Below are 72,089 nucleotides of genomic sequence, written 5' to 3' on the forward strand. Positions count from 1 at the left end.
ATTACAGGCAGGTTTGCTTTTCCCAAGAAAACGTATCACTGGAAACATCCGGAAAATGCAAATTGGGTTAAACCTATTCCCAAGTCCATTATCAAGTAAGGTGTCACTAAAGAAAAAGATAAGAGTTTAAAATTGGGGAAGCCCACACACGATTTAGACAGGGAAAAGAAAAAACTCATAAAAATAAGTCAGAATGATCCTTTACGTTTTACAGTCTTTAATTAAGCACATAAAACTGTACTACTTAATATATTTCTCCATGAACTTTTTGTGAAATTCAGATCGCAGTGTGTCATTTACAAATCTTTTGTCTTTCTTCTGGTCATCTACACCTTTTGCACAGTTCTTGAAGACAACATCATCATCCCACCTGAGGAAGAAAAAGCAAACAAAACGTCTTAAAATGTTTCTATCAGGTGACAAGAATACTACGTGCTCTGCAAGGCTTAGTCAGTTACACAGAAAGATGCTCAACGTGTGTATCATTTGATGCAGCAATTACACTCAAAAGTATAATGTCATCCTTAATACATAATCTTGCTTTCTTATAGCAAGAATGGCAATTCCTACTTAGAACATGTAAAACATTCTTACTATTTCTCCAGTAAAAGAAGCTTTTGAGTTAAAAAATAGAAATACATAGATTTTAATTGCATAAATATTTAATGTTTTTAGGTCTAATACAAAGAGGCAGCACCTAGGACTACCCTAATATTAGTATAGGCATTTGTAGATGATAGTAGCCAATCAATTTAATGTAGTTTAGATTATGTGGTTTTGAGGATTGTAGATATTCCTCTTTTATCAGTTAATGTTTAGTAATCATCTACTGTAATATTTGCATTATAGGCCAACAAAAGGAGAAGCAATCATTGGGGTATAATAATTAAGGCTCAGATATGGCACACAGGTATGTTAACCATGGAGAAGTACCAGCCGAAGAGCTCAGGGCAGAACTCTGGTTGGATTCCATAAGGTATAAGCGTGAAAAAAAAAAATCCGTAAGTTATAAAATACATGTGTTATAGAAAATAAAGAGCATGATTTCAGAATATCATCTCGCATATAAAACAGCTGCCCATATACATGATATAGATACCCTCACAAATATACATAAAACACAAACCCATATCATGTGTGTGTGTATGTGTGCATGAGCTTACATGCCAGGAGAAACTGCACATGGGAACAAATGTGGGAAACTGCACAACGAGCAACAAACGTGGGCACCTTTGGAAAATAGTGCAGTAAAGTCATCACTGATGCAGTATACAGAGAAGCATAAGAAGCTGAGCAGATCAATATGACTGGGATATAAGACATGTTTCTATCTCCAATTCCATTTGCATTCAAAAAAAGCAAAAAAACAAACTATATAGCTTTATTTTTATATATAATCAGTACAGTTTTTTCTGTATCCAGTCTTTCCTCGACTCCAAACAGGCTTTTCGTCCCTCCTTCCCAACACCAAAATGCTCTTTCCTGACATTAGTATTTGTCCTCGATGATCACTCCTCTCCTCCTGAAACACTTGGTTTCACTTCTTTCAGTTCTCCTCCCTTCCCAACTGGCTGCTCCTTGTCAGCCTAGACTTTTTCATTCAAAATTCATTCAATCAATATTTATCAGGCACCTGTATAATGTTTAGAGGTTGGGTAGATAATTAGAACAGGTATTGGTAACTAATCATCTACGTAACCTCTAAACATTATACTAAGCTCAGTTCTGACTTCTCCTCTCTAGCTATACCCTTCCCAAGGTGATTTCATCCTGTGTCATGGCTTTAAAAAGTTTATCTGAGCTGATAACTTCCAAATCTACTATCTCCAGCTTGGACTAATTCCAGAACTGTATCAGCGGTACTGCATTACTCCAGAGGGCAAAGCGGTCAGTAGTACTGCATCACTCCAGAGGGGAGGGCAGGTAGCAGTACTGCATCACTCTAGATGGCAAATAATAGCAGTAGAGGTGGTGAAAAATAACGAATATGGTTTAAAAGTTAAGCACTGTGTTTCCTTGATGAATGCATATAAAATAACAACCATTCTTCCTTCCTCAACATTTCCTATAAGCTTTTCTGTTTTATTTTACATATCACCATCTGAAGGATTTACAGTATTTATAATTTATACTTCCTCCCTTTTTAGCCCTCCTTTTTACCCCTCCAAACACACACACTGTACAGAAAGAATTTAAAAAGTAGGCCTGGGACCACAATCCTTAGAAATGCCTGCTTCCAAGGTTGGCCCCTGGCTGGCATTTGAAAATTTGTATTTAAGAAATCTCACTGTCACTGTGCCTACAATTTACAAATAATGTGGTTTATGCTGAACACCTACTATCCTTTTAAGAGTCTGGATTTTGCTATGTGCTAAGCAAAAGCTACGTACATGACTAGCCACCCCCAGTAAAAACCCTGGGCATGGGATCTTTAATGGGCTTCCCTGGGCAGAAGCACTGCACACGTTGCTGCACTGGGGGAAACAATGTGCTGTGTGACCACTCACGGAAGGGATAGAGCATAGTGAAACCTGCACGTGGATTCATCCATTCTCCGTGTGTGTCTTTTCCCTTTATAATCTAGCTGTGTGTCTTTATTACCTTAGCCAAGCATGTAACTATATGCCAAGTCCCCTGAGTTCTTCTAGTGAGTGTCTGAATGTGAGAGGCCATCTTGAGGACCCTTGATATGCACACCTAAAATGTAAGGGCCTCAGTTTATTACTCTGTCCCTAGTGCTTACATCATTATCTGGTACACAGCTGGTTATTGCAACTATCTACTGAAAATAAGTTAATTTTCTTTCATTTAGCTTCTTCCATTATTCCTAATTGAACAGAGAAGAGTATCAGTGAACGGACGGTGGACTTTTAGAAGCTTCATATAATGCACCTTGCTATCTAACTTATAATCTGCATGCCTGTGCATATAGATAGACACACACACACACACACTTCATTACACCATTACTGTATAGTACCTTCTTTTAACTTTGAAGTTGGCCTGAGGCTGCGATGGGCCAGTGAGATTAAGGAGAGGGTTTCCGCTCAGAATGTTTTCCATACGAATCCTCTCTTCTTCAGCTTTTTGTTCTTGTTCCTGTTAATGATAAAGGAAGATTAGTATTTACTTATTTTAACTCTGGGTTCAATTTTTTTTATATTAGCTCACTGAAAAAAAAAAAACAGATCATTGGGATTTTACGGCAAGAAAAGCACCAAGGCAGGCTTTTTTTTTCTTTTTTTTGGTTTTTGAGGCATACTAGAAAAGTCTCCCTCATCAAAATAAAATAAGTTGGCATTTTTATTATAAATATTTCATGGTTGATATCAGTCTCTTCCAACTACGAAATGTTAGAGATTCATATTTAAATCTATTCTTTCTTGAAGTACATGTAAAATTAATAGCTTTAAATTTTAAGCGTATATCAATAAGCATATTCTAATAATTTAAGAACATATTAAATATCAAAAAGACACATTTAGCAAAACTATTACCTCAATTTTAAAGGGTCATACATAACTGTGATTTAATTTAATCTTATTTTGAATTACTAATAATGTAAACTTGAGTCTCTAGGTTTGGTGAGAAGTTATTAATGAAGAAAACTCCTAAAATAGGACAAACTACCATGTACAAAATTATATCCAGTTAACATGAATTTCTACTAATTTACCTGAGGCTGATCTATTTTGTTTTTATTGACTTAATATTATTGAGTTTCTTTTTTCTTTTTTTTTTCAGACGGAGTCTCGCTCTATTGCCTAGGCTGGAGTGCAGTGGCATGATCTCGGCTTACTGCAACCTACACCTCCCAGGTTCAAGTGATTCTCCCGCCTCAGCCTCTAGCATGAGCCACCATGCCTGGCTAATTTTTGTATTTTTAGTAGAGACGTCATTTCACCATGTTGACCAGGCTGGTCTCGAACTCCTGACCTCATGATCCATTCACCTCAGCCTCCCAAAGTGCTGAGACTACAGGCGTGAGCCACTGCGCCCAGCCTCAGTTTCTATTTTTATACCTCCCATCCTTTATCAGTTACAACACTGTCTTTCTTCACTTTTATTTTAGCATCAACTTCTTCAAAGTCAAATCATCCTGAGTTTCCTTCTCAGAATTTGGAATATAAAATGTCTAAAATCCTTAGCTATCACTTCTAGATCTACTTGTTAACATGCTATCTTAAGCTAAATATAAATCCTGTTTTCCTGTGTTTTGAGGATGACAGAAATCGATGACTTAATAGATCAACGAAAAAGAGATGGTGTGGAAATCATTTTTTAAAAAGTTATTATTTTAATAACCTAATTTTTCATACAGATTACTGATATTCATTTCAATATTCAAATGTAAACAATGAATTTCATTTTTATGGAGAAAAATAAAAATGAAAATAGGAGGTAAGAAGATCTAACTTGTAAGGAAATAGGAAAATTCCTTTACATCACTGGTCAGAATTTAAATAAAATCAGGAACTATCCATCACAGATTAAGTACAAGTAGCTCTCTAAAAGCTATATATTTATTTGTAACAAATTATACTGATGCTTAAAGGGAAAAGATATTTCTCTGAAATACTAGAAAAATAGGAGCTTAGGTATACAATATATCCAAACTTATAATATAATGTGTATGACATATAAAGGTCATGGACATTTTATGTTTGGAATATTATTTCCTTTGGAGTTACTGAATGATTGTCACACACAGCCCTGGGAAAAAAGGCATAAACTCTTTCAATATTCAAACAGCAGGCATACTGTGTTTCATAATATAAGCTAGTTGTCAGATGGCATGTAGGTCAAATCCTAACTACCTGTTTTTGTAGATATTTTATTGGAACATTGCCACACTCATTCGTTTATGTACTCTGTGGATGTTTTTATGCTACAACAGTGGAGGTGAGTAGGTGCGACAGAGCCTCCATGACCAGCCAGCCTAAAATATTTACTACCTGGCCCTTTACAGAAAGTGTGCTGACCCCTGACAAGGGTTAAATGGTTTGAAAAATCTTAAATTAGGGGCGTGGCAAAAACCAGCCAATAGAAAGGGAAACAGGGCTAAAAGAAACTAAACTATCATTCAACTCCAAGAAATATCAACACGTTTTATTAGATGAAACTCACAAAACTGCAAGGCCTTCTGTCTAAAATGCTTATCGTCCCTCAAGGTCAACCAAAAGCATTTAAATTGCTCATCTCTTTATGTGTCCAGAACTATTAGGCAAGCTAAAAGAATTTGGAACAATTGCCCTCTAGTGGTATGCAAATGGGATTGGGAATGTTTTTATAATTCTTTGACTTAAAAACTACATGTAAAAACTATAAGCTATTATAGGAATTATGCTGTCTTATAATACAAAACTTTGATGAGAAGTATATTTTAAAATGCCTTCCTTCTTCCAATCTGAATTCTAAGTCATCAAAGTCCATCCCAAATTCTACCTCTTTTCTGAATTCTTCCCTGGCCCTCCTGATTCACATGAACTCACTTCCCTAGATTCCTGGTATTGACCATGTAGTATATTTTCTTACTTTCTTTTTTAAAAACAGAACAATTCTTGCATCAAATAAAATTTTACACAGAAATCTACAAAAAAGCTGTGCTGCTCTGGTTGAAAACATCCCTACCTGAATGTCTTATAATGTGTCAAATTCAGTATGTTCAAAACAGATCTCATCAACTACCTCTTCTCTGCATAAATATGGCAATTCTTTTGCATTCCCTGTATTGATGTACAGCACCAACATTTACCTACAAAGTGAGGGTCCTCTCTGCTGCCACAATCAATCAGTCACTTTGTCAACTCTACCTCCTTTATTTTTTATTTTTTCCTACTCCCCTTCCCACTTTGACCTCCTTGATAATCAGTTCTATCAGCATCTAATTACTTATCTTAATTCCAACTCCTATCATACAAGTTAAGAGTCTCTTAATTGGTAAGATTACTGAAACAGCCTCCTAACTCAGTTTTTTTCCAATCCATCCTGCATATTATTGCCAGAGTAATCTCTCTAAAATGCATATCCAATTTTATCAATCTCCTGCTTAAATCAACCAGCTCCTCATGTCCTTTAGAAAAAATCTAGACTCCTTCAGCATTGTTTTGCAAATCTCTAATGCTCTGACTTGTGCTTGCCTCCTCAGTTTCACCTCTTATTATCACTCTGGGTAATTCATTCAGAGTTTTAACTATCTTTGAGTTTTATATTTTTTCCTCATATTGTGTAAACGGAGAGACTGTGGGGGCTCAGCGAAGTTAGGTAGCTTGACCTAGGTTATATAATATCTACTGACTAATTGCCTTAATAGTACCTAGGCAGGAGACAGAGAGATAATCTTTGTAGACCATGACTATATCTTGATCATCTTTGATTCTCCTGTCAATTAACAGATATTGACTAAATGTTGAACAAATGAATAAACAAGTGAATGACTAGTAAGCTGGTGAATATTACTCAATGTATCTGAACTATTTGGAAAGAATTTTTAATATAACCAGGATACCTAGGATGTCACAAAAATAATAAGATTTATAGATCTACAAGTGCTATAATATTTAGACACGGTAAGGGAGATTTCTAATATAAGAAGGTATTACTTATATTCAAAAAAATTTCTACTTTAGTATATGTGAGAAGAGAGATGTAAATATTTAACACTTTGGTTTTACCTTCCTGGCCTGCTCCTCAGCTCTTTCCTTTTTAATTTTTTCCAGTTCTGCAAGAAGAGCTGCAGTATCATCATCATCACTTTCTTCTTCAAAATCTTCATCTTCTTCCTAAAAGAACAGTGAGAGCCCAGAAGATTGGAGGGAAAATATACATTACCAAAACACAGTACATACGTACAATGTATCACCCTAAGAAAGTCAAAACAATTTTATGTAGCTCAAAACAACTTTAAGCTAGCAAGTAAAGATAATCAAAAGTGCAAAAAACTGCTAATTTCTCAGAAGAAAATAATTTCAAATGAATAATCATTAAATTTCACTTGAAATTAGGTTTCTTGTTTTAACTATTATGAGTAACTCCATCATTTAACTCTAGAATTAACTGCTGATATGTATACACAGGTAGATATTACTCATTGGATGCCACTCAGGTTTTTCACTGTCCTGTATGTAGAAAACTGCAAACTGATTATAGGCTCTAGGGTCCCACAGAATTTTAACATTAACTGATGTGCTAATCCTTAAAAACCTTCTGCTTAGATTACTTCCCTCACTAAGCACAAAGGGAACCATTAAGTGTACTCCACTTATAGAAGGGGGCATATCTAATGTGGAAAGGCCTCCAGGTACAACTCTAGAGGGCACTGTTTATAGGAAACCCAGTGTGAAGAGTGCCCTGTAGAGGTGTGTAACACACCATAGTGCAGTAGTTTAGTACGGGACATTATTTTGCGGGAAAGCATGTCTTTTAAGATTCCTTCCATATTTGGTTCTCTAGAGACCAAACTTGTTCTTAAAAGTCCCACAAAATAATACTTTTTGTTTTAAAATCAACTATAAAGTTTAGCACTGAGGTCAGGGTTATATTTGAATAACAGCAAGCAAATATATGTCACTTCTTAAAGCCAAAGGCGTAACAAGTATTTCAGAAAAACATGGTAAATCAATTATTAGAGATGAAAGGAGAAAACAAAACATACATCTGTTAGAGGGTCATCTGCATCAAGGTTGGCAGCAGGAATCTGGTCTAACCGTGGCTTTTTTGACACTGAAGAGGAGGTTGTATGTTCTGAGGGGAAACAAAAATCACTTAACTTAGTAAAACAAATACTGCATTTCTTAAAATGTTTTAGGGAACTGTGGGCACAAGGAGCCCACATTGAAAGCATTATCCACAGTGAAATCACATCCACAGTGCCTGGGCAAATAAGCCTTTGGTAAATATTTGTTATTGTTATCTCTAATGACTTAAGAAAGTATTACAGCTCACATCAATCTGTAAAAGCAAACAAATGGTTAATATTTTCCAGTTGCTGCATAAAAGAAGAACTATCAACGACATAATTTTAGAGATAAATGTTTTGGATAGTGTTGGTACCTCGGGTTGGACGATCTCTGTTTTTCTCTCTTGCAGCAGCTCTCTCTCTTTCTTCCAACTCTCTCCTGAAGTCACGGTTACGAACCTCTTCAGGGGCATCCTGAGTAGTCTGTCTAAAGTAGAAACAAACCAGGGCAAAAATGTTACTTAAACACACACACACATACACACACACGACTGTGGTAATGGAAGACAATTCAGGAATGAGACTTTGTCCTTCAAGCATAAAAAATGGAAGTAGATAAGATCATAATCTAATCTGAAAGTTACTAACAGCCACTCTTGTGATATTCCCAACATTTCAAGAAGTCCAAATTCAATCACGCATTTTCCTATAATAAGGTGATTAAAATGTCACCTTTTACATTTACAGTGATTAAAATGTCTTTAATTTTTATTGGTATTATCAACTCAGAACTTAACAGTAATACTTTTAATATATTGACTGGTGCTGATAGTGCATAATCTCTCTGAGGCATTATTATTTCTGTTATTTATTGTTGTATCTACATACGAAAATTTCTGGTTAGTAGGAATTTTGCATTTTAAAACCACAGGGTAGAATTTTAGTGTTAAACATCCTATTGCATTCTAATCCTACGATAATAGATAAGTGACATAACTCGAACATACGACTATATCATGACCATGCCATTTAACAGACTTGGTCTTGTTTTGTGAACAAGAAAAAAAAGAAAGTCTTACTACCTATATTTTATCTTTGTGTGAGAGGGTAGGTCTCTGCTTGAATACTGCTTTGAAAGTTGGCTCAAATCACCTTCTCCTTTTCCCCTTCCACCTCTTGCAGGTTCAAAGGTTGGCCTGGCTGCTGTTGTCATCTTTTATGCTTTGAAGAAAAATATAATCAAGTTATTTACAACAATACAAACACTCATTTTACAGAGTATTAATATCCATACTAGTGAAATAAATTCTAAAACTCATTCCCCTAAACCTGCTTAATCTTCTTAAACAAAGTTTTCAGGAAAACAAAATTATGAGGCTTAGGCCGTACAACGAATATGGCTTCTCAGGCTTGTCTTAGTACAAAAAATTCTGTCATGAAGATCTGAGTTTGCATCCCTATTCTCCTTCTGACTATATGGGCTTGAGCAAGTCACCTGGCTTAACTTTCTGTCATCTGTGGAATGGAGATATTCCTCATAGGATTACTATAAGAATTATGACACTTGACATGTCAAAAGCCTTGAAAAATACAGTACTACCATGACTAAGTTTTAAAAATTTCCAACTCAACCTTACTCTACCAGACTCTCTAAGGTTTGCATTTTATCTAAACTTCACACAATAGCAAACAGGCTAGTAGAAACAAAAGCTAAAAACAAACAAAAAATATCACTGACAAAGTTACTAGGTGTCTGAGAAAAAAGTTACTAAGGAAAGTGTGTTAAACTTCAATGACAGTTACATAGAAAAAAATTCTTAACCTTTTGTTGAGCCAATTTTCTCCTACAACAGGCATCATATTATAAATCAGATCGTTTGTGGGTTATAATTTAAGGACTGTTCAAAAAAAAAAAAAAAAAAAAAAAAAAACCGGAACCTCACCCCAGAGGATTCTGATAGCAAAAATCAGGGACCCATTCCTTAAGTTACTTTCTGCTTGGAGCAGTCACAAGAATACTGTCTAGCAGACGCAGTCATTAAAACCCTGTTAGTGTCGGAAAAGCAAGTGTGTGGGGAGGGTGGGCGAACTGGGAGGATTTTTTTTGTGGGGGGAGTGCTTTCTCCTAATTTTCAAAAAGAGTAAGAGACATGTATACAAAGAAGAAACGGGGTTATCTGGAGCTGGGGGTCCACCCCTTCCCACACACTAACGGAATTATCACTCCGGTCTCTCGTGAGCTAGTCTTTGGCTATAACCAGAAACTCGTTGCCCCTTAACCCGTGCCCAGCGCTGCAGGGATGCGAGGGGTAGTGAAGGGAGGACCTGGGGTTCGCTTTACGCGGTAGGCGAGCTGCCTTTATGCTGCGATCTCCTCTGCGGGCCCGAGAGCTCCGGACGCGCCTGACAGGCACTCCGTTTCGCCCCTAGCCCGCTGCTCCAGGTCCTCTACCGCCCGCACTCTGCACTCTGCCGCCGACTCCGACCCCAACTGCCCTTTCCCGTCCCACCGGGATGAGGAAGATAACCTATCCTCCTGCCGCTCACACTGGCCGAGGTCCGATGCAGCAATCTGCGAAGATCATACAAACGCCATTACGACTCCGGGCTCCCAGAAACCTCTGCGCCCAGAGCTAGCGCCTACGACCCGGAAGCAAAATCCAAGCGCTTCGGAGGCGGAAGCAACGACCAATCCGCAGTGGCCGAAGTGGAAGTCGGCGTAACGGCACTAAGGGGCGGGGCCGAAACGGCCCAGGGGGCGGGCGTTTGAAATCAGTGCCTTAGAGTAGACCCTAAACATCATTTTATACCTTCAAGAACCAATTACTTAATGTCTCTTCCGTCTTTTCCGTCCCCGACCCCCTCCCAGACTCCTTCATTCCGGTACTGCGTGGACGGAAAGCCCCGGGTAGCCGACACCACGTCCCCGTCTAGCGGGAGAGAGCGTGGAAAAGGATTACACCAAACTGTTTAAATCCAACGACTCCTGCTTCCATCCTTTCTCCTGAGCTAGAACCAACAAACCTAGAGAGTTGGGCTTCGGAAAAACTAGTGTTTTCATTTAATTGGATATGAAGAAAGAACAAATATGTACGGGGCAACCACGATCTTTACAAAGGTACATTCCTGCAAAAATATTAACACTTCAAAGCAAAGGTTGTATTCGTAATGTTTGCTAAAATTTTTTATTTAAAAAACGTTAGTTTTAGTGGGAGGGGAGATGTCAATATTTACGACAGCGTTTAGAACGGTGGGCCCAGCTGCCAGGAGCACAAGATGTAATTACTAAAATGGCTACTTAAGTGTTAAGTTTTAATAAGACAACGAAAAGGAGAAAACCCAAAATCCAAAAACCTGCCAATCCTGTCTCCTCCCTTCTATAAAAAAAAATCCTGAGAACAGAGATCTTGATTGTTTAGCTCATCTTGGTATCTCATCACATAGACCTTGACATATAGTAGCTGCTCAATTAATATTTGTTAAACAAATGAAAATTCAACTTCCCCAACTTAGTTTAAAATGTAAGGAACTCACAAAGTTGAATATTTAAATGCTTTCTTACCCCTAAATTATTTGCAACTTTTAAATGAAGAAAGAAAAGCAGAAAAAGCCCTTTCACTCATAGAGTTCAAGATTAAAATCTTGATTTTTCTTACTAAAGGTATCCCTCCTCCAGTCTTACACGTCTCACTAAAGGACACGATCATCATACTGGTTACTCAAACCAAAATCCTAGAGTGCCTACTTAAATTCCTTTTCTTTCACTCTTCACATACGGTTCATTTACAGGTCTTACCAATTCTACTTTTAAAACTTACCCGAAATTTTATTCTACTGCCACTACCCTTGTCCTGGCCAACACCATCTCCTACCTGGATTGTAATTGTTTCCTATTGTATCTTCCTGCGTCATCTTTTATCTTACAGTCAATACTGCATATAGCCAAGAGAGTGATCTTTTAAAATTAATCAAATGGTGTTACTATCCTGTGTAAAATTTCACTGCACTTAGGATAAAAATCACATTTCTTAATGTGACCTGAGACGCCACAGAGTCTGGCTCCTGCCTAACTTCCAGACTTCACTTCCAATCAGTCACTCGCTTACACACTAAGCTCTAGACACAGCCAACTGGGCATTTCTGTTTTACGAAACAGGGCAAGATTCCTTCTATTTTAGGGCCTTTGCACTAGCTTTTCTCTGTTGCCTGTGCCCCAAGATAACTGTATCACCATCCTTCATGTCTCAGGTATCACAGTGAAGTTTTCCTACCCCCACCCCTCCAACACTTGTGTTTGTACACCATCATATCACCCAGTTTCATTTTTTCGTACCACTGAACATTACCAGAATCTAATCTATTCATTTTTTTACTTCCGTGTTTCTTGTCTGAGAGACAGCATAGGAAAGTCATTAAGAGAAAAGGATTTTCAGCCTGCCCATTTTTGTTCTAAATTCCAATTCTGCCCTTTCCTAGCTCTAACCTTAGCAAGTCATTTTCCCTTTCTGTGCCCTCAATTTCCTCATCTGTAAAATGGGCGTAATTCTAGTACCTAACTTATAATACTAGTCTAAGGATTAAGTGAATTAATACTTGTAAAGTGCTTAGAACTGTCTCAGCAAATAGTACTTGCTAAATAAATGTTAGCTATTATGGTTATTAATATTATTTTTATTATTATTGTCTATCTTCCTATATTAGAACGTAAGTTCCAGGAAAGCAGGAACCTTGTCTCTCTTGTTCACTGGGTGTATCCTCTGCATATAGAACAGTGCCTGGCACATAATAGGTGCTGAGTAAGTATTTGTTGAATGAATGAATGAATGAATGAATGATGCACTATCAAGTAGAGGAATGAAGTAACAATGGTAAGATGGTAACACAATTATAGGAAATACCCACAGTTTTTATGTTCTAACTGTCCTCATTAGCCTGGAGTGAATCACCTTAATGGATTTAACTCCCAGCCCACTAACTCAATCTTTTGGTTGCCAGTGGTGATCAAATAACCACCCTATAATTTCATTAACACCAATATACAGTATAGTCAATCCACAAAATTAAAAGCTTTTGACTTAAATGGTCTGAAAGTGCTAATAAGAAAATGAAACTAAAGCTTTTGACTTAAATGGTTTGAAAGTATTAAGAAAAGGAAACTTAAGTTTACTAAAATCTTGAAATTCATCCAATCAGTTAACCTAGCTGGCAAAAATCTTATAACCTCCCAAGAATTCTTATTTTAAACCTGTTACCACAAAATCTAGTATGGCTCTTAATTCTGCCTGCCAGTCCTCTTACCCTCTCCTAATTGCTTATTTTCCCCCTCTGCAATAATATAATTTCCCACATTCCCTTTCTTCAAGTCTACATGCCTCTTTCACTCCTTTTCCCTCCCCATTCTCTTTCCTGGTAGTAGATCTCAGTTCTCTGAGAAAATAGAGGCCCTTAAACAAAGACTTATTATCTCCTCTTTCTGCAGATCTATTGAGCTGCCTTTGGCTATTCCTGTTTCCTCAGATTCCCATGGAGATGAGGTGACCCACATTGTCCCTTGTGCTCTGGGCCCTAATACCTCCAGATTTCTTAGTGACTGGCATTTTGCTCTATATTTTCTGTTTCTTATGATCTATGAGACCATCCCTTTCAGATCATTTTTATCAGCTTTTCGACATGGTATAGTATATCTTAACCTTAAAAAAGGCTCTTTCATTTTAATATGCCAAAGGCAGCATTTAATTAAATGTGAAAGGGATGTAGTTTGGCCCTTTATTGCAAAACGTATATTCTTATGGCAAGAGTAACACAGGAATTCCAGTTTCAAGCTTAAACAAAAATCGACACCTAAAAGGGAAAATAGAAGCCATAAAAACCTAAGAAGAAAGTTTAAGAAACTATTTATAGAACCTAGAATTTGGAAAGACCTTTCAATCAAAGCAGAACACCTTAAGAGCTTTAAAATAAATACTTTTAAAAATTCATCTATCCAAAAATTAATTTTATAGCAGAAGATGCCAAAACAAGTCAATAAATGCTAGATTAGCGAATTTTGTAATTCCTATAACATATAAAGGATTACTGCTACTACTAATGATACACATAAAAATCACAAATTACCCAATTAAAAAATGGACAAAAGATATAAACAGGCCATTCTGAAAAAGCAATTTCAAATAGACAATAGTCAATAAACATGAAAGACACTCAACCTTTTAATGAGGAAAATGAAAGTAAACTAAAAATGGATTATCACGTTACAGCATCAGATTGGCAACAATTAAAAAATTACATTTAATCCCATAGTTGGATGGGATTGAGGGAAAAGGGGATCCAGTCAGACAGCGGGGGACATTGGTCCCCCATTACCTTCACTGTAAAAGCCAAGGTGTTCACAGTGGTTTCCAAAGTTTTCTGTGGTCTGTCCTTTCCCCTGCCTCTTTGACCTCATAACTTCCTCATGCTTTTCATGGCTACCTCTTTCCTATTGTTGCTTGGACGCACACACAGCTGCTCCTGCCTTAGGGCCCTCACACTAGCTATTTTCTCTGCCAAGGCTATTCTTCCCTGTCTTATTCAAGTCTTTGTTCAAATGGAGGCCAACCGACCTTGGGCATCTCTACTTAAAGTTGCAACTGTTCTCCCTCTCTGTCCCCTAACATTCTGTACTCCATATCTCCCTTCCCCCGCTTTCTTTTTATTTTTAAAAATTATATTATACATAATTACATGCCATGTATCATCTTCCATGATCCGAAATAATTTAGTTATGTTACATTTATTGTCTCTTTCTCTACTTCTTCCATGTAGAATGTAAGTTCTAAAAGGGCACAGATCTTTGTTTTGCTCAGTAATATAGGCCAAGCATTAAAACAATGCCTGGCACCAATAGCTACCCAATAAACAATTTCCATATGAGTGAGTAAAAGAAAGAATGAATGGATGAGCGAATGAATGAAAGAATTAGTTTTAAGAGGAAAAAATTATGTTCTGTTGTAAAAAGTTATTGTCTTAATCTATTTTATATTTTAAAGGAAAAAAATAACTTACATTGCACTAGTCTGAAATCTTGATTTCAAATGAAGATATGATAAGACCCAGAAATACGCTTTTCTTTCGGGAGAGAATCTCTAAATGAAAAAATCATATGAGATCAGGCTTTATATGTACCATCAAAATCCTAATTAAATCAGCCCTAATCCAATCACAACTCTAATCCAGCTCTCTCCATCTCTTCTAATTGAATCACTGTCTCCAATTCTACTAAACTCTCATTCACCACATTATTAGCCCACAAAATGTGAACATTTTGCTTAAAAATGTTTATTTGTGGCTTTTAAATAGGAATACGAAAAAAACCAATGCCCACATGTCAGAAATTACATTTTAAAATAAAGTAATGTAAATAATGAAATCTACTTTAAATTTTTAACCTGAAAATGACACATTTTCTAATATGAAATGCTTTCTTTGATGTTTTGACAAGTGAGAATATAAAAATAAAGTAGCTAGCCCTCTACCAACAAAATCTTCATTTTTAAGTGAAGACATTCTAGGGCTTAGATCGTTTCCTGGAGACAGCCTCAAAATGAAATATCACTTGCTGATGGTCCAGGCCAGGTTACTGGATAATATCATAAGTTAACCACCTCTCATCTAATCTAATCACATAAATACCTCACCCGCTGACCAGTGTACTACTAGGAAGACAATTAAAATCAAACATATCAAAAATAGTTAAAACTAAAAAACTAAAATACAGAAAATAAAGAAATAGAAAAAGACACGCCAGGCAAATTCTAATTTAGAAACCTTGATGTAGCAAAATTAGTTAGCAAAAGTATTCTTTAGGTTGAATAACACTAATGGGGACAAAGAAGTGCATTTATTACTTTACGAAGAAAAATCCACTAGGAAAATTACTATCAGGGACATGTATGCAGCTGACAACAAAACCTGAGAAAATATGAAGCAAAAAGAAAAAAAGAAAAAGTGACAAATCTACAATCATGGTGGGAATTTTTTAAGATAAATTTCTCTCAGATTAGTAGATCAAGCAAACAACAACATTGATCTACTATATAAGTTATATGTGTATACATATATATGTACATTATATATGTATGCTTATTGTATTTATATGTGCATGTAAAAAGTTCACTGTAATCGGAGCAGATTATATATTATTTTCAATAAACATTGAATATTTACAAAAAGTAATGATGTATAAAGCCCCCCAAAAATTTCAACAAATGCCAATGTATGCATTTCTTTTTTTATTTTTATTTATTTATTTATTTTGAGATGGAGTCTCACTCTGTTGCCCAGGTTGGAATGCAGTGGCACAGTCTCAGCTCACTGCAACCTCCTTCTCCCAGGCTCAATGGATTCTCCTCCCTCAGCTAACCAAGTAGCTGGGATTATAGATGTGTGCCACCACGCCTGGCTAATTTTTGTATTTTTAGTAAAGACGGAGTTTCACCATGTTGGCCAGGCTGGTCTCGAACTCGTGACCTCAAGTGATCCACCTGCCTCGGCCTTCCAAAGTGCTCAGATTAAAGGTGTGAGCCGCTCCACTTGGCCCAATGTGTGCATTTCTAAATGAAAATAGTCTTGTCAATTTTTTAATTTTATATAAACATTCAAAGTGTTTATGTAAATGAATATGTATTCCTTTGTGTTTTTGCTTTATTCCTCCCACTTAATGTGTGCTATCTGTAGCTCTGATATACTAGAGTTTCATTGTATAAAAATACACACTATAACTTGTTAATTCTAGTAATTATCTTTTCATTGTAGTGATATTGCAAATAATGCCACAACGAACATTTTTGTAAATGTGCAGAGATGCATGTGTGTGCATTTTTCATATATATATATTTCATCAACAGGATGAGAGTTCTTGTTCTATAATCTCACCACACTTGATATTGTCCAGCTTTTCAATTTTAACTCATTTGGTGGGTGTATAGTGATATATCAGTGAGGTCTCAGTTTGCATTTCTCTGGTTATTAATTCACATGTTAATTGTCCATTTGGATTTCTTCGTCTGTGAGGTATCTGTTTAAATCTTTCTATTGAATCATCTTTTCTTTATGGATTTCTATGATTTCTTAAATTTAGGCATAGTTCTCTGTCACTTACTTGTGCTGCATATACAATTCGCCCCTTCTCTGCCTTCTCTTTTTGGTGTATTTTGATATACAACAATCTTTAATTTTAGAGTGGTTCAGATTATCATTCTTTTTCTTTTTGCTTAATGCATGGTATTTCTTGATTATGAATGTCCCCACTCCGGAAGTCATAATTATATTCTCAGGTATTATCTTCTAAAGGTTTCATGGCTTCACATGAAATTCATTTTTGTGTATGGCATGCTGGAAAAGAGGCCTTTAAATCCGATGGAGCAGATATTCTTACCTTGTTCCTCTTTTGTAAGAGTGACTTTGCTATTCTTGGCCCTTTGGACTTTACTATAAAATTCAGGAGCCAATTGTCAAGTTCCACAACAATACTTTTGGAATTTTAATTGTGATAACATTTAATTTACAGATTAAGAAGACATTCTTAAAAATATAATGACATTTTTACAATACTAAGTCTTCAAATCTATTAACAGGTTGTATCTTTCCATTTGTTTAGGATGTCTTTAGTTTATATTAATATGCTTCTCTAAGTACATTCATATTGTTGTCTTCATAGAAATTTTGCAAATTTTTGTTAGCATTAGTCTTGTTACTTAATGCTTATGCTATTATAAATGGCATCTTTCTTAAATTTTGGTTGTCTCATTGTTGCTGGTGTATAGAAATATTATTGATTTTTTATATGTAGCTATTTTTAATTCAGAGAACTTGCTAAGCTCTCTTATTAATTCAAATGGTCTATTCAGAGATCTTTTGGATTTTGTCGTGTGTACAATCATGTCATCTGCCAATAATGACAGCTTTGTTTCTTCCTTTTCTGTTTTCCTTGCCTCCTTATGTTGGTTAGGACTTCCAAGACAATGTTGAATAAAAATGCTGATAGCAAGCATCCTTGTCTTTTTCCTGATCTGCAAGGGAAAACTTATAACTTTCATTATTAAGTATGATTTGGCTGAAGGTTTTGGATAGATGCACTTTATTATATTAAGATTTTTGCCTACTATTTTTAATTTGCTGAAAGGATGATGAATTGATGAATTTTATCAAATACTTTCTCTGCATCTAATGAGATTCTCTTTAGTTTGTTAATATGTGCTATTATACTATTATTTTTTAAAGTTTCATCCTTTGATTACTGGAATAAACCCATCTAGGTCATGATGTATATATTGCTGGAATCAATTTGCTCAGATTTTATTTAGGATTTTTTCATCTATGTTCATAAGCGAGATTGACCTATTTACTTTTCTGATAGTATCCTTGTTGGGAATTTGTACCATAAAATGAGTTGGGAAGTATTCTTTCTTTTTCTATTCTCTGAGAAAATTTATCTAAGATTGGAAGTATATCTTTCTTGAATGTTTACTAAAATTTCTTGGTGTGGCCATCTGGGCCTAGAGTATATTTTCTGGGAAGAGTTTTACCTATTGCTTCAGTGTCCTTGAGGGTTATGGATATATTTATTGTTCTGTTTATTCTTTTGTCAGTATCACTGTTACATTTTTCTAAGAATTTATTTACTTCATTGAAATGTTAAACTGTATTGGCATAAAGTTGTTCATACTTCTTTGTTGTCTCTTTTATGTCTGCAGCATCTGTAGTGATGACTTCTTTATCTTTGTTGATATTGGTTAGTTGTGCCTTCTATTTTTGTTCTTTCCCATTTTCACAAGTCTTTTAAATTTTACTAGACTTTTTTTGAAAAGCCCAACTTTTGGTTTTGTTCATCATATTTTATATTGGCTTTATATTTCATCGGTTTCCGGTCTTTTATTATTTCTCTTCTTTTTCCTTCTTTGCATTACTTTTTTCTGACTTCCTCAGATGGATGCTTAGCTCATTTAGTTTTTTTAACCTTTTTCCCTTTCTTAAATATTTATTTAAATTTATAAATTTTCCTTTTAATGCTATTTAGCTGCATCCTACAAGATTTGAAATGTAGTATTTTCATTTAGTTCAAAGTATTTTCTAATTTCTATTTTTTATTTTATTCTCATTAAAGGTTTATTTAGAAACACACTTTTTATTTTATAAATTTGGGAACATTTTAGTTATCTTTTTGATATTTCTCACTTCATTGTTTGTGGTCAGATAACATATTCTGACTGTTCTTGACTGACATTTGTTAGAACTTGTTTCATGGCCCCAGTTATGGTCAATTTTGTAAATTTTTTATAGAACTTGGAAAAATATATATTCTGCAGCTTGGGAGTACTGAGTTTTATATGTCTGTTGCTTTTTAACTGCTTAATCAGTAGGGTCCTGGTTTATGCCTGTCATCCTTGGGTCTCTTTTACTCTCACAAGTGTCTCAGCTTAGATGGTAAATGGTAGGATATAATTAATGTCAAAGTTTAGAGCCACTCTTATTAAAAATCTTAAATGAGTATAGAATTTCTACCAACTCAGTCAACATTGAACATTTTGCTAGAGATCGTTACTTAAGACTTCCCTATTTCTAAAAAAAAAAAAAAGTAAGATACGTGACTATTAAAAAAGAAGAGATATAATTTTAATGATTTTTTTTCCCTAGAAAATATTATCTACATGGAAAATTCTAGAATTGATGGCCAAGCTAATAGAACTAATAGGAAATAAGAGGTACAAGGTTTGAAAAGGGATGTAAGATCAATAAATAATAAGAAAACTTACTAGAAAAAAAATTTCCATTTACAGTACACTCAAAAAATTATGAAGTTCCTAAGGTTTTATTTAAGAAAACAGATTCATTATCTTTTTGATGCAAATCTGAAGCTTCATTGATATACATACAACAAGTTCTGAATAAATGGATAAATATACCAGTTAATAGGTGGGAATGATCAATGCAGGAGCTATGAAAATATACCTCTAATTTTCCTTTAATTTTAATGCATTCCCAATTTAAATTAACAGTATTTGACAGAACCTGACAGATTTATTCTACAATGAATACTGAAGTTTCACTCTATAAATATACCCAAGATAATTTTGAAAAAAGTTGAATAAGTACACGGAGACTTGCCTTAGTAATTATCCTAAGTGTAAAGCTTTAGTAATTAAAACAATCTAACATTGGCATAGAAATGTACAAATAAATAAATGGACCAGATGAAGAGTTTAGAAAGACATCTATCCTTACATTGTAACTTAGCATATGTGAGAAAAGGATTCCAACTGAATGGGGAAAATGGTGGCAAACAAGTGGATTTCTTTTTTAAAAAAGTTCTCTGTCTTACAATAACAACACAATATTCTAAATGGCCAAAACAAATAAAAGTGAAAAGTAAAGAAAACAATGATAAGAAAATATGATCTTTTTGACCCCAAAGAATATATGAATTACTTAAATAGTACATAAAGGCACAAATTATAATGGAAAAGATCAATAAATTTGATTACATTTAATTTTTTTCAAATATTAAAAAGACATAAACAGTAAATGGAGGTAGTGTGCTGAAATAAGTTATTTGCAACAATACAATAGACATATAATTATCCCAAACATTTAAAGAACTCTTAAAAATCGGTAAAAAAAGAAAACAATCTAACTGAAAACAATAGGCAAAAGATATAACAGTAATTCAGAAAACTGAAACCTACAAAAGAAATAAATCAGTGAAAAAGTACTTGACTTCACCAGTAAACAGGTCATACAATAACAACAACAACAACTGCAATAATAAAATAAAAGGAGATAAATCATTTTACCAAATTGCCAACAACTGAAAAGTTGACATTATCTAATGCACCTGGAGGTGTGGAGAAACAGAAACTCCTGTTAGTACATAGGTTAATTAGGATAGCCACTAGGTAGAGCAATTTGACATTGCCTAGTAAAATATAAAATGTTGTTTCTTTATCATTTAGAAATGATAATTCAAAGTATCTAGCCTAGATAAATTGTCACATATAAGAAAGAGAACACACACAACACTGTAAGTAATAGGAAACACTGGAAGTAATGTAAATACTCACCAATAGGAAAGTGCTTTAATAAAATATATTTTTATAACAGACCGTATATAGTGTATGTATGTGTGTATGTATATATACATATGTGTATCTATGCATATGTGTATATGTATATATACATATGTGTATCTATGCATATGTGTGTATGTATATATGAATATATCTTGAAAGCGTTAATGTTGAATTTAAAAATTGCAGAAAATGAGGCTAGGCGTGGTGGCTTATGCCTGTAATCCCAGCACTTTGGGAATCTGAAGCTAGCAGATTGCTTGAGCTCAGGAGTTTGAGACCAGCCTGGGCAACATGGCAAATCCCTGTCTCTACAAAAAATAGAAAAATTAACTGGGCATGGTAGCCTGCGCCTATGGTCCAAGCTACTCAAGAGGCTGAGGTGGGAGGGTGGCTTGAGCCTTGGAAAGGGAGGTTGCAGTGAGCCAAGACTGCACCACTGCACACTGAGGTTGTGGTGAGCCAAGACTGCACCACTGCACTCCACCCTGGGCAACAGAACCAGTTCCTTTCTCAGAATTAATGAATAAAAATAAAAATTGTAGAAAATGAGCATATTTAGCATAAAATTTTTTATATAAAATAAAAATAACAGGCCAGACATGGTGGCTCACACCTCTAATCCCAGCACTTTGGGAAGCCAAGGCGGGCAGATCACCTGAGGTCAGGAGTTTGAGACCAGCCTGACCAACATGGTGAAACCCCATCTCTACTAAAAAAATAAAAAAAATAATTAGCCAGGTTTGGTGGCAGGCACCTGTAATCCCAGCTACTCGGGAAGTTGAGGCAGGAGAATCACTTGAACCCAGGAGGCGGAGGTTGCAGTGATCTGAGATCATGCCATTGCACTCCAGCCTGGGCAACATAGCAAGACTCCGTCTCAAAAAAAGAAAAAAATAGCAGATATACAAAACAGTATTATTGATGGATACACAACACATATACACACAAAAAGATACCCAAAGATGGGTAGCCAATACATGACTAGTTGCTTATAGGCAGGGGTAGAGATAACAGGATTTAAGATTTGGATCAGAGAGGGAATCCCATTTCATCTGAAATATTTATTCTACTTAAAAATACTTGAAGCAGAAGCAAGATTTTTAAGGGATATCTGTTGTTACTACTTTATTCAGCATTACACTGCCAGGGTAATTAGGCAAGAAAAAGAAGATATTCAGATTGAAAAGGAAGAACTAAAATGATCTTTGTTGACAGATTGCATGATCTTATATATAGAAAGTCCTAGGTAACTTGCTAAAAAGCACTAAAACTGAAAAAGAAGTCCAGCAAGGTTGCAGGATACAAGATGAATATACATAAATTGATTTCTGTGCATTAGCAGTGAACAATATGAAAACAAAATTTAGAAAACAGTTCCATTCACAATAGTGTCAAAAAGATTAAAATACTTAGGAATAATTTTAACAAAAGAAGTGCAAGACATATACTGGGAACTGGAAAATATTGTTAAGCTAAATGGAAAGACATTCCATGTCAATGGATCAGAAAACTTAATATTTTTAAGATGGTAATGCTCTACAAATTGAACTCCAGATTGATGCAATCCTACCATAATTCCTGGTGGCTTTTTTCCCCCAGAAATTAAAAATCGATCGTAAAATTCATATAGAAATATAAAGGAACCAGTATAGCCAAAACAATCTTGAAAAAAAAAAAAAAAGGAATTTGGAGGGCTCACACTTTTCTATTTCAGACCTTACTACAGAGCTCTAATAGACATTGCTATAAGGATAAACATGCTTCAATGGAATAGAATTGAAAGTCCAAAATAAACTCTTATGTTTATGGTTAATTGATTTTCAACAAAAGTTTCAAGACAGTTCAATGGAGAAAGAATAACAAATGGTACTGGAACAACTCGATATCCCCATACAAAAGAATGAACTTGGATTCCTACCTCTCAGCATACACAAAAATTAAGATTGATCGTGAGCCTGAATATGAGCTAAAACTGTAAAACACCTAGAAGAAAACAGGATAAATCTTTGTGATCTTTCACTGGGCAATAATTTCTTAGACACAAAGCCAAAAGCACAAGCCAACAAAAATTGATAAGATGGGCTTCATCAAAATTCAATACCTGTGCACTTTGAAAGACATAGTCAAGAAAGTGAAAAGAAAACCTACAGACCTGGAGACCACATTTTCAAATCATATATTCAATAAAGGACTTGTAACCAGAACACATAATGAACTCTTGCAACTTAGTAATAAGAAAACAAATAAATAATAAGCAAAGGATTTGAATAGAAATTTCTCCAAATAGATATATGAATGGCCAATAAGCTTAAGAAAAGATGTGCAATATCATGAGTCATTAAGGAAAGGCAAATGAAAACCACAATGAGGCCAGGCATGGTGGCTCGCACCTGTAATCCCAACATTTTGGGAGGCCAAGGTGAGAGGATTGCTTAAGCCCAGGAGTTCAAGACCAGCCTGGGTAACATAGTGAGACCCTGTCTCTACAAAAAAATTAATAAAAAGTTAGTCAGGCATGGTGATGTGTGCCTGTTAGTTCCAGCTACTTGGGAAACTGAGGCAGGAGGATTACCTGAACCTAGGAGGTTGAGGCTGCAGTGAGCTGTGATCATGCCACTGCACTCCAACCTGGGCAACAGAATGAGACCCTGTCTTAAAAAACTAAAAATTAAAATCCACAAAATTACTACTTTTTACCTGCTAGAATTGCTATAATGAAAAAGACATAAGTATTGATGTGGATGTTCAGAAATTGGAACCCTCATATATTGCTGGTTATAAATGTTACATTTACTTTGAAAAACTGTGTAGCAACTTCTTAAAATGTGAAATATGCAGTTATCACATGGTTCAGCAATCATACTCCTAGGTATCTACCCAAGATAAAATCACATTCACACATAAACTTGTACATGAATGTTCATGACAGTATTATTCATAATAGTCCCCAAATGAAAACAACCCAATTATCCATCAAATGATGAATGGATAAGTAAAATGCAGTATATCCATACCATAGATTATTATTTGGTCATAAGAAACAAAATACTGACACATACTACAACATGGTTGAACCTCAAAAACATGTTGCATGAAAGAAGCCAGACACAAAATATTGCATGTTATATTCCATTTATATTAAATGTCCAGAGTGGGCAAATCTATACAGATAGAAAGTAGATTAGTGGTTGCCTGGAGTTAGGGGTGGAAATGGGCTGTGACTGCAAATGGAATAAGGTTTGTTTTTGAAGTGATAGAAGTATTCTAAAATTAGGTTTTGGTTATGGTCACACAGCACTGTAAATATACTAAAAACCATCAAAGTGTACACTTAAAATTGATGAATTTCGTGTTGTGTAAATTATATCTCAATAAAGTTGTTTAAAAACTACTTGAAGCAAATATGATAAAATATTAAGGTTTCGGTTCTGGCTGGTTGGAATGCAGGTTTTTGTTTCTCAAAACAAAAACTCAGACACCACAAATTCAGGCCCCAATATGAAAGGAGATGAACATATAAATGTGGAGTCTTTTCATTATAGTCTTACATTCAACTACTGACAGGTGCCGCCATCTTCAAAGGAAATGAATAGGTTCTTGTCGGAGCACTCTCAGTGATGCCTACCAGTCATATGTAGCAAACGCAACTCTTTAGTACCTGACTCAAATACAAGCCAAGAATAACTAGACATACGAGGAAAACGTTTAACATGAAAGACAGAAACCAAGACATTGTGGAAGGGTGAACTCAGAGGAAACAGACACAATGTAGACAGCAAATAAAACTTAAAAATTCTTATAATACTTAGAGAAGAGAAAATCTGCAGCCATGGAAATTTTCAGAAATATATAATGAAAGGAATATTCAGAGAACAAAAAAAATTACTGGAAATTAAAAATAATTTCCAGAAGGTTTGGAAGATAATAACAAAAGAAAAAGCATTAGGAAATGGAGGGTAAAGAAAATTAGAGAATCAATTGAGAGGTTGCTGTCTAACGGTATTTGCTGTCTAATGGTATTTCCAGAGAAGAAGAAAAGTGAAAATGTAGAAAGGAATGTCAAAGGAATGATGTAAGACAATTTCACATCAAGGAACAACATGAGTTTCTATATTGAAAATTATAGCACAATAATTGACAAAGAAGACTTACCAATTATATCTTAATGAAATCTTAGAAAAGAAGGAACTGAAGAATACCCTAATAGTGTTCAGAGAGTAAAGACAGATTACAAAAAGGAACAGAAAACAGGTTTTGGATTTTTGGAAGGTGGAATTCAGCAGAACAATGTCTTGAAAATCCTGAAAGAAAAGCACGAGGATAGAACAAAGACATTTTCAGACTCAGACATGCATACTTTGGGAGAGATATGTGATATTTGTGGCCATCCAATAACATTAAATTCCCTTTTTATTTTTCGGTAAACCTCCAACTTTATGATCCCTGCCTCACCAAGGTCAGAGCCAGAACTCAATTATCCAGAATCTATTGCAGTGAAGACGTAGAGATATGACCTAGGCTCTTCCAATCAGACATTCCCATGGAGGACTATAATGTAAAGAAATATGAGAAAGTAGATTTCATGACAGATCTGTTCCTGGAGAAGGGTAGTGACAGACGGTGACCTTTCAGAGGCAGCAGTAGCTTAGACTCTAATTGGAAATGTCCCTTGCCCAGAGTCTTTGGTGCCTTTGACCAGAGGATGTATAGGAATGCCTAACTATTGTTTATTGAGTAATCTGGATATTGTTCCTGGATACACAGGCTCCAATCCCTAGTCTCTGGTCCTGCTGAAGATTCTGTGAGCTACTTAATAATCTCTAATGAAGCTTCTAAGGATGCTTCTGGTAGATATGCTTTACCAACACAAGGGAGTAAACCATAAAGGAGACTTGAGATGGGGGGAGTCAGGATCTAACATAATAGAGAGGGAAAGGGAACCCCTAGGATTACAATGACTAGAAACCTCAAGATGCAGGTCATGCAACAACCTGAAGACAAGAATCAGCCTAGACTCAAGCATCTGAGGGCTCCAGTAAGAATATTTCTGAGAAAAGAAATCTGATTCAGTACCAGATGTATTTTATGCATTTAGAAGAGATTTACCTTTCTGGAAATGAATCTGGGAATGAATTAATATAAAGTATAAAGCCAAGCAAATGAAAGAATGAGACAATTATTAACTACTGGATAAATAAAAATTTATACACGTATATAGAATTCACTTTAAGCCAAAGGCGATTTTTTAAAAAAGTTAAAAAAGTTACTGACTAGTTTACAGAATCTCTGGGAGAGTCCATGTAAGTCCAAACTTACATGCTACTCAAGCCATGTATTTAAAATGTATTGACAGTCCAAAGAAGCATATATTAGATAATCCTTAAAACTCAATAGAGTGGTGTGTCCTTGTAGATGGATTCAGGAAGACTTCTGGCTCTTGCCTCTCTCTGCTGCCAGATAGCACTGTTACTGCTGCAGTATCCATTGCAATAGATGAAAATAAAGATGATCTGAATGAGGTTAATAATCCCATGTTCAATTTATTATATGTCACAATGAAATAATAAAGCTGCCCTTAAGATGCTGGATTTAAAGGCCAAGTCCCAAACTTTGGGTTTTAGGTCACAATTTAATCTATGCAGTCCGTGCCTGATACTTGCTGCCGTGTGTCTTTCTCCTTTATATCCAGACTCCTCTAGATGTTCATAAAAAGAAGTCCACACCAAATACTGGCATTTGTAGGCACAAAAGGTATAGGAAAAGTTGCCTTTAACCATCTTTTTCTTCCTTTCCTCTCCTTTTCCTCCCTCCCTCCCTCCCTCCCTTCCTCCCTTCCTTCCTTCCCTTTCTTCCTTTTTTTTTTTTTTTTTGGACTGAGTTTCACTCTTCTTGTCCAGGCTGGAGTGCAATGGCGCGATCTCAGCTCACTGCAGCCTCCATCTCCCAGGTTCAAGTGATTCTCCTGCCTCAGCCTCCTGAGTAGCTGGGATTACAGGCCACCACCGCGTCTGGCTAATTTTTGTATTTTAAGTAGACAGGATTTCACCATGTTGGCCAGACTGATCTTGAACTCCTCACCTCAGGTATCCTGCCCACCTTGGCCTCCCAAAGTGCTGGGATTACAGGCGTGAGCTACCACGCCCACCTTTACCTTCCTTTTCTCATGCAGCTTGTCAAGAAGGGTCTATCAAAGCATTTGAGTCAGAGACGTGTAGATATTTTGGAGAGAGAAGCAAGCACATCTCATGGAAGAGACTTATTCCCTAAAGACAAGTGCCCATTAGAGATGAAAGCTGCTTGTCAATTAAGACACATTCTGGAGAGCTGCCACCTCAACAGCTTGTATTAAGCACCAAATAAATGTAGCACTCATGGAGTATAGAAGATAGAATTCTCACCAAGGTCTGAGGTTGGTATAGAAAGATCCCTGACGTAGGAGAGCCTCAGATTGGTCCAGAAGGCAGAGTTTATAACTTAGAAAAGAGACGAAAGAGATAAGTGAAGCAAGGGAAGAAAAGCATAGAGTCAAGGACAAGGATTAGGAGTATTTGACTAGAACTAAGTTTCTATAAGAAAATTGAGAGATAAATTTGGGAAACAAGAAGCAATAAAGATGTGGTTTAAACACAATCGTTTACTTTGTTCCTTTCCAAACCTCACTAAAGTGACAGTAACAGGGTTTTTGTTTTAAGAAGTGAACTTACAAAGACAGAAAATGGTAAAGGAAAACAGGTAGTGGCCAGTTTTGGAAATTGGAAAGCAGATGGACAAGTATAAACTGATTTATCAAACACCAGAAAGTTGAGTCCTAAATTGGCAACGAGGAAAGCCAAGAAGCAACACAATTGTCTCTACAGAATCCAAAAGGCTTAGGATGTCATGGCATTGGGTACCTCTGGGAGTGACAGTTAAAATGAGGCTAAGGAGAATTTGTTGAAAGTCTGTCTAACAAAATAGAGCCCTAGGTTCCCACCCTCCTCTAAGCAGCTGGATAAACTGCGCCTCTTACACCCTGGCAGAAGACTGAGCTTCATTTTCTAGAGTAGGAAAAAAGGTGGCCTCTGGAGTGGGAATTTCCAGATACTTTTGAGAGTGTGGTTGTCATAGGGAAAATAAGTTGATAAAGTGAACTGTACAAGTAGGGTACTTTTAGAAATGTGTAGCCTCTTTTGCCATTTGGTAGGAAAGTCAGACCTGTACCCTCCAGGAGAAAGATTGAAGCATCTTTTGTGTTGAGTATGACCAGCTCTAGAAATACCAGTGTTAGGAGTTCACCTAGGAAACAGCCCAGTTAGAATATCATGCAGGGAAGCATAATCAATAAAACCATTCATGTACCCTGAGCTTCTAATCTGCCTTTTTTTGTGCTGTACTTTTATATATAAGGCAATTACTAAAGGTCAGCAGACATTTGAGGAAAGCCTTAAATATGAAAGAGGTGAAAGCAAAAAAAGAAAGATAAAACGGACAAAAGGCAATTTCAAAGAAACAGACCATGCAGGGAGAAAAACAAAATAGAATTTCAAAAACCATTGAGATTTTAGTATTGAGAGATAAAAGAAGAAATGCTCCCATGAAGCAAGAATAAGACAGTAAGAAAGAAAGGAATGTACATACATGCAGAAACTCTCAGGTAACAGAAATGATCTCTGGAAATTAAAAATTTGGAGAAATGAAAAAGACAAAGGAAGTTTAGAGATAAAGATGAAGAAATTTTTTAGAAAATAAAATGCAGTGATAAAGCAATAGAAAATTTCGGGGAGGGGAAAACAAAGAAGTAAAAATTAGGGGACTAATTCATGAGAGGTTCAATATCCAAATAAGAGGAGTTAATATGCAGATGAAAAGGAGTAGAGGAAATCAAAGAAATAACTTAAAAAAAAAAATCCTGAAATTAAATAACTTCATTTTTGAGATTGATAAAATTTAAGAATATGGGTTCAAAAAAAGCTTCTATAAACGTTGATAGAGAGAAACAACCTAAAATAAACAACACACACAATGAACAGGTCATCTGTAAAGAACCGAGAATCATATTCATATCCTCTTCATACTCATGCTCACACCAATACCCACACAATAATTTCAAAAGTTAATAACTACTCTCTCCAAAATACAGATTAAAAGTATAATTAAAGTCAGAATTAAAGGTGCAATTAGCATATACAAAGGAAAAAAACTATATGATAATATCTCCATCTAGATGAAGGAGTATTATAACTTTCTAAACATGAAAAGCATGAAAAATATTACAAAGGAAAATAAAACTTGTATGTCAAAAACATTTTTGTTAAATAAATTTAAAGAAATACAAGTTAAATGACAAACTGGCAAAAAAGAACATACCTAACAAAAGGGTTTAATATGTAAAATATTGATGTAATTAATATGTGAAATGTTTATATAAGTAGGTAAGAAAATACCCTAGAACCCTATTAGAAAAAAACGGTCAAAGGATGTGAACCAATACATAAGATGAAATCCGAAAGACTAATATTTATGAAAAAAATCAAAATCAACCTTAGTGGTAGTCCAAGAAATGTAAATTAAAAGTTGATCTAACTTTTTAACTACCAAAATTAGTAAAATATATATTTTTTCTAAGTAAAGTTGGTCAACGTTCAGGATGTAAAATATGTTTTTTCTTTAAAGTTTTGGCAACATGTATTAAAGATCTTAAAATGTTTAAATTCTATAATAAGGTAATTTCATTTTTAAGTATCTTAATCTAAGAAATTTCATTCAACCAATATTTTACAGGAGAAATGAATTTCTAAACTTCCTTTCTCTTTGTCTTTTTCATTTCTCCAAATTTTTATGTTTTGGATACTGAAATACAGACTACATATTTAAGTAAAAGTGATTAGTAATAATCGTGGAAAAGTGAAAACAAAATAGCTGTCCAATAATAGAGGAAAAGTTTAATCACTTGTCTATATAGAGTAGAATTTTTTCAGTTATCAAATATATTATGCTTATAAATTATTTTAAATTAGTAGATTTTCTAACTGAGACAAAAATTTGATTAAACACAGCATTTAGATATTGACTGTCAGAAGAAACAATGGCTGATGTCTGAGGCATTTTGTCAACAATCCCCCACTTGAAGTAATAGATTTGAAATACATAAGCAGCAAGAAAGACAAACAGGCTCTCCTGTTGTCCTACGGTTTGGGTAAGGGCTGTAGTGAAAAGGACTTTAAACTTACTCGGCTTCACTTCTTAACTTCCCCAGTTTAACACCCCCCAACACACACACACAGCAAGAAGCTTAGGAGGCATTATTTCTAAAAGACCCAAAGAGAGACTTTCTAATTTCTAGAAATCCATTAATTTTAAGGGATCAAGTATTATTTTTTAAATTATTCTGATAAGAAGAAAATACTTTTCTTTCGTTGTCAGAACTGTCAAGTTTTCTTAGATGATGAATTCTGCCTTATTGTGATTACTGTGGGTAAGGGTAAAATGGAAGAGTATCAAGTGACAGTGTAATTATTCTCTACTGGTAGCTATGGCTCCAATTGAAAGAAGCAAGAAGTAGTCTTACAACAAAAGCAACCATTGAAGACTCATAGAGAAGTGACACATTTGGCTAGAACACTGAAGGATCACTCTGTCATTGTACCTGGCTAATTCTAAGCAGTTATTACTTTTTTTTTTGGAGCACAGTCACACTTACAAATTGTAGTATTTCCTTTTGATATGCAACATCTAAAGATTATATGTATAAGAAGACATTGCATCATTCTTCCTAGAATCCTTAGAAATGTAGAAAAGAAATAATGTAGTTTATAAAACAGATACAAAGTGCTCGATCCAAAGCTTATTTTACTTGTATATTCAAAAAGAAATATGGATTTGTGTGATTTTTCATAGTCAGCATTTTGTTATTTCTTGAGGGAGAGACCCTCAGCATGGTATTTAAGTTTCTGATATTTAATTATCCTTCTACATTGTCTCACTTTTCTCTTTTCATTTCTTTAGAGCAAGTTTTCTAATAGAATGAAATATTTTATTTTATATTCCAAAAATATAGAGAATTTATAATAAAATCATTGTTGAATAATTTTTAAGATTAAAAAATTGGGATGAGATAGGTAATCTTGTCATATGATACAGGTAATCTTGTCACTTGTACATCTTCAGTGTCTCGCTTGAGTAGTGACAACTTTAAGTAGGAGAGGAAGACAAGCTGGATCCTTGGGTTCTTCTATAAGGAAGATAAAGAGAGCACACCCTGTGGTGTCTAGATGTCCTTGGGGCTTCACTGTAGACTATCATTGGACCCTGTGACAGGTACTGACCATATGTCTGGGAAAAGGGAGATGTAATATTCAATGGTGACTATGATAGCACAATATTGCCCTTGGTAGAAATAAAGACATATAAAGGAGTAACTTAGTTTCAGGAGAAAGATCATCAATTTGTATTAAACCAGTTGACTTTCAGGGGCTCAGTGGGCCATCCAAGATGGAGAAGGAAAGCAGAAGCTTAGGAGAGAGTCAGTTATTGGAGAAAGCTATGACAATAAATAACATGTTTAAAGGGAAACAGCGTGGTACTAATGGAAGCCCCGAATATAAATAGGAAATTGTAAGAAATATAGATTACTACACTTGATCTTAGCCAAAAGGCCAAGAAGCGATTCAAACATAGATTACTTTGCCTCCTTTTCACCTTTCTATAAATGGAATTATGTAATAGGTATTCTTTTGAGTCTTGATAATTTTACTCAATATTGATCTTTAAAACTGCATTTTCATGTGACTTTTGTTTATCTTCATTGCTAGATGGTATTCTGTTGTGTGAATATACTGCAGTGTACCTATTCATTCCATGCTAATGGACATTTGGGTTGTTTACACTGTTCGGCTACCAAAAACAATGTTGTTATGAATATTATTGGATGTGACTTTCAGCTCACAACCATACACATTTCCTAAGCATGTGGAACAGTTGGATCACAGCACACGTGTATGTTCAGTTTTAGAAGATACTGTCCAAACAGGTTTCCAAAGTGATTATAGTGTTTCATATTCTTTGTAGTAGGGTATGACAATTCCCACTGTTCCACATCCACACCACCACTTGACTTATCAATCTTATAAAATTTTAGCCTCTCTTTGTAATATTAGTATTCTATTCTGGTATTTAATTTGTGGATGCCTAATACTTTTTTTCAAATATTAATTTTTAATCTCTGTGTATTCTTTCTTTTAGAATTTGTTCTAAACACTGAGGACATACTCTGCTACATTTGGGTCAGACCCTCAGCTCTGAGTAATTTAATAGACTTTAAGAAGACAGAGCCCAGCAGCAACTGAAACATAACAGAGTTGCAGGGTCAGTTAACATCAATGCCTGGGCAAAGCTGTTGCCCAGAGTGGAATCTCACTAGTGAATAAACAAGCCCAAGAAAAATTATCGTCTCATTCGCAAAAAAAAGTAGGCTGGTAGACCCTCCTACCTCATAGATACACCAACCCAATTTTTTTTAAAGTAGCATTTTCCTACGTTGTCAACTATCTGGAACATACCTAAACACTGGGAGTTTACTGCTTATTAAATGGAAACTATGAAGTCTAAGGCCAACTATGCCCAGAATCCAAATTGTAACATAATGATATTTCATCCAACCAAAGAAGAGTTTAATGATTTTGATAAATATATTGCTTACATGGAATCCCAAGGTGCACACAGAGCTGGCTTGGCTAAGATAGTTCCACCCAAAGAATGGAAAGCCAGAGAGACCTATGATAACATCAGTGAAATCTTAATAGCCACTCCCCTCCAGCAGGTGGCCTCTGGGCGGGCAGGGGTGTTTACTCAATACCATAAAAAAAAGAAAGCCATGACCGTGGGGGAGTATCGCCACTTGGCAAACAGTAAAAAATATCAAACTCCACCACACCAGAATTTCGAAGATTTGGAGCGAAAATACTGGAAGAACCGCATCTATAATTCACCAATTTATGGTGCTGACATCAGTGGCTCCTTGTTTGATGAAAACACTAAACAGTGGAATCTTGGGCACCTGGGAACAATTCAGGACCTGTTGGAAAAGGAATGTGGGGTTGTCATAGAAGGCGTTAACACACCCTATTTGTACTTTGGCATGTGGAAGACCACATTTGCTTGGCACACGGAGGACATGGACCTTTACAGCATCAACTACCTGCACCTTGGGGAGCCCAAAACTTGGTACGTGGTGCCCCCAGAGCATGGCCAGCGCCTGGAACGCCTGGCCAGGGAGCTCTTCCCAGGCAGTTCCCGGGGCTGTGGGGCCTTCCTGCGGCACAAGGTGGCCCTCATCTCGCCTACAGTTCTCAAGGAAAATGGGATTCCCTTCAATCGCATAACTCAGGAGGCTGGAGAGTTCATGGTGACCTTTCCCTATGGCTACCATGCTGGCTTCAACCATGGTTTCAACTGTGCGGAGGCCATCAATTTTGCCACTCCACGATGGATTGATTATGGCAAAATGGCCTCTCAGTGTAGCTGTGGGGAGGCGAGGGTGACCTTTTCCATGGACGCCTTCGTGCGCATCCTGCAACCTGAGCGCTATGAGCTGTGGAAACGTGGGCAAGACCGGGCAGTTGTGGACCACATGGAGCCCAGGGTACCAGCCAGCCAAGAGCTGAGCACCCAGAAGGAGGTCCAGTTGCCCAGGAGAGCAGCGCTGGGCCTGAGACAACTCCCTCCCCACTGGGCCCGGCATTCCCCTTGGCCTCTGGCTGCCCGCAGTGGGACACGCTGCCACACCCTTGTGTGCTCTTCACTCCCACGCCGATCTGCAGTTAGTGGCACTGCTACGCAGCCCCGGGCTGCTGCCGTCCACAGCTCTAGGAAGCCCAGCTCAACTCCATCATCCACCCCTGGTCCATCTGCACAGATTATCCACCCATCAAATGGCAGACGTGGACGTGGTCGCCGTCCTCAGAAACTGAGAGCTCAGGAGCTGACCCTCCAGACTCCAGCCAAGAGGCTCCTCTTAGCGGGCACAACATGCACAGTTTCAGGCCCAGAACCTGAGCCCCTACCTGAGGGTGGGGCTTTGATGGACAAGCCTGTACCACTGAGCCCAGGGCTCCAGCATCCTGTCAAGGCTTTTAGGTGCAGCTGGGCCCCTGTGCCTTAAGCCCACGGGCTGCCTTTATATCCCACTGCCCTGCTGTGTGGCAGTTTGATGAAACTGGTTACATTTACATCCCAAAACTTTGAGTTTGCAGGACTCTGGTCATGCATGAAAGAGCCCCTCTGGTGATGCCCTTGGATGCTGCCAAGTCCATGATAGTTTTCAATTTTGCAATACTTTGTTCTTCCTACTGGACCCTGGAATGTGTTTGGATATTGCTAAAATCTATTTCTGCAGCTGAGGTTTTATCCACTGGACACATTTGTGTCTGAGAACTAGGTCTTGTTGAGGTTAGCGTAACCTGGTATATGCAACTACCATCCTCTGGGCCAACAGTGGAAGCTGCTGCACTTGTGAAGAATCCTGAGCTTTGATTCCTTTTCAGTCTACCCATTTGTCTCTTCCCCTCCCCCACCCCCTTTTTCTTATAAAACTAGGTTCTTTTTACAGATAAGGTCAGTAGAGTTCCAGAATAAAAGATACGACTTTTCTGAGTTATTTATGTACTTAAAATATGTTGTCACCAGTATTTGTTCCCAAATATATTAAAGGTAATCAAAATGTTAAAATCTGATTTTATTTCAAATATTGTGTTTTCAACCTGTGTGTGTACGTGTGTGTGTGTGTAGATAATTGTTTATGTACTTCATGATTATTTGAAAACATGGCATTGTGTGGTGGTGAATGAGCTAAGGGGATGGTTGTCGCATTATGGCTGTCCAGCTGAGTAGCGGGGCTGGGTTGCATTCATGCTTCAAGGATGGTGGATTAGTCCGTTCTTGCATTGCTATAAAGGAACACCTGAAACTGGGTAATTTATAAATAAAAGAGGTTTAATTCCATCACAGTTTCACAGGCTATACAGGAAGCATGATGCTGGGATCTGCTCAGCTTCTAGGGAAGCCTCAGGAAACTTAGAATCATGGGTGAAGGGGAAGCAGGCATTTCATGTGGTTGGAGCAGGAGAAAGAGAGAGAGGGGGGTGGTGCCACACACTTTAAATGAGCAGATCTCATGAGACCTCACTCACTATTGCAAGGACAGTACCAAGAGGGATGATGCTAAACCATTCATGAGAAACCCAATCCCATGATCCAAGTACCTCCAACCAGGCCTCACCTCCAGCACTGGGGATTACAATTTGACATGCGATTTTGTTGGGACACAAACCCAAACCATGTAAGATGGCTTGGTAGGGTCAACCTGGTGCTTAGCTAAATAGCAGGACCCAAGTTTCTGGGAAAGATGAGCAGCCCTAAGATAAAAGTACCATCATCTAACTAGTTTTTCTCACAGGCTCCACTGCCTTTTCAAGGCTGTGTGTATATTTCACACTGGTAACTCACCTACTCAGCCCAGTAAACAAGTCTCCAAACAAGTGAACAAGACCATTTCAACCAGTAATGTGTGCTGTGTAGAAATTAAAGCAGAATTGAATGGCAGAGCAGAATGAGTAGGTGCTGGCCCAGTTGCTGGTCCCAGAAGGCTTCACAGAGGTGGAGACCTTTCTGAGACCCAATTGACAAAATGAGAAGATCCAGAGCAGAGTTTTCCACCTGTAGGGAACAGTAAGTGCAATAGACCTACCTTGGAACTTGGGGATCTTGTTTTTCCAGGAATGCAAGAGAAGCTCATTTGTTTCTGGGGCATAGAGAGGAAGGAGAGAGGCGGGGGCAAAGCACGTAGGGCCTTGTGTCTCATGTTAAATACATTATTTGATATTCTTCAACTTGAGAAGCCACTGGAAGTTTAAAACAGCAGTTGATAAAATGTGACTTACACATTAAATAATCAGCTTAGTAGTTCTGTGGAGAATGTATAGACAAGAGAAGCAGTTAGGCCATCTAAGTAATAATACAAGTGACAGTGATGGTTACTTAGACTTCTGTTTCCATATTGAAAATGTACACAAGTTAACTTGTAAATGGCTTTTATCACATTGAGGTACTTTTTTAATACTTAATATGTTGACAGTTTTTAATCATGAAAAAGTATTGAATTTTGTCAAATGCTTTTTCTGCATGTATTGTGATCATATGATCACAATATAATATATAGTGTAGCACACTGTGTATCATATAGTGTATCAATTAACATATAGTATAGCACATTGATTTGCATATGTTGATTCATTTAATGTTCTGTGAAATTCAGTTTGGTATTATTGCATCTATGTTCATCAGGAATATTAGTCTGTGATTTTCTTTTCTTGTTGCGTCCTTGTCTGGCTTTGATATCGTGGTGGTGCTGGTCTTGTAAAATGAGTTTGGAAGTGTTCTCTTAAATTATTTGGAAGTGTTTGAGGAGAAATTTTCTTAATTATTCTTTAAAACTTAGGAAGAAGTTATCATTGAAGACATTAGGTAATATGCTTTTATTCAATAGGAAACTTTTTTATTACTCATTTAATTTACTTATTAGTTATTGGTCTGTTCACATATTTTGTGTCTGCATGATTCAGTTTTAATAGGTTGTATGTTTCTAGGAATTTATGCATTTCTTCTAAGTTACCCAATTTGTTATATAATTGTTCATGGTAGTGTATTATCCTTTGTATTTCTGTGGTGTCAGTTGTAATGACCCTTATTTATAATTTCATTTTTGCCTCTTCTCTCTTTTTTTCTGTATCTAGCTGAAGGTTTGTCAATTGTGTTGTCTTTTAGAAAAACCAGCTCTTAATTTCATTGATCTTTTCTATTGATTTTCTAGTCTTTATTTCATTTACTTCTGCTCTGATCTTTATTAGTTTTTTAATCTGATGACTTTAAGCTTAGTTTTTTTTTTCCTAGTTCCTTGAGGTATAACATTAGAATATTAGAGATCTTGCACTTTTCCTAATGTAGGTGTTTATCAATTAAGCTTCTCTCTTAGAACTGCTTTTGCTGTAACTCCTAAGTTTTGTATGTTATATGTTCATTTTCATTTCTCTCAAGATATTTTTTGAATTTCCTTTGATTTATTCTTTGACCTGTTCAAGACTGTGTTGTTTAATTTTCACATAATTTTAAAATTTCCAATTTTCTTCCTGTTACTTCTTTCTAAGTTTATATCATTGTAGTCAGAAAAGATGCTTGACATGATTTAATCTTCTTACATTTGTTAAGATTTGTTATGTGGCCTAACGTGATCTATCCTGGAAAATGTTCCTTGCTGTTAGATGAAATGTTTTGTATATGTTTGACAGGTCCATTTGGTCTATAGTGCTGTTCAAGTCCTCTGCTTCTTTATTGATTATGTTTGGGTGATATATCTTTGGTTGAAATTGGGGTAATTAAGTCCCCTAATATTATTATTGTATTGCTATATACATGTATATACACATATGTATGTATAAATAGTAAATATTAAAAGAACTGTGGGATATATATATTATTGTGTTGCTATATATATGCATATATACATATATTTGCTTTATATATATAAAGTAGGTACTCTGATGTTGGGTGCATATATATGTACAATTGTTATATCCCTCAGTTCTGTTAATATTTGCTTTATATATGTGTATATATATATATATAAAGTAGGTGCTCTGATATTGGGTACACATGTATTTACAACTGTTATATTTTCCTGATGAATTGGCTACTTTGTCATTATATAATGACCTTCTTTGTCTCTTGTGATAGTTTTCTTAAGTTCTATTTTATCTGATGTAAGTGTAGCTACCTCTGCTCTCTTTTAGTTACTGCTTGCATGGAATATCTTTTCTTCATCTCTGCACTTTCAGCCTATGTAGATCCTTAAAGGTAAAGCCCCTGCACTTTCAGCCTATGTAGATCCTTAAAGGTAAAGTGAGTCTCTTGTAGGCAGCATATAATTGGATCCCATTTGTTTAAAACCTATTTAGCCACTCAGTGTCTATTCATTGGGGAATTTAATCCATTACAGTTAATAATATATGATAAGTCCAAGCTCATATCATACTCAAAGGTGAAAAGCTAAAAGCTTTTTCTATAAGATAGGGAACAAGACAAGGATTCGCACTCTTACCAATTCTTAGTTAAAAAAGAAAGAAAAGGCATCCAGACTGGAAAGGAAGTAATGAAATTTTATCTGTTGGATCTTACCAAAATCAACATACAAAAATCAGTAGCATTTCTACACACTTAGAACCAACAATGCAAAAAAAGAAACAATTTCATTTACAATAGCATTAAAGACTAAAACATAACTAGGAATAAATTTAATCAAGGAGGAAAAAGATCTAGACAGTGAAAGCTGTAAAACATTGAAGAAATTAAAGAACACAAATTAATGGAAACGTATCCTGTTTTCATATGTTAGAAAAATTAATACTGTTAAAAGTTCTATATTAACCAAGTAATCTATGGATTCAATGCAATCCCTATCAAAATTACAGTGGCATTTTTTATAGAAATAGAGAAATACATCTTTACATTTGCATGGAAACACAAAAGACTCCAAATAGCCAAAGAAATCTGGAGCCAAAAAACACAAAGCTGGAGGCATCACAGTACCTTACTGCAAAATCTACTACAAATCTGTAGTATCAAAACAGCATGGCAGTGGCATATAAACAGACACATAGACCAGTAGAACAGCATAATGAGCCAAGAAGTAAACCCATGCATTTATGGTCACTTGATCTTTGTTAAAGATGCCAAGAACACACAATGGGGAAAGGACAATCTCTTCAGTAAATGATTCTAGGAAAACTGGATAATCCACATGGGGAAGAATGAAATTAAATCCTCATCTCACACCATATACAAATATCAACCCTAAATAGTTAAAAGAATTAAAACATAATACCAGAAGCTGTAAAACTACTAGAAGAAAACAGGGAAAAACTTCCTTTTTTGGTGTGGTTCAGTTTTTTTATTTGATTTATTTATATTTTTAAATTTTTAATTTCCATAGGTAATTGGGGAACAGGTGGTGTTTGGTTACATGAGTAAGTTCTTTAGTGGGGATTTGTGAGATTTTGGTGCACCTATCACTCAAGCAGTATACACTGCACCCAATTTGTAGTCTTTTATTCCTCACCCCCTTCCCACCCTTTCCCCTTGAGTGCCCAACATCCATTGTGCCATTCTTGTGCCTTTGCATTCTCACAGCTCAGCTCTCACTTATGAGTGAGAACATATGATGCTTGGTTTCCCATTCCTGAGCTATTCACTTAGAATAATAGTCTCTAATCCCATCCAGGTTGTTGTGAATGCTGTTAACTCATTCCTTTTTATGGGTGAGTAGTATTCTGTTATGTATATATATACCACCATTTGTTTATCCACTTATTGATTGATGGGCATTTGGGTTGGTTCCACATTTTTGCAACTGCAATTTGTGCTGCTATAAATGTGCACATGTAAGACTTGAATAGATGTTTGTTCAAAGAAAACATTAAAATAGCCAACAAGTATATTAAAAGGTGCCCAGCATCATTAATCAGGGAAATGCAAATCAAACCACTTTGAGATACCACTTCACACCTGTTAGGGTGGCTATTATCAAAAAGTCAAAAAAGACAGCAAATGTTGACAACGGTATGGAGAAAAGGGAACTCATACACTGTTGGTGGGAATATAGATTGGTACAGCCGTTACACAAAACAGTATGAAGGTTTCCAAAAGAAATTAAAAATAAACCTATCATATGACCCATGAATCCCTCTCCTGGGCATATACCCAAGGGAAATGAAATCATCACCTTGTAAAGATATCTGCATTTCTATGTTCATTGCAGCACTATTCACAGTAGCCAAGATACAGAAACAGCCTGTCTGTCAACTGATGAATGGATAAAGTTTTTAAAATTTTTATTTATTTATTTTTTGAGATGGAGTCTCGCTCTGTCACCCTGGCTGGAGTGCAGTGTCACCATCTCAGCTCACTGCAACCTCTGCTTCCCATGCTCAAGGGATCCTCCAGCCTCAGCCTCCTGAGTAGCTGGGATTATAGGCATGTGCCACCATGCCCAGTTAATTTTTCTATTTTTAGTAGAGACGGGGTTTCACCATGTTGGCCAGGCTGGTCTGGAACTTCTGATCTCAAGTGATCGGCCCGCCTCAGCCTACCAAAGTGCTGGGGTTACAGGTGTGAGCCACCATGCTCAGCCAAGAAATCCTGATACATATACACAATGGAATATTTTTCAGTCCTAAAAATGAATAAAATCATGCCATTTGCCACAATGTGGATGAGCCTGGAGGGTGTTATACTAACTGACATAAGCCAGACACAGAAAGAAAAATATTGCATGATCTCAGTTGCAGAATGTTAAAAAAAGAAAAGAGAAAAATTCAAATATACAGAGATAGAGAATAAAATAGTGGTTACCAACAGCAGGAGTGTGGGATGGAGGAAAAATGAGGAAATGGTCAGAGGATAAAAGATAACATAGATATAGGATGAACAAGTTGAGAGATTTCATGTACCACATGAAGATTATAGGTAATAAAATTGTCTTGCCAGATGTGGTTGCACATGCCTGTAATCCCAGCACTTTGGGAGGTCAAGGCAGAAGGATCATTTGAGCCCAGGAGTTCAAGACCTGCTTGGGCAACATAATTGAGATCCCCTCCCTGCAAAATAAATAAATAAATAGTACTAGATTAATGCTAAATGAATAGATTTCAACTACTCTAGTCACAAAGACACAAAACAATGAAACAATGGGCATGTGAGATGTTGGATATGTTGATTTGCTTCACTGTAGTAACCTTTTTGCTACCTATATGTTCTGTAGAAGCATGTTGTATATCTTAAATATAGATAAAAAATTTTAATAAATAGAACTGCCAGCAATCCCACTACCAGGTGTTAAAAGGAAAAAGCCTTAGACTTTTACATTTAACATAGTTTATTTGAACAAAGCAAAAAACAATCCTTGAGTCAGGCAGTCCCCAGAGCCAAAACAGGTTCAGGGTACTCTATCCAACAAGGTGATCTGGCAGCATTTATAAAAAATGGTATTGAGGTCTAGGGACAACTTAATTAGTCACAGCTTCATTGGTTTATTGGTTACAGAACCTCCTGCAATTAACTGAAGTACAGCGACTATGATTAAACTCTATATTGGTTTGGACTGTTGAGCTGAGTGCAGAAGCCAAGTCTAAATCAATGGCCTTTTACAATTTTGCTTAACAATTACCCTCTTTTGGTCATGCTCTTAGCAACTAAAGTGTGACCAAAATTAGGGAAATTGGTGCTACTCTCAGTCACCATTGTGTTGGGTTTCTGGTCTCAACATGTCATTCATAGATTATGGTGTCCCCATAATCATACATTTATTTAAGTTTTTGTCATGTCAGGCTGAAGGGAAACCATTTAGCATTCATCAGATGGCTGCGTGTAGACATTTGAGACTTTTTGAGAAAATACCGTTCATGAGGGAGACTATTATGACTTTTAGGAGAATAATACCAAGAATTTGAAGTATGCGCCTTAGCCAGGGTCCTCATGAACCAAGTCAATTCAAATGGATTACCCAAAGAATGAACCAGATTAGTCTATTCATTTTAGCTTAATAGCCTGTTCATTGATAATTTTGGTAACTGAGTCCCTACAATGCTCAATGTATTTATTCACATGCAACAAAAAGTATTAGCGACTAGTTAAAATCCTCCTTGTTCAGCTAGTATGTATTCTAGCATCCCATGACTTGGTTAAATTAAAACAGAATGAGAACAAGTGAGTCTAGAAGTCTGATTACAGTATTATCCTATGAAGGGAAAGAGGTAGCCATAGCAAAGATAAGAAAGGTAAGAGTCTCATTATGATTAGTCTTGTTCTTGCATTTTGGGAAAGGCCGTTCACATCTAAGATGCTGTCTACTTCTGGGGAAGCTTGTCCCTAGTCAGCTTTACCTTAAAGTCTCCAACATGTATACAGTTCAAGAAGTCTGGAAGGATTCTCCTGAGTTGTGAGATGAAGACCAAAGACTTGAGGCAACAAAGATCCACAGTAGTGTGGGCGATGAGAAGAATCTGGCATAATTCCCTCCAATGTGGTTCAAAAGAAGTCCTTTTCTGATATCATTTCCAGAACACCCAGTAATCAGATTTCTAGATCGTGAAAGATCTAATTATCTTCAGTTGATAAGTCATGAAGGTCTTGCTTTACCTGGTGAAAATATTCTTTGGGACAATGCATTGAAACCTTGCAGTATTTACTCATATGAGAGTTTAAGAGAATTGAAGATATATGAAGTGAAGTTTCATCACCAGTGCATAGGCCCTCCAGCAACCATTCCACAAAGGACCAATCCATGCTTTCCAGTGGAGTGGGTCTGATCGCTATTAAAGCCAGTAAGAGTGCCTTTGGCCAAAGTAATCCAATTGATTCAGTCAACTGATTCAGTTAACTTCCATTGATTCAGTTAACTTCATCAGTTGATTCTCTTAACTGCCATTATGTTTGTAATACCTTATTTAACCGTCCCACAACTTTTGTCCAGTAAAACAAACACCTCCATCACTGGAGACCCCTCCAAGAATGCCACATAAAGTAAATACATTTTTTTTTTTTTTTGAGACAGAGTCTTGCTCTGTCACCCAGGCTGGAGTGCAGTGGCATGATCTCGGCTCACTGCAACTTCCGCCTCCTGGGTTCAAGCGATTCTCCTCTCTCAGGCTCCCAAGTAGCTGGATTACAGGTGCGTGCCACCATGCCTGGCTGATTTTCTGTATTTTTAGTAGAGACAGGGTTTCACTGTGTTAGCCAAGATGGTCTCGATCTCCTGACCTCGTGATCTGCTTGCCTGGGTCTCCTAAATTGCTGGGATTATAGGCATGAGCCACTGCACCCGGCCAGGAAACACATTTTTAAATGACCTTTCACCTACTGCTCTAGTATTCGCCCTTCTGCATACAGAAACTTCTACAAAACTGGAGCACAGACTACCAGAAGAACATATTCATATTTCATTAAAACTAGCAATTAAAATTTCTCTGTAAATGTTCAAGTGGTTCATCAGATAGCAGGAGTATGCCACCTGAAGTTTTGATTGTCTCCCTAGAATTATGGGCTTGACAACCAAACACTGGTTATAAACAATTTTAGCAATTTTAGAAGAGTCACCATGCCAATACTTTTAAAATTTTGTATTATTTTGTCTACTCCATGATGAGTTATGGAGGGCAGAACCTTCAGCAATGGAAACTTTAAAGACCTGGGAAAGACCAGGTGGCTGTCCAGGCCTCCATGAGTCCATACACATTGAATTTACATTGATTTTACTTCCCTTCAAATATCAGTCTTGTTCCTCCAACTCAGGTACATAGCACTGTCCATTAAACAGGTTACTACAGGCAATTCGATTTGAATCTGTCTTAAGAAGTTCATTCAGATTGCATATCTTTACAATTTCAGCACTGGCTGACCCAGCATGAAAATCTGTTAAAGTATTTCCCTGGTTTCAATCAACTTCTGTTCCGCCTCATATTCGACTAGCAATCTTATGAAACACTTAGTTTCTTCATAAAAGTTCCTGAAATTCTTACCTAGTGCCATGGTGTATTTTCAAAGTTACCGGAATTCTGTACTTGTCAGAATTCTTTCCACAAAATTCCCTGAAGATGAAACACTTCAGGCCATAGTAAATAAGTAACCATTTGTACATGACAAGACTTGAAATGTCCATAAAGATCTGATGAGAGTTCATTACAATCATGATGCAATTGACATGGAAATTCCATTACTTCTGTTGTATACAACATCTTAAGATAATAACTGGAATTATGATGGACAGCATTACACCAGGATGATCAGATTTATATAAATTTTATACTATTTCTGAAATACATATAACACATCTATACAAATATAACTCAAAGAAGGTCTAGCATCACTTACTATTTGAAAATGCTTTCCATACAGTTTAATATATCAAATAATCCTAATTAGTTTAATATATCCCTTTCAGATATTTCAGGGGCCCTTCTGGAATGCAACAAAGTCAATTCAAAGTCGAAAGACTTATAATTAAAAATTTAATTTTGGAAAGTTTGTCAAAAATATCAAAGTTTAAAACACTTGATAAAAATGAAGACACAGGTCACTGTGAATAATACTAGTCATTCTTTTAACAAAAATTACAAAATATTTCAAAGACAAATACAGAAGGCTATACAGTCACTGAAAAATCTCAGCTCTGTTAAAAGAAAACTGTCTTCTTAAGTGATTGAAAACCAGATAACATGAATCAGAAGAAATTATCTTGGTAAACATAGAATCTTTGTCTACCTAGGTCAGTTTCCCAAAATGTAAATGAAACCTCTCACAATTTTTTATTTAGAGCAGATCAATATGCTGATGAAAACTTTAACACAGGGACCAAATTCCAGTTTTTCATTGATGTACTTTTGATGATAATGCTCAATTATTAGAAAAACTTATAAATAATTCCCTTCTAATTGTAGCCAGCTTGATTACTTATAAAATTCCTTTCACAAGATTCATCTTCTCCAGCCTTCTTATGCATCGATTTTATCTATATCTTTCCTTCTTTCCTTTATTCATTCTGAAATCAGCTTTAAACAACTTCCAAATTAGACATAATTACTCTTTTCCTTGACAAGAACACACCTTTTATGACTTATAGCTTCACTTACCAAAAACATGTCTTACTTTCTTGAAATAAGGAATTATTATTTCTAGTTCCAATTACCATATGTTTTATATATATAGAATTTTTAGACAGAATCTCACTCTCTCACCCAGGCTGGAGTGCAGTGATGCAGTTTCTGCTCACTGCAACCTCCGCCTCCTGAGTTCAAGCGATTTTCCTGCCTCAGCTGCCCAAGTAGCTGGGATTACAGGAATGTGCCACCATGCCCAGCTAATTTTTTTTTTTTCTGTATTCTTAATAGAGACAGGGTTTCACCATGTTGGCCAGGCTAGTCTTGAACTCCTGACCTCAAGTGCTCCACCTGCCTTGGCTTCCCAATGTTAATCAGAATTTTAACTCTTAGTAACTTTAGTTTCTAGTGACAACTTAGTGAGTTGTTTTTTCTTTCTTTCTTTCTTTCTTTTTGGGGGGCGTCTTGCTTTGTCAACCCAGGCTAGAGTACAGTGACATAATCATAGCTCACTGAAGCCTCAACTTCCTGGGCTCAAGTGATCCTCCCACCTCAGCCTCCTGAGTAGCTGGGACTACTCCCATCACACCCAGCTAATTTTTAAAATTTGTAGAAATGGAGTCTCACTATGTAGCAATCCTCCTGCATCAGCCTCCCCAAATTCAGGGATTACAGATATAAGCCATCATATCCCACCAAAGTGAGCAATTTTGAACTGTTTTATATCAGCATTTTTTAGATGAAGCCCATTTCATAATTTTAGAAACATGTTTCCTCATAATGCAATCCCTTTCATGTTTATTAATACCCCGATACACCTAGCTTCTTTATATCATATAAAAAGATGTATCACTAGCAGAATTTATCCATTTTCAAACATTAACTTGTGATACTAGCACTATGTCTGGTACCAGATAAATGACAACAAAAATGGCTGACATGAGTTCAATTCAACCATTCATCTATTTGCAGATACTAACACAGAACACAGGGAATTAATAATCCTTTTCTTCATAGCACTTAAAAATTATTAATATTCTGACGTGTACTGCATACATGTGTACATCTAGATCTTCTGTGACACTGCATGATGGAAGAAACTACATCTACCTTGTTTACCATTACTTCCCTGGCCCTGGTAGGATGTTACACATACTAAATAGTCAAATATCAGTTAAAGAAATGAATATGGCCATGCTGAGATCACGCCACTGCACTCCAACCTGGGTGACAGAGCAAGACTCTGTCTCAGAAAAAACAAAAAAAGAAAATGCACAGAAATGGACAAACTCACATATATTTTGTAAATTAAAATTACAGCAAGCCACCTCTCCCCTTAATACTAGCCTTCCTTAATTGCCCCCACAGAATTTTAGTAAGGCTGTCAATTTTGAAGCACCTGTAAATTTGAAGGCCAAAGTAATAAAAGAATTGGTGCTTGTCTAAAGTTTGTAATAAAGAACAGAAAAACCCACATCTTCCTGTCTCTCTCATTCAGTTAGGTGGGTTTGTCATTCCTAGTGTAACAAGAGATGGAAGTTTATTCTTAGGAAAATTGAAGCTGAGAGCCTGAACTCAGGGACTCCAGGCACAAATGAGGATGAGAGTGAGCGGCCTGGCTGAAAAGGGGAATAATACTCAGCTAATACTGAGATGGTGGAAACAAACACAAGATGAGGGCACACTGCATTCACTGGAAGGGAGCAGCCCTAGAGAGCTGCTCCACCCACAGTACATCTTGCATGACCAAGGAGTAAACTTTTATGCGATAGGTAAAAGCCTCATTGGCCCTGTACTGCAGTGGGCAGACAGCCTACAGCTGCAGAGAGCTGCCTCACTCAAGGCCATGCCTCTTCCCAGTTTGGCCCACATCCAGTGACTGCTCAGCGCTGCAGCATAAAGCCTGGCCAACTCTGCTGAATTCAGGACACCCCGGAAGGGCCATTTGAGCTCCAGAGCTGCCTGCAGGACCCGCTGAGACTATCTTTGGCCCTGAGCCACAGATAAACTTTTCCCTGAGCTCAAAACTGCTTCCTTCCTCTTTCTTTCTCAGATATGGATCCTAAGGGCGCTCTTTAAGAAAGATCTTTGTGCTGAAGTTCTAGAGTGTGCTCTGTAGTGAACCTGACTGCAACTGTACTTTAGGTTTGTTTGTGTTTCAAAGAGCATAATTTCCATGAGAGAATAAAGATCAATGCCCCCTGCTGAAATTATAGTTCTTCTTTGCATGGTTATTCAGTGATGTGAAGAGATAGAAATGGCCACATGAGAATCTCAACTTCCAATTTATAGAATTATTGCTGTGACCCTCCCCTGCTGCCAATGAAAATATGTCCCTTTGAACACCCGAAGTCACAAGGACAAAAAGCAAACATTTTGCCTTTGGTAGGCATGATGGATCATTCCCAGTTTTTCACTCAGATTTACTGGAGCCACGCTCTCTGGCTCTGAGAGAAACGGTCCTACGTCCAGAGCAATGGGCTCTCACATGCACTGTGACTGGAAATGTGACATCATACAGCTGCTTTGAAAACTGTGTCAGTCTTCCATAAACCTAAGCAGACATCTATGCCTAGAAGGTCTTCCCCTAATTATCTACCCAATTCATAAGAATCAAGAACTATGAAAAATGCATTTGTCTTTGAACAGGTAAATAGAAAAACTGTAGCGTATTAAAATATTATTCAGCAGTAAAAAGTAACGAACTCTGGCACATTCAACAGGATAGATGGATCTTACAAACATATGATTTGGGGAAAAAGAAAAACCAGGTCGAATGGAAAACATACTGTACAATTGCATTTACATTCATTTAAAAAATAAGCCAAGCTAAGCTGCGGTCATAGAATTTAGAACCTGATTACCTATGGAGGGAATCAACTGGAAAGTTCCAGGCTGTGGGAATGACCTACATCTTGTTTTGGGTGATGATTACATGGGTTTATATAATTGTTAAAACTCACCGATGTGGAGACCTAAGATCTGTAAGTTTTATTGCATGTATTTTAAACTGGAGAAAACTGAATAGGAGACAACATAGGGGAGCTGGAAAAGTGGGAACCATCTTAAGAAACTCTGGAAAGCAAAATTCTAGGTTGGCAGGGAAAAAACGCTGGAGAGCAACACAATCCCCAGTGCAGAGCCAAAAGGAATGAAGATTTTGTGACACCAGGTACTCCTGGAGTTGGGAATAAAAGTTAGGCTAAACAGAGGTTGGGTTGGAAATCTGTTGGAGAAGTGTCAGTTTCTTGGGTCAGCTCCATCAAGTTAGCATCTGGATGCCTGCTTCCACCCACCCCAGTGGAAAGTGAGACTTTCTCACTCTTATATTGAGGCGAATAATTGGCAATTAAAATTAGGTGATAATGTTGGGTTGTGGCTAAGGAAATGGAGAGAAATAAAGAAGTTCTGAAAAATCTCAGATGATTGACAGCTTAGCTCACATTCTAATTTGGAACGTTAGAATTGAACATCTGCTTGTTATCCTTCAGCGACATCTCAGTCTCTTTCCAGGCAGATAGATGCCCTCGGACACCTAAAATTAAAAAAATATATATTGAGTTGTGAAGACAAGAAACATAGGCACATAGAGAATTTTTAGAAAATATTGCTTCTATTGCACTCCTGTTTCTACTCAGCTACTTTGTCAGTATTTTGCATTATTTTGCCAAACAAAAGCAAGCAATGATACAGCTAAAGTAGTTTCTAAATTAGCCTTTAGAAAATTCAGGAAGTTGCTTGTGGTTGTGGAGGGCTTCTTCAAGCAATTTTAGTTAGAATTCTATGTTACTTTATTTTGACACACTCAATTTGGACTGCTCTTCTTGACAGATGGTGCCCATATTCAGCTGTTTGCCTATGTTCAATATTAACCTTTTGCCATGCTGTATTCTATTTTGGAAAATCAAGAGACACTGATAATGAAAACTATCTAAAGGCAAGTGTAGAGCCATCTTTGCCCTCTCCTGTGACCTCCATTGCTAGGCTTCACTTTATTTCTGATAAATAATAATCGTGTGTTCTCTGCACATTCTTCACGTTTATACACATAATTTTACACAGCCAAGATAATATGTCAGGTGTGGCTTTACCAACTTCTCCTCCTGCCCGCCCCCCATTTAAAAACTTAATGTTACAAGTTCTGAATACATTACTATATATATAGATCCTAGTGACTCCAGCTGAGTCAATCGATCTGTGTAATTTTTCATTTTATTTCCCTGCTGATGGATAAGTAGATTATTTCCACATCTTTCTTACCTTAATGCTTTATTGAACAGCTGTGTACATAGAATAGAGTTCCTTGGTTATATTTCTACTCATTTTCAATTTTTCTAGGAACAGCTATATTGGTCTACAATTTCTATCTCCATTAGCAGTGTGACCATTCTGGTTTTCCCATATATTGGCCCATTTTTATATTGCCAGATCCTTTCACCTTTTTCTTATCTCAATTGATTTTTTTTTAAAGTATCACTGCATTTTCTCAATTACTAGTGATCTTGTACATCTCCTCATATTTACTGGCCATTTGGATTTCCTTTATTCAGGTTGACTGTTCTAAGCCTTTGCTCACTTCTTTTGGGTTGACTCTTGTTTTGTTTATTGATCTCTAGAAGTTTTCAGGAAACTCATTTATTGTCTATTTTATGTATGATAAAACTATTCTATGCTGTGTCTTGTCTCTTAATTTTTTTGTGTCATTATTACACCGAAATTGGTTAAGTATATGAGACATTTCCGTCATTGTTTGTGCTTTTGGTTCTTCTTTAGGGCATTTTATCCTACCTTGAATGGATAAACACATTCTTCAATATATTTTCAAATAGTCTTGAAGTTTTCCTTTGTACAGCAGGTGTTTAATCTATCAGTAATTTACTTATCTAAGTAGTGTGAGGTAGAGCTCTATTATTCCCCCTAAAAAGGCCACTATCATTTCACCTATTGAATAATTAATTCCTCTTCACAGGATTGGTATGCCATTTTCACTATATACAGATTCCCACCTGCACAGTTGAGCCTTAAACAACATAGGTTTGAACTGCATGTGTCTACTCATACGTGGATTTTTTTCAATAACTATATTGGTAAATATCTTGGACATTCAGAACAATTTGAAAAATCTGTGAGACAAATCTTGTGGTTTAGAAAAATGAAAGTAATTATGTATGTTATCAATGCATTAAATACATGTATATAACGTGTATGTTATCATTTATTACTGTAAAACATACACAAATCTGTTTTTAAAAGTTAAAATTTATCAGAACTTACACACAGATCATACATGGTGCCAATTTCAGGTAAGATAAATGTAAACAAATGTAAAGATGTAGTATTAAATCATAACTTCATAGAATTAACTGTAGCACCCCTTGTACTACTGTAAGAATTTTGTAGCCACATCCTGTCACTATTGAAGAGAGTTCCGGTGTTGCGCGTATCCTCTTAAAACGCTGTGGGACGCTAATAATCCACACATGAGCAAATATACTCAGTCAATTGCAGGTTCCTGAGCATTTTTCATGTTTAGTACAATATCATAAAGTTTGAATAACACCGTGAAACCCATACGAAGTACCACTAGTGATCCTGGAAGTATTCCCAAGAGGCAAAGTCACGACATTACAAAAAGTTGCATTGCTTGATACATAGTGTAGACTGAGGTCTGCAGTGAGGTTACCAGCCATTTCAGACAGACTGTTCATCTTCTAAACAGATGAAGTAAGTTGAAGGTATCCAGAAATACAGTACAGTACTTTAAATGCATTTTCTCTTCCTTATGATTTTCTTAAAAACATTTTCTTTTCTCTAGCTTACTTTATTGTAAAAAATACAGTATATAATACATGTAACATACAAAATATGTGTTAATCAACTATTTATATTATCAGTAAGGCTTACAGTCAACAATAGGCTATTAGTAGTTAAGTTTTTAGGGAAGTCAAAAGTTACTCAAGGAGTTTCAACTACACAGAAATTCAATGTCCCTAACCCTCTCCTTGTTCAAGGGTCAACTGCACATGCACATATGTCTGGCCTCTGTGTTCTGTACTTAGAGGTATTGTTAATTTCAGCTCAACTATCAACAGTTTGGTAAGGGAGAAGTCATTTGTCCTTTTTTTAGGTATCATTTTGGAGATTCTTGTTTCAATCTCTGACTCTAACACTTGCTAGCTTTATCGCCTTGAACAAACTGCTTAATGTCCCCATGACTGGGTTTTGTCATCTGAAAAACAGAGATAGCATTTTTCTTATAGGTTATTATGAAGATTAAATGAGTTATTCTGTGCAGAGTAAATTGAACAGTGTTTGGCATTTTATAGTCACCGTGTATGTTAGCTATTTTAAATAACAGTTTTGTTATTAGAGACTAAGAGGGATTTCTGTTCATCAAAACATATGGAGAAGGAGAGAAAAGACCAACCAAGGAGTGTGAACAGATATTGTATTACTCATCTCTGATAATAAAGAGCTAATATCCAGTATACATAAAGAGCTAGCACAGAGACAGCAAACCCGGTAGAGAAATGGACAAATACATAATAGTCACTTCATGAGTGAGAATATCCCATTGGCCAATAAACATATGAAAAAAATGCTCACTCTCATTTGTAATCAGGAAAATGAAATCTTTCCTTCCTTCCTTCCTTCCTTCCTTCCTTCCTTCCTTCCTTCCTTCCTTCCTTCCTTCTTTCCTTGCTTCCTTCTCACCTTCTCTTTCTTTTTTCTCTCTCTCTTTCTTTCTCTTTCCCTTTCTTTTCCTTCCTTCCTTCCTTCCTTCCTTCCTTCCTTCCTTCCTTCCTTCCTTCCTTCCTTCCTTCCTTCCTTCCTTCCTTCTCTCCTTTTCTCTCTCTCTCCCTTTCCCCTTTCCCCTTTCCTTTCCTTTCTTTTCCTTTCTTTTTTCTTTTCTTTTCTTTTCTTTTCTTTCTCTCTTTCTCTCTTTCTTTCTTTCTGGGTCTCAGCCCAGGCTGGGCTGCAGTATCAGGATCACAGCTCACTGTACCTCAACCTTCTGGATTCAGGTGATCCTCTCACCTCAGCCTCCCAAGTAGCTGGGACTACAGATGTGCACTACCACACCCAGCTGACTTTTCTATTTTATATAGAGATGAGGTTTTGCATGTTGCCTAGGTTGGTCTTCAACTACTGGGCTCAAGTAATCTGGCCATGATGACCTCCTGAAATGTTGGGATTATGGGTGTGAGTCACCATTTTTTAAAAAAAAGTTACAGGGTCTCACTCTGTCGCCCAGGCTGGAATTCAGGGGTATAATGATAGTAAATACAAATTTAATGAGACATCACCACAATCTCACCTGACTGGCTAGAACTAAAAAGTCTGATATTCGCCAAAGATTTGCAAAAGTGAAGAGCAATGAGTACCCTCATACACGGCTAGCAAGTGTGTAAACTGGTAACAACTGTTGAAAAAGAATTTGCCATTGTAAAGTTTGAATTCACATACAGTTGTCTCTTGATATTCTGGGGGGTGAAGGGGGTGAATTTTAGGTCGTCCTAAGTGTTCTGAGGATGTACAAGTCCCTTATATAAAATAACTTAGTATGTGTATGTAACCTATGCATGTCCTCCCATATACTTTAAATCATCTCTAGATTACTTATAATTCTTATTACAATGCAAATGTTATATAGTTGTTCACTGAAATGTTTTTTATTTGTTATTTTTATTGTTTTTTTCCTCATTTTCTGAATATTTTCAACCCACAGTTGGTTGAATTCACTGATGCTGAACACAGAGGTCACAGAGGGCTGACTGTATTGTACAACAAGGTATCCATTTATAGATAAGAGGACACATGAGCTCCAGTATACATGTCTAAGCATGTTCTGAGTAACATCGTTTTTAAAAGGCCCAAGTGAAAACAATCCAAATGCCCATCAACAGCAGAAACATTTATACCATTGAACACATTACGTCAAGGCAACAAGACCAAGTACAGTACACGGAACAATATAGATGAGGGAAATAACACATGAAAATACGTTAAAATACAAAAAAGCATTATTCTATTTATATAAGTTTATATAACACTTTCAAAATGAGAAACATTTTAATTAATGTATTTAGAATTCTGCAGAGGAATTTTGTCTCTTCTCCTCAATTTGTTAATTTATTTAATCATTTATCTATAACATCACAAACTTATATTTATATTTATTTTATACTTTGGACTATAATTCAATTCTACTTCGGTTATTTTGTTGCTCAATTTCTTTGATATTTGGCCACTGGGAACTGTTTTCATTGGTTTCCGTGCCCCTCTAACATAATCCCATCAATGCTATTATTTGTTTTGTATTTACCACATCCTTATTTTCCAGATGGTTGGATCACAGGGGTGTTTCTTATGAATAGTTAAGCACTATTCTCCCAGTGCTGTTGTTGTGATAGAGTTCCCAGAAGATCTGGTTGTTTGAAACTGCGGCACCTGCACCCTCTCTGTAATTCTCCTGCTCCAATCAGGTAAGATGTGCCTGCTTTCCCTTTCCCTTTTGCCATGATTGTAAGTTTCCTGAGGCCTGCCCTGAAGCAGAAGCTCCTGTGCTTCCTGTACAGCCTGCAGAAGTGTGAGCCAATTAAACCTATTTTGTTTCTAAGTTATCCAGTCTCAGGTATTTCTTTATGTGAGCAATGTGAGAATGAACTATTACAGTCACCTTTCTCATCCAAAGAGAAAAAAATGGAGAAATCTAAGGATATGGAAAAGTTAAACTACATTAACAATAAGGTAGAATTGGTATGCCCGATGGTAGAAAATGCTCCCTCTCTTCAGGTGCCAAAGAATGAATCACAAAATATAACCATATATTAGGGTGAATAGAAAATGTCAATATTTTCTTTAAAAAATAATTTTAAAATTAAGCATTCTGAATTATCATGCATTCAGACTAGAAATATTTTTAGAGTCAGAAAATGTACAGGTCCTTTTCCTAGTAGGTTAAACATTTTTTATTAAATGAAACTCAGATTTGAGGGAAATACCAACCAAAAAAGCCAAACTTCCATGAAACAGTAAATATCTATTACATGCATAATAAACTCTGGAGGAAGACATCCTGATTTTGATTTCCAGCTTCTCTTACCAGCTTGTGTGACCCTGAAAATTACTTAACTTTATGACAGTTTTCCTCAATGTAAAATGGAGATATTATGTACCTCGTGTGTTTAGTTGACAGTTCTATGAGTTAATAAATGCAATTTGTGAATACCAATGCTTGGGACACAATAGCATTATTGGAGTGTTTTTAGATTTAAAATTTAATAAAATACATAAAGGAATAGATGAGATTCATTTACAATAGTGCTGAGAAAAATCTGCAGCCTTAATTGTTTTCTGCATCACATTCAAAGAATGAAATTAACTGGATTAAGCTTCTGATGTACAAGTTAGGAAAGGATAGTCTGCAAGTAGCAGGAAGGAATTGATATACATATACACAGAAATGAACGAGTTAGAATAACTGTAAAATAATATACTAAATCAACAAAAAACTCCAATGATATTAATTTTTTTGAAAAATTAACTTACTAAATAGAACATTTAAGACATACATTTCTATTATTACTAAATAGAACATTTAAGATATATATGTTTCTGTGTATGAAATATGGAAAGATGGCAGAAGATCTACCTATTCAAAAATGACAAGGATCAGACAATTTCAAAGAGGAATTGTGTGACATCTCCAGTTTAAGCATACATAGGCCTTTAAAATGAGAAAAATTTCATGTTTTAAAATAAGCAAATTATTGATAGAAAATCCTGATGAACTCCATGCAGAATGAGAGGAAATGATGGACAAAAGTTATTTATGAACATCAATGTAAAAATTTTAACTTAAATATTAGCTAAGAGAATCTAAGTACATTAGAAGAATAACATGATGAGTACATGGGGTTTATTGCAGGAAGGTAAGGATTGCTTAAAATAAGAAAATCTAGGAATATAAATTATCCAGTAAATATATCCAGAAGAAAAGTTATATGATCACATTTATAAATGGTGATAGGCATTTGATAAAATTCAAATCAGTCTTGTTTTATACACACCCACAAGGAAGCAATGGATTCTTTCTTAAAATAAAATACAAGGCTGGGCATGGTGGCTCATGCCTGTAATCCTAGCACTGTGGGAGGCTCAGGTGAGTGGATCACCTGAGGTCAGGAGTTCAAGACGAGCCTGACCAACATGGCAAAACCCCATCTCTACTAAAAATACAAAAATTACCCAGGCATGGTGGCACATGCCTGTAATCCCAGCTACTCGAAAGGCTGAGGCAGAAGAATCGCTTGAACTTGGGAAGAGGAGGTTGCAGTGAGCCCAGATCATGCCACTGCGCTCCAACCTGGGTGACAGAGCAAGACACCATCTCAAAATAAATAAATAAATAAATAAATAAAATAAAAATAAATAAACAAAATACCAATATAATCTATCTAATAGTGAGATACTGTAACTCCAAGCCACCATTTTCATTCATGTGAGGTATCTGAGGCACTTCAGCCAATAATTTATGGAATTAGCCCAATTAACCACTGAAAATATTTTTAGAACTATAATTAATGGAAGGGAAGGGACAAAATTTATTTTGTTGTGGTTACAGTTGATAAGGCTGAATGTGGGGAAAATTCAAGGAGGAGGCTAAACTTCTAAAAATGGTTTCTTTATGGCCACCATGCTGGCTTCAACCACGGCTTCAACTTCTAGGAGGTCATGAATTTTGCTACCATTGATAGATCAATTCAGACAAAGTGATGTCTCAGTGCAGTGGCAGGTAAGCCATTGTGGGCATCCTATAACCCAAGTGCTATGAGCTGTAGAAACACAGGCAAGCTGGGGCATTTGCAGACCCCATGGAGTCCAGGGCACATGCCAGCCTGGAGAGGCCCACCTGGTGGAAGATCCAAGTGCCTAAGAGGACTACCCTAGCCTGAGACACCACCCAGATCACCAGGGCCATGACCCATTTAGCCTGTGGCCTCCTGCTGTGATACGCATTGCCTTGCCCTTGTGCCGGGTGTTCCCGTGGTCCATATAGCATGCAGTGATACTTCCCAGCCCAGGACTTTAGCCTGGACCCGCTGCTCACCCTAGCTCCTTCAACCCTGGTCTGAACCCCTAAACTGACAGATATGGTTGTCATTGCTGTCTGTAACTAGGGTCTAAAAAGTCAATACTCCAGGCTCTGTCCAGGGGGTGCCTCTTGATGGTCACAGTGCACATAGCTTCAGGCCCTATGTATCAGGCCCTGAGCCTCAGCCCCTGCCCACAGATGGAGCATTGATGGACAGGCCTGCACTACTGAGCCCAGGATCCAGCATCCTGCCAAGGATTCCAGGAGCTGCTGAACCCTGCCCCTGAGCCCATGGTCAGCTTTTATATCTCGCTGTTTTGCTCGGTGATGGCCTCTTGATATTGCTCAAATTTACATCTCACAACTTTGGGCAAATTTGCAGATCATTACAGTTAAAGAGCCTCCTGGTGCTGAGCTAGCCCCTCTGGTGAGGATTCTGGGTGCTGCTGAGTCCAAGGTCGTTACCAAATTCACCATATATTTTTTATCCTCCCAGACCTTTCAATAACTTGACGCTTCTACTTCTGCGTCACCAGCTGAGATTTCATCCATTGGACATGAGTGTCTCTGAGAACGAGGTCTTCCTGGGTTTACTGGGAAGTCATCTATCCCAGTGTCCCAATTGCTGGAACAACTATGGAGGCTGCTGCACTTCTGAAGAATTCACTATGTGGTTCCCCTTCAATCTTCTTCCCTTACCTACCCCTGCCCTAACTCTCCCTTTCTAGCAAAACTAGCCTCTTATGACCAATTAGGTCAATAGAGTTAGAGAAAAAGTATTATCTTTCTGAGTCATTGAGGTATTCAAAATGTGATGTCACCAGTATTTGTTCACAAATAAATTAAAAGTTACCAAAATGTAAGATCTGACTTTCTTCCTAATATTGTAGTTTCAAACAACTTGGAAAGGAAGTTATTCTCCATGCATTTTTCTTCATAATTAACTGAAAACATTTAAGGCAAAATGCATTTTATGGGCTGGTTACATTGTGTGGTGATGCTGAGCTCAGCGCATGGCTTTGGGGTTCTGGCTGTCTGGCCAGGTGGGAGCACTGGGTTGCAGTCATGCTTTGAGGCTGGCCTTAGGCTCAGCCTGGTTCTCAGCTAAATAGCAGGACTCAAATTGCTGGAAAAGATGAGCAGCCCTAGGCTGAAGGTGCCATCTGACTAGCTTCTCTCCCATACTCCACTGCCTTTTCAAAGTTATTTGTATATTTCACACTGGTAACTCATTCACTCAACCCAATATTGTCCCTAAATAAGTGAACAAGGTTTCAATCAGGAATGTGTGCTGTATAGAAACTAAAGAAGGATGGGACAACAGAGCAGAATGAGCTGGGGCTGGTTGAGCGGCCGGTCTCAGAAGGATTCACTGAGCGGGAGACTTTGGGGACCCAATTATAAAATGGGGAGGTCTGGAGAAGAATTCCCTGCTTGCAGGGACCAGCAAGTACAACAGACCTAACATAGAACTTGTGAGTTTGTGTTTCCAGGAATACAAAAGAAGCTTATTTGTGTCTGGGACATAGAGAGGAAGGGAGAGAGGCAGGGGGCAGAGCATGGAGGGCCTCGTGTCTGATGTCAGGTGCATTATGTGGTGTTCCTTCAACTTGAAATGAGAAGGCATTAAAACAGCAGTGGAAAAGATGTGAACGACACATTTAAGTAATCAGCTTAGTTGTTCTGTGGAGAATGTGTGAGTAGGAGAAGCAATTAGACTATTTATAATACAAGTGAGAGTGACAGTTGCTTACACTTAATTGTTAGTATTGCAAATGCAGAGAAATGGAAAAATTCAGAATATATTTTTAACATTGAAAATGACAGTTTTGATGAAGAAGGAAACATTCAGAGAAGCAAACCACTGCCCACCTTGGTACCACCCTTCCTTAACTTCCCCACACCCATCCAGAATTTCAGGAAGGCTGTACATTTTGAAGCATGAGTAATCAAAACTTGGTGCTTGTCTAAAGTTCTCAATAAAGAGCAGAAAAACTCTTATCATCCTGTCTCTCCCATTCATTCAGGCAACTTTGTCTTTCTTAACATAACAAGAAGTTTGTTCTTTGGAAAATTCAAGCTGAGGGACAACATAGGGTCTCCAGGCATACAGGATGATGGACTGAGATGCCTGGCTGAAAAGGGGTTTAAGCTAATAGTGACATGGCAGAACCAAAGATGAAAGCACACTGCATTCACTAGAAGGGAGTAGCCCAAGAGAACTGCTGGACCCTCAGTACATCTTGCATGAGCAAGGAAGAAACTTTTATGTAATAGGTAAAAGCCTCATTGGCCCTGGAATTCAGTAAATAGACAGCCTTCGGTTGCAGAAAGCTGCCTCACCCAAGGCCATGCCTCTTCCCAATTTGGTCCACATCCCATGATTGCTCACTACTGGAGCATAAAGCTTGGCCATTTCTGCTCAACTTAGCACATCGCTGAAGGGCCATTTGAGCTCCAGATCTCCCTGCAGGATCCGCTGAAAGTATCTTCGGGCTAATCCACAGCTCCAGTTTTCCCTATGCTCAAACATGCTTCCTTCCTCTCCTTTTCTCAGATATGGAACCCAAGCACACTTGTTAAGAAAGATCTTGATACTGAAGTCTCAGAGTCTGTTCCATAACAAGCCTGACCTGCAACTTTACTTCAGGTTTCATTGTGTTTTGAAAACATAATTTCCTTGAGACAATAAACACTGGTTTCCCCTGCTGAAATTATAGTTTTTCTTTGGTTATTTAGAGATGTGAGGAGATAGAAATGGCCACATGAGAATTTCAGCTTTTATTTTATGGTATTATTGTTGTGACCCCTGGTGAAAACATGTCCCTTTGAATACTGGAAGTCACAAGGGCAAGAAGCAAACATGTTGACATTGGCATGATGGACCATTCTGTTTTACTCCTGGACTTCTTAGGACCATGTACTCTGGTTCTGGTGAACTGTACCATGTTCAGAGCAAATTACTTTCACATACATTGCTTGTGGGAATGTAACATTATATAGCTCCTTTGAAAAACTGTCAATGTTCTGTAAACTTGAGCTCTCATGTATCCATAGCTATTTTTCTTCCTAGGTATTTATCCAATCAATAAAAAATCAGGAACTGTGAATAATCCACATGTCTGAACAGATGAGTGGAAAAACTATAGCTTATTAAAATAATATTCAGTTATAAAAAGGAATGAACTGGAAAAGGAATGATTCATTTTATATTCACTCCAAAAAAAAAAAAAAAAAAAAGGCCAAACTAAGCTGTGGTCATAGAACTTAGATCGTGGTTGCCTCTAGTACGAGTGAGAATTGACTGGAAAGTTCCAGGCATGAGAGAATGTCAGGGCATATGGGAATGTTCTGCATCTCATTTAGAGTGATGATTACATGGGTGTATGTAATTGTTTAAACTGGAGGAATTGGCAGAGCAAGATGGTATAATAATAGAAGGTTCTACATCAGATTTAGTCTGCCTTATTACCAAATAGATATTAACAGGACATTTCAACCAACAGCTGTAAAATGCACATTCTTTTCCTCAGCATATGGATCATTCTCGAGACCAGACCATATATTAGGTCAGAAAATTCATCCTAAAACACACAAAAAATTCAAATAATACAAACCATCTTCTCTGGCCACAGTGGAACAAAACTAGAAATCAATAACCAGAGGAATTTTGGAAATTATACAAACACATGGAAATGAACCAATATGCTCCTTAATGTCCAGTGGGTTAGTGAAGAAATTAAGAAGAAAACTGAAGAATTTCCTGAAATAAATCATAATGGAAACACCATATACTAAAACCTATAGGATACAGTAAGAGCAGTACTAAGATGGAATTTTAGAGCTATAAGTGCCTACATAAAAAACAGAAAAAACCTCAAATAAACAACCTAATGATGCATTTTATGGAAGTAAAAAAGCAAGAACAAATATACTCCAAAATTTGTAGAAGAATAGAAATAATAAAGATCAGAGCAGAAATTAATGAAATTGAAATGAGTAAAACAATGCAAAAGATCAATGAAACAAAAAGTTGTGTTGTCAAAAGTTAAATGAAATGGACAAACCTTTAGTCAGACTAAGAAAGAAAAAGACAGAAGATCCAAATTAAGAAAATCAGAAAAGGGTGACATTGCAACAGATACTGCAGAAATTCAAAGTATCATTAGTAATTACTATGAGCAACTATGTGGCAATAAATTGGAAAAGCTAGAAGGAATGCATAGGTCATTAGACACATACAGACTACCAAGATTGAACCAGGAGGAAATCCAAAATCTGAGTAGACCAATAACAAATAATGAGATCGAAGCTGTAATAAAAGATTTCCCAGTAAAGTAAGGGTGAAGACTCAATGGCTTCACTGCTGAATTCCACCAAACATTTGAAGAAGTCATACTAATCCTACTAAAGCTATTCTGAAAAGTAGAGGAAGAGGAATTACTTCCAAACTCATTCTATGAGGACAGTATTAACTTGATACCAAAACCAGACAAAGACACATCAAAAAAGAAAACTGCAGCCCAATATCTCTGATGAATATTCATGCAAAAATCCTTAACAAAGTAGTAGGAAACAGAATTCAAGAATCCATTAGAAAGATCATTAATCATGACCAAATAGGATTTATCCCTGGGATGCAAGGATGGTTCAACATATGAAAATCAATCAACGTGATACATCATATCAATAGAATGAAGAATAAAAACCTTTTGATCATCTCAACTAATGATGAAAAAGCATTTAATAAAATTCAACATCCTTTCATGATAAAAACTGTTTAAAACCTGGGTATAGAAAGAGCATACCTCAACATAGTGAAGGCCATAGATGACAGACCCTAAGCTAGTGTTTTACTGAATGGAAAAAACTGAAAGGCTTTCCTGTAAGATCTGAAACATGAGAAGGATGCCCACTTTCACTACTCTTATGCAACATAGTAGTGGAAGTCCTAGCTAGAGCAATCACCCAAAAGAAATAAACGGCATCCAAACTGGAAAGATGTCAAATTATCCTGGTTTGCAGATGACATAATCTTACACTTGGATAAAACTAAAGACTCCACCAAAAGACTATTGGAACTGATAAACAAATTAAGTAATGTTGCAGGATACAATACTCACATACAAAAATAAGTAGTAGCATTTTTATATGCCAACAGTGAACAATCTAAAAAAGAAATCACAAAAGTAATCCCACTCACAATAGCCACAAATAAAATTAAATACCTAGGAATTAACCAAAGAAGTGAAAGATCTCCATAATAAAAACCAGAAAATACCGGTGAAAGAAATTGAAGAGGATACACACACGCAAAACAGCAAAGATATTCCAAGTTCATGGATTGGAAGAAATCATTTTTGATCAAATGTCTATATTATCCAATGAAATCTATAGATTCAATATAATTCCTATCAAAATACCAGTGACATTCTTCACAGAAATAGAAAAAAACAATACTTAAATTTATATGGAATCACAAGAGACCCAGGATAGCTAAAGCTGTCTTAAGCAAAACAGCAATACTGGAGGAATCACATTACCTGACTTCAAATTATACAACAGAGCTATTGTAACCAAAAGAGCAGGTATTAACATAAAAACAGATATATAGACCAATGGAACAGACTAGAGAACCCAAAAACAAATCCACACACCTACAGTGAACTCATTTTCAACAGAGGTGCCAAGAACACCTCTGTCTGGGAAAAGACAGTCTCTTCAATAAATGGTGCTGGGAAAACTGGATGTCCATATGCAGAAGAATAAAACTCTACTATTCTCTCACCATATGAAAAAATCAAAATGGTTTAAAGACATAAATCTAAGACCTCAAACTATGAAAGCACTACAGGAAAACCCTGAGGGAAACTCTCTAGGATATTGGTCTAGGCAAACGTTTCTTGAGCAACACCCCACAACCACACGCAACCAAAGTAAAAAAACAGACAGAATCACATCACATTAAAAAGTTTCTGTATAGCAAGGGACAATCAACAAAGTGAAGAGACAACCTACAAAATGGGAGAAAAGAGTTGCAAACTACCCTTCTGACAAGAGATTAATAACCAAAATATATAAGGAGCTCAAATAATAATATAGAAATAAATCTCATAATCTGATCAAAATGGGCAAAAGATTTGAACAGACATTTCTCAGAGGAAGACATACAAATGGCAAACAGGCATATGAAGATGCTCAAGATCATCAGAGACAGTCAAATCAAACCTAAATGAGATATTATCTCAGCCCAATTAAAATGGCTTATATTCAAAAGCCAGGTAACAAATGCTGGTGAAGATGTGGAGAAAGGGTGATTCACCCGCCTTGGCCTCCCAAAGTGCTGGGATTACAGGCATGAGCCACCACACCCAGCCAACATTGAGTTTTTAAATAGGCATCAAGGGGAGGAGGATAATTTGATAAAACCACACCTGACATATTATCTTGGCTGTGTAGAATTCTCAATCTAAACTTGAAGAGTATACACTGAACCCATGATTCAGAAATTTCCAGAATTCCTTTATTTCTCTGCACTTCCATATCTGCAATCCAACCTCATCACTGAATTTTAGGAATTGCCAATTCTTACCTGGAAGATAAGAGTGAGCAAGTCTCACTGGGGTGGGTGAAAGCAGGCATCCCGATGCAAACTTGAAGGAGCTGACCCAAGGAACTAACACTTCTCCAACAGGTTTTCAACAAAACCTCTGAAGATTGATAGTTTGGCTCATATTCTAATTCAGAATGTGAGAACTGAATTTCTGCTTGCTATTCTTTAGCAACATGACAATCTCTTCCCAGGCAGATAGATACCCTCCTGATATACCTAAAATTAAAAAAAAATAATATATATATATATATATATCTTGGGTAGTGAAAGACAAGAAACATAAGCACACAAATAATTTGCATAAAATAGTGCTCCCACTGCACTCCTTTTTCTACTCAGCTACTTTCATCAGTATTTTGCATATTCTTGCTAAATCAGGACAAGTAATGGTCTGGCTAAGCTTCTTTCTAAATTAGTCTTTAGAATGTTCAGGGAGTTGCGTGTGGTGGTGGGAGGCTTCTTCAACTGTAATTTGAATTCTATGTTACTTCACTTGACACAGTCAATTTGAACCACTCTTCTATGTAAAAAGTGCTGATATCCAGCTGTTTGCCCACATCCAGTGAAAGCTTTTGGTACACTGTACTCTCTTTTGGAAAGTCAAGGAGCATTGATAATGAAAATTCTCCAAAGTCAAGTGTAGAGCTATCTTTGTGGTCTCCCATGACCTCTGTTGCTAGGCTTCTCTTCAATTCAAGACATAACAATCACGGGTTCGGTGCATATTCTTCAAGTTTAGGTTGAGAATTCTACACAGCCAAGATAATATGTCAGGTGTGGTTTTATCAAATTATCCTCCTCCCCTTGACACCTATTTAAAAACTCAATGTTGGCCGGGTGTGGTGGCTCATGCCTATAATCCCAGCACTTTGGGAGGCCAAGGTGGGCGGATCACCTGAGGCCAGAAGTTCAATACCAGCCTGGCCAACATGGTGAAATTTCTAGTCTCTACTAAAAATATAAAAATTAGCCAAGTGTGGTGGTGGATGCCTGTAATCCCAGCTACTCGGGAGGCTGAAGTAGGAGAATCACTTGAACCTGAAAAGCGGAGGTTGCAGTAAGCCGAGATGGTGCCACTGCACTCCAGCCTGGGTGACAGAGCAAGACTCTGTCTCAATAAATGAATGAATGAATGAATGAATGAATAAATAAATAAAATAAATGTTATGAGATCTACACACATTGTTATGTATATAGATCCTAGTGGCTACAACAGTCAATAGATCTGTGTAATTTTTCATTTCATTCATTCCCCTGCTGATGGACAAGTAGATTATTTCCACATCTTTGTTACCTCAAACAACACTTTATTGAACAGCTGTGTAGACAGAACTAGAGTTCCTTGGTTATATCTATATTCATTTTCATTTTTTCTAGGAACAGTTAGATTGCCCTACAATTTCTATCTTCATTAGCTGTGTGACAGTTCTGGTTTCCCCATATTTGGTGCATGTTTATACTGAGACATTTTCACTTTGCCTAAATTTATAAAAAATGTCTTATTGTATTTTCTCTGTTACTAATGATCTTGCATGTCTCCTCATATTTATTAGCCACTTGGATATCCTTTTTTTGAGTTATCTATTCTAAGGTTTGGCCCACTTCTTTTGGGTTGACTAATTTTTGTATTGATCTGTACAAGTTTCCAGGATACTTATTCTTTATCTCTTTAAGTATGATTAAACTATTCTATGTTGTATCTTGTCTCTTAATTGTTTATGTCATTATTACATTGAAATCAGTTAAATATATCAGACATTTCCATCATTGTTTGTGCTTTGGTTCTTCTTTAAGACATTTTTTCCTACCTTAAACTCATAAAGTCATTCTTTAATACATTCTCAAATAGTCTTAAACTTCTCTTTTGTACACTCAGTCTTTAATTCATTGTTTACTTACACACATAAGTGGTGTGAGGTAGCGCTCTATTTTTACTTTTTTCTTCCAAGAGTTTCACTGTCAAAATCCCTTATTGAATAGTTAATTCCTTTTCATGGGATTGGTATGCCACGTTCATTATGTACAGATTCCCACATATACAGTTGAGCCTCGAACAACATAAGTTTGAACTACATGGGTCCACTTACATATGGATTTTGTCCCATAACTATATTGCTAAATTTTCTAAAGACTTAGAACCATTTGAAAAAACTCCCAGATGAATTTTTTGGCTTAGAAATATAGAAAAATTAAGAAAAATGAGGATATGTTATGAATGCATACGATAAATGTAGATACTAGTGTATTTTATCATTTACTACCATAAAATATACACAGCTCTGTTGTAAAAACTTAATCAGCACTTACACACACAGAGACCATACATGGTGCCATTCACAGTTGAGATAAACATTAAAAAAAGATTCGGTATTAAATCATAACTACATAAATTAATGTTAGTACACACTGCACTATCTTAAGAATTTTGTAGCCACCTCATGCTGCTACTGCAGTGAGTTCAACTGTTGCCAGTGTCCACTTAAAACTCTGGGGGACACTAATCTCCACATAAGCAAGTTTTCTCTTCAGTATGTTGTGTATTGCAGTAAATAGTGAACTCTCCAGGTTCTTGAGTATTTTTCATCGTGTTTAGTGCAATATAATAAAGCTTAAATAACACCTTAGGATGCATAGGAAGTGCCACTACTGGTGCTAGAAGTGTCCCCAAGAAGCAGAGAAATTGCCATGGCAGGATGAGAAAAACCTGAGTTGTGTGATGCATGTTGTAGATGGAGATCTATAGCATGCTTGCCTGTTATTTCAGACAGACTATTTATCTAGTGAATGCAGGAAGCAAACTTAAGGTATCCACAAGTACAAGACAGTACTGTAAATGCATTTTCTTTCTTATGATGTTCTAAAAACATTCTGTTTCCTCTGGCTTACTTTATTATAAGAATATGGTTATACGATACATGTAACATGTGAAATCTATGTTAATCAACTAGTTATGTTATTGGTAAGTCTCCCAGTCAACAGTGGGCTATTAGTTAAGGTTTGTGTGGATTCAAAAGTTATATGAGGATCTTCATCTGCAAAAGGGTTCAGCACCCCAACCACCTTTTTGTTCAAGGGCCAACTGTACCTGTATCTGTGTCTGGTCTCTGTATTCTGTACTTAGATGTATTGTTCATTTCAGCTCAAACATCATGGTTTGACAGGGGAGAAGTCATTTTTCTTTTAATTTTTTTAAGAAATCACTTTGGAGATTCTCGTTTGAATATCTGACTCCAACACTCGCTGACTATCACCTTGATCACATGACTTAGTGTCCTCATGACTCAGTTTTGTCATCTGAAAAGTAGAGTGAAGATTTCTCTTACTGGATATTGTGAAGATTAAATGAGTTATTCTAAACAGAGTAAATTGAGTAGTGTTTGTCATTTGATAGTCACCATGTATGTCAGCTATCTTGAATAATAGAATAATATTCTTACTGTTAGAAATAAAGAGGGATTTCTGTTCATCAAAAAATATGAAGAAGGAAGCAAGAAACTAAGGATTGTGAGGAGATATTGTATTATTCATATGCAATAAACAGCTAATATGCACCATATATAAGTATACAGACAGCAAACCCAGTAGAGAAATGGATGAAAGACATAATAGGCATCTCATGAATGAGAAAATTTGAATGGCCAATAAACAAATGAAAAAATTGTCCACTCTCATTTGTAATCAGGGAAATAATTTTTTTTTTTTTTAAGTTTTAAGTGACAAGGTCTCGCTGTGTCACCCAGGCTGTTGTGTGGGGACCAAATCATAGGAAATGCAAATCTTAATGAAACACCACAACTCCCTCACCTAATTGGCTAAAACTAAAAAGTCTGATATTCACCAAAGATTTGCAAAAATGAAGAGCATTGAGCACTCTCATTTACAGCTGTCCTGTGTGTAAATTGGTAAAAACTGCTGAAAAACAATCAGGCATGATAACGTTTGAATTTACATACAGTTGTCCCTTGATATCCTGGGGGTAGAGGGGGTTTGTTTCTTAGAAACCCCTGAGGATTCTGAGGATTTTCAAATCCTGTATATAAAATGGCTTGGTATGTGCATTTAACCTGTACATATCTTCCCATATACTTTAAATCATCTCTAGATTACATACTATACAATGTAAATAGTTGTTTGCTGTATTTTGTTATTTTTGTTGTTTTTTTTTCCTTTTCTTCTGAGTATTTTTGACCTACAGTTGATGAATTCACGGATGCTAAACCCAGAGGTTACGGAAGGCTGCCTGTATTCTATGACAAGGGATCCATTCATAGATAAGAGGACACATGAGTTTCAGTATACATGTCCAAGTGTGTTCTGAGCAACACTGTAAGAGGCCAAAAGTTGAAACAACCCAAATGTCCATCAACAGCACAAACATTTATACCATTGATACCTTACAATAGGCAACAGGACTAAGTACAGCTACATGAAACAACATAGATGAGGGAAATTTTAAAAACCCATTAAGTTGCATAAAGCACAATTCTATTTATATAAGGTTATATAACATTTTCAAAATGAGCAACATTTTAGTAAATTTACTTAGAATTCTTCTGCAGAAGGGTTTTGTCTCTTCTCTCCAATTTGTTAAATTTACTCATTTGTTTATAACAGCATGAACTCACAAGTATTTATTTTATACTTTGGATTGTAATTCAATTGTACTTTAGTCATTTTGTTGTTCAAGATTTGGCCAATGGGAGCTGTTTTCATTGGTTCTTGTGCTCTTCTAATATAACCCCATCGATGCTCTGATATAACCCCATCAATGCTTTTGTTTGTTTTGTACTTACCATATCTTTAATTTCCAGCACCCCAAGATGCTCCAGGCTCTTTGTGTATATTTCCTGTACAGGTCTAGAAACTTTATTTCTTTATCAGTATTGCCACTCCTTTACTTTCTTTAACAGTATCAGATTGCAGTTTTATTGAACATCTTAGTCTAGATTTCCTTTTGTTTGTTTACAATTCTATCATTGTATTAACATTTTATTACCTTTTTTGTTTTTTGCTTTTTTTTTTTTTTTTACTAATTGCTGGATTTCAACACAAAAACAATAGATTTTTAGAAAATGTGGATATTAATTTTCGAATAAATATGGTCAGATTCAGTTTTTAAATTTTTGACCTTCAATTTTATTTCAATGAGGTCAAGATTATGCTCAATTTATTAACTTATGGTATTTTAATTGATATTTATTTGTAGGCCTGCACTGGGAAATTTTTGCAATTGTGTTCCGCATATTGAAAAACATTTTCCATTTAGTTATTGCTTATTGCAGGTTATAATGATCACAGTTGTTAAGTTTGTTTTGAAAATTATTCGCCTTCGTCTGCTTCCACGACCAGCGCGAAGCCCAAGACGCCAAGACCGCCAGGGATGGGGAGGTGCTGGACCGACGGGAGCTGTGGGTGCAGGTGGTGAGCTAAGGCCTCTGGGACCTGCCCCGCAGCCGCCAGGGAGCGCCACGCAGCAGGTCCGGGGCAGCGTCTACGGACGGCAGAGCTGCAGTCCCGGGCAGCTACACCGCAGCCGATCCTGGGGTCCCAGCTGCTCCAGGTCTGGCAGCTGGTCTCAGTACAGGGGATCTCCCTACAGCCGCCCTCCCTACAGACGATCTCGCTATAGCCGATCTCCCTACAGGTAATCTCGCTACAGCTGATCTCGCTATATCCGATCTTCTTACAGCCCATTTCCCTACAGCTGGTCTCCATGCAACAGGTCTCCCTACAGCCAGCTTCACTTGAAGTCTGGGTCCCCTACTTGCTCTCGCTCTCCATCGACCTCCAAATCGAGATCTCGCGAAGATCCAAGTTCTCCAGTGTCTCCAGATCTCGCTCACGGTCCACGTCCCCGCCCACGTCCAAGACTTCTCCCCCAGTGTCCAAGAGGGAATCCAAGTACGGGTGGCGATCCAAGAGTCCTCCCAAGTCTCCTGAAGGGGAAGGACGAGTGTCCTCCTAGGAAAATGATCATCAGCTAACACGTGATGGAGGACTTGGGGAAAGGACCACATACTCAGTCCATGGAAGCAGAGTCCCTGGAAGTAGCGACTGCCTATGGAAAAGGTTGTGTTACACTTGTCTACCTTTTTATCAGTTTGAAGCTTTGCATCAGGTGGCAAAATTCATTTTGTGTGCTATTTTGTTGTTATTCACATTTTCTTGTAATTTAATGAGGTGAAAGACTTTAGATTGGATTTGGATATTTGAGAGAAAATTTTGTATGTGTTTTTGTTGTTGTTTTTGAGATGAAGTCTCGCTCTGTTGCCCAGGTTGGACTGCAATGGCGCTATCTCCACTTACTGCAACTTCCGCCTCCTGGGTTCAAGCTATTCTCCTGCCTTAGCCCGCAAAGTAGCTGGGATTACCGGCGTCCGCCACCACGCCGGGCTAATTTTTGAATTTTTAGTACAGACGGGGTTTTGCCATGTTGGCCAGGCTGGTCTGGAACTCCTGGGCTCAAGTGATCTGCTCCCCGCGGCCTTCCAAAGTGCTGCAATTGCAGGCGTGAACCCCTGCGCCGGCCTATATTTGATTCAATAGTGCTGCCATTTTTTATTTGAAATGAACAGGTTGGTAACCTAATTTGTGGCCACCTGACTCTTAAGAAATGTGTGCAGCCACTAAAAACAGCCCAACGCTGTCACGACATTGCCTCGACATTGCCTTCATTCCTTAAAGTTAGAAACTTACAAAAGGCGGTATAAATGTATATGTGTAATGTTATTACCTTTAAATCTAACTGGTAATATGATCCAAATATGTGTAAAGATTTTTCAGGTGAAAAGACTGGGTTTTTGGCAAACACAATTCTAATTTCTTCTGTTTTTGTGCACTAGGCCCGGCTGTATAGCAGCTGAGTGATGCTGGTTAGCTGTTAAGGTGGGCTGTTGTAATGCAGAGCACTGAGCTGTTTCCTCTTTTGATTGCTCCTGGGGAAAGACGCCCAGTCCTGAAGAACAAATGGCTGTCCAGTTAAATGCCTGACAACCTTGCAGGTAAACAATGGAGCATGCGGTGAGCACATCTAGCTGATGATAATCACACATTTCCCCCCTCCCTATTCTAATACATGGCAAATCTAATCAATATGTAAGAACTTAAAATGTGGAGAATGTTATGGAAGAAATGGTTTTAACTTTGTAAGAACTTAACAGTGCATCTTTTTGAGTATGAATTTTTTTTTACTGTAATCATGTTTTTATCATTGAATTAAAATGTTTTCTTGGTGTTACCTTTTCCCAAAATAAAATTAGAAATCTTTTTTGAAAAGTAGATTTTATTTTGCTGTTGGACTACTTTCTGATATTTATACTTTTGAGAAAATTATTATACCAAGTTTTTCATAAGATTCAATTACAATTTTTAAAAAAACCCTCCAAGGTTTTTAGTTGCGTGCTTTATTATTTTATCACAATGTAGTTTATTTGCACTTTCTCTCTTTTGTGTTTCCATCTGTGATTTTTAACTTCTAAAGCTCTTTTCAAAGAATCAGATTTTTTATTTTTGTTATTACCCCTCTGGGTGTTTTATTTTGTAATTGTTTCTGCTTATATCTATATTTTCTTTCCTTTTTAATTTATACAGTTTATTGATTTGAGTGCTAAATTCATTCATTTTTTTCAACTTGCTGATTTTCTCTTTCAGTTCAGTTAGATACTCCTCTTTCTCTATGTTATGATTTGACCTTAAATACTGATATTAACGTACCATAGCAATTTGCCATAATCAGTCCATCTTAGATGGTGAAACTAATGGTCTTTGTGCAGTTGAAGCTGTGGTTGAAGCCTGCATGGCATAATGAAGCTACTAAGGTGGCTTAAAGCTACCTCAGTATTTTGTTTACTCACACATTTATTTTCCAATATTTTGAAGTATTTTGGACTCTACCATACCTGAAGTTTGAAGATTTGGGAAGAAAATACTGGAAGACCCTCAGCTCCCTATTTGATAAAAACAGTGAACAATGGAATCCTGGACACATGGGAAGAATTTAGGACTTTCTGGAGCACAAATGTGAGGTTGTCATCAAAGAAACTGTCAACACACCCTACTTGTACTTTGGCATGTGGTAGACCACCTTCCTTAGCTCACAGAAGACGTGGACCTTTATAACATCAACTACCATCACTTCAGGGAGACCCTATCTTGGTACACAGTGCCTCAAGACCAGGGCCAGTGCCTGGAATGCCTAGCCAGGGAGCTTTTCCCAGGCAGTTCCCAGGGAATTGAGGCCTTCCTGTGACACAAGGTGGCCCTCAACTCATACAGTTCTCAAGAAGAATGGGGTTCCCTTCAGTAGCATGACTCAGGATGCTGGAGAGTTCATTTTGACATTTCCCTATGGCTACCACACAGCCTTCAACCACAGCTTCAATTGCACAGAGACCATCAATTTCACCACCCAGGATGGATAGATTATGGCAACATGGCCTCTCAGTGTAGCTGTGGGAAGGACAGGGTGACCTTTTCCCTGGACACCTTCATGTACATCATGCATCCTGATCACTATGAGCTATGAAAAAGTTAGCAAGATGGAGCCATTGTGGATCAAAGGGAGCCCAAGGTACTGGCCAGCCAGGAGTTCATTACCTGGTAGGAGGACACTGCACCTGGCCTGAGGCTCCTCTTTCTCACCCTGGACCTGACCTCTTGTAGGCCTGTGGTCATGTGTGGTGGAACCCACCACTGAGCTCATATATACCAGTTGCAGTTCCCCTGATGCCCCTTGGCAGCCCAGGAAACTGATGCCCATACAAGGGTCACTGCCCCCAGAGGCTCCCAAGAACACACCATGGCCCACCATCTATCTCGGGTCTGTTTGCGCTGGTTCTCTGCCTGTCAACTGGCAGACGTGGTCATGGTGGTCCTTTTCAGGAATTAGGAGCTCAGGAGGGGATCTTTCAGTCTCCCACCAAGTAGCACAGCACATAGAGCTCTCGATCCCTGGGGTTAACCCCTAGTTGGAATGGAGCTTTGATACACAAGCCTGTATCTCAGGCCTGCATCTCAGTATCCCATCAAGGCTTCCAGGTGCTGCAGTGCCCTCATCTTCAACCTTTGGAGGGACCCGGGATTGGATGCTTTGATTGTCTGGCCTGGCCTGTGTTTGATATACCCAGATAGCATGACACTAAATCACCCTGATTGTGTTCTACTGATTCTTCCCAACGTCATTGTGACGCTCAGCATATTCTCCTGAGATGCTGCTGGGGACTGCATAGCCTCTTGAACCTGGCTGAGGTTGTAGCAATGGACCACTCTTAAACTTCCAGGGTTTTGGCCCCAATTGAGGTTGTCAGAATATACTAGGACCCTGACTCATCTCCTGGGGCTAAAGCCAGGAAGAGCTGCACCTTTGAATTTGGAGCTATGTGCCTCTGATACTTGATCTTAATCCTTTGAACCCACGGCTACTGAATGTATTGCCAAATGTGGCTGTCCCTCTGACCATAACCTAACCCTAGAAGCCAAAGAAGGCCCCACCCAAGCACAATTCGAGCCTAGGCCTGTCTCAGTCCTTTTTACCTTGAAGAACTGATACATATCCAAGGCTGCCAGAGGCTGTCTCCTGTTTATTAAATTTGTTGTTCCTAGTGTGTATCTGCCAAGCAAAGAAAGGAAAGTCCTGAAAACATACTTTTAAAATCACAATAATAAAAGAGATATACCTAAAACTAAGTGATTTGAAAGATTGAAAAGTAAAAGACTCAGCAAAACTATATCAAGGAAAATACAACCAAAAAAAAAAAAAAAAAAAAAAAGAGAGAGAGAGAAGAGGGGTGGTACATGTTAATATTAAAACAAACAAACAAACAAAAAAACCCCAAAGAAATGCAGACCAAAGGGACATAGAAAAACTTTTTATAAAGCCAAAGGCTAAATTTCACAATGAAAATACAGCCTTTATAAA

The 72,089-nt window shown here is 37.0% G+C and overlaps 2 protein-coding genes and 1 pseudogene across 5 annotated transcripts; 1 reads left to right on the forward strand and 2 right to left on the reverse strand.

The window, feature by feature from the left end:
* Positions 1-200: 200 nt before the first annotated feature.
* On the reverse strand, positions 201-10,368 carry CWC15 (CWC15 spliceosome associated protein homolog). Of its 3 annotated transcripts, none has more exons than XM_008020588.3 (7): positions 10,226-10,368; positions 8,761-8,899; positions 8,053-8,165; positions 7,655-7,743; positions 6,675-6,782; positions 2,981-3,099; positions 201-370 (listed from the first exon to the last, which is right to left on the reverse strand). In XM_008020588.3, the coding sequence occupies exons 2-7, from the start codon at positions 8,889-8,891 to the stop codon at positions 241-243; spliced, it is 690 nt and encodes a 229-aa protein (XP_008018779.1). In that variant the 5' UTR covers positions 8,892-8,899; positions 10,226-10,368; the 3' UTR covers positions 201-240. The 3 variants fall into 3 exon arrangements, with proteins under 3 accessions (XP_008018779.1, XP_008018780.1, XP_037861238.1); XM_008020589.3 differs by having other exon boundaries at positions 10,207-10,308; XM_038005310.2 differs by having other exon boundaries at positions 10,004-10,283.
* A 65-nt stretch (positions 10,369-10,433) lies between these two features.
* On the forward strand, positions 10,434-34,493 carry KDM4D (lysine demethylase 4D). 2 transcript variants are annotated; one of them, XM_038005308.2, is made up of 3 exons: positions 10,434-10,796; positions 12,380-12,474; positions 32,005-34,493. In XM_038005308.2, exon 3 carries the CDS (start codon positions 32,351-32,353, stop codon positions 33,920-33,922), a length of 1,572 nt encoding a protein of 523 aa, XP_037861236.1. In that variant the 5' UTR covers positions 10,434-10,796; positions 12,380-12,474; positions 32,005-32,350; the 3' UTR covers positions 33,923-34,493. The 2 variants fall into 2 exon arrangements, with proteins under 2 accessions (XP_037861236.1, XP_072876527.1); XM_073020426.1 differs by lacking the exons at positions 10,434-10,796; positions 12,380-12,474 and adding an exon at positions 30,859-31,080 and having other exon boundaries at positions 32,005-34,484.
* On the reverse strand, positions 31,306-31,430 carry LOC119626665 (U2 spliceosomal RNA; annotated as a pseudogene).
* Positions 34,494-72,089: the final 37,596 nt, after the last annotated feature.

This window comes from Chlorocebus sabaeus, chromosome 1 (assembly GCF_047675955.1).
Source record: "Chlorocebus sabaeus isolate Y175 chromosome 1, mChlSab1.0.hap1, whole genome shotgun sequence".
NCBI classification, from domain to species: domain Eukaryota; kingdom Metazoa; phylum Chordata; class Mammalia; order Primates; family Cercopithecidae; genus Chlorocebus; species Chlorocebus sabaeus.

What these genes read in the sequence shown, in the direction of transcription:
- CWC15 (XM_008020588.3), bottom strand. Translation starts at nt 8,891, where the DNA reads ATGACAACAGCAGCCAGGCCAACCTTTGAACCTGCAAGAGGTGGAAGG. An exon ending in CAGATGACCCTCTAACAGAT is followed by an intron (nt 6,783 to 7,654) that starts GTATGTTTTGTT and finishes CTGTTCTTTTAG; the next exon opens with GAAGAAGATGAAGATTTTGA. An exon ending in CTGAGGAGCAGGCCAGGAAG is followed by an intron (nt 3,100 to 6,674) that starts GTAAAACCAAAG and finishes TATCATTAACAG; the next exon opens with GAACAAGAACAAAAAGCTGA.
- KDM4D (XM_038005308.2), top strand. Translation starts at nt 32,351, where the DNA reads ATGGAAACTATGAAGTCTAAGGCCAACTATGCCCAGAATCCAAATTGT.